Source organism: Neofelis nebulosa, chromosome 9 (genome assembly GCF_028018385.1).
Source record: "Neofelis nebulosa isolate mNeoNeb1 chromosome 9, mNeoNeb1.pri, whole genome shotgun sequence".
NCBI classification, from domain to species: Eukaryota; Metazoa; Chordata; class Mammalia; order Carnivora; family Felidae; genus Neofelis; species Neofelis nebulosa.
Window position 1 is genome coordinate 39,193,085 of NC_080790.1, and position 60,948 is coordinate 39,254,032.

Here is a 60,948-nt window from a genome sequence, read left to right on the forward strand (position 1 = left end):
ACTTGCAGCTGGTGTCTGAAGTTGAGGAAGACAGTCTTGTGGCCCTGAGCCCTTATCCTGTGGCGTCGGAACTAATTCCAGTTAGTATGAGAATTGAATTAGAGGACATCTGGGGGGTGTTACAGAGCTGTTAGGTGGGGAAAACCCACACACCTAGTGACCAGAAATGAAGTATTCCATGACCGCAGAAGTGCAGTAGAGATAAACAGAGGTGTTTTCCCTTTCGATGTGATGCTTCAGTTTTCAGATTTCACTGTGCACATTTTAGCTGATGTCAGATTTCTTCCCTCTTTTTTATTTCTAAGGCTGAATGTCCCCAGTGATTATCGCTGTAAATTAATTGTACAAAGATGGATTCTTTGTATTGTTCTTTTTTTTTTAATGGAAGCAAAGAGCATCAGAAGAACAAAAACAGAGGACATATGTACACAGTAGGCTCATAGCATTCTTACTTCAATATGACAGTGTTTCCTTAACTATAAAACACCTGTTTTGAGGATTAAACAATACATCAAATGCTCAGCATAATACCTGGAGCACAAATCACTCAATTATGATTAGTCATTATTTCCTAATTCTAAATGTTTGTGAGTTAAATTGAACACTGAACCTTGTGAGATGGATATTATTATCATTATCCCCACTTTACCTATGAGGAAGCAGAGTGAATTGGCGACTGGCCCACGTTAATCTCAGACATTGACCCAGACCTTCTGAAACGGGGCACCAAAACCTTTTTCCTACCCTCCGCAGCTTTGCAGGGGAAAAAATGGTTCTGACCCAGGAGGAGACAGTCAGCTTAGCTCTGTGCCGCGCCAAGTGGATACAGCTGTGATATACAGGCCAGGTTGTTGCAGGAATTGCATCTGAACACCTGCTAAAACAGGCCAGGATAGGACCCATCCACACGAAAACAGGGCAAAGAGTAACAAAATGCCAGGCAGTCTGCAGAAAGTTAGGGCACCAGGCAAGACTCACCACAAAGGACACAACTGACTTAAAGGAGAGCCAATGACACTTCAGAAACCCCAAAAGCTTTGGGCAGGAGGGACCAGAAAAGAGCTGGAAGGTATCAGAGATACCAAGATCTCCATGGCGCCTGACTCAATGCCAGCTGGCCCATCAGGGTTCAAGAGAAGCAAGGCGATGAATGAGAATGGCAGCTCATTCTGGACCTTCAGGGGGGCTGGGCCAGGGCAAGGGCTATGTATTAGTTCTTCATTGTTGTTATCACAAGTTACCGTAAAGGTAGTGGCTTGAACAATAAGAAAGAATGTCTTACAGTTCTGAAGGTCAGAAGCCCAAGACCAGTCTCAGTAGGCTAAAATTGAGGTAACCACAGGGCTGTGTTCCACCTGGAGGCTCTAGAAGAGAACCCGTCTCCTTGCCTTTTCCTGCTCTGGAGGCAGGAAACACCAGACTGAGTCCTTTTCATGCTGCCTCTTCTCTGGTTCCCCCTTCTAACTCCCTCTTCCACTTTTAAGGACCCTTATGATTATATTGGGCCCCCTTGCTTAATCCAGGATAATCTCCCTATTTTAACATCAGCTGACTAGCAGCCTTAATTTATTGTGCAGTATTAATTCTGCATTGCCATCAAACCTAACACAGTCATGGATTCTGGGAATTAGCACATAGGCATCTTTGGGGCCCATTATTCTGTCCACCACATGCTGAGAAAGGTCAACCGGGGCAAAAGTGAGGAGGGCAAGAGAGGGCGGATTATCGTGCACTCCCTTCCAGCTGCTGGGCAAATTCCGGGGAGATAGTGTGACAGAGCTTTGGTCAAGGCACATCTGGCCAGAAGCTTGGCTTTCGCACGTAATGACCGGTAACTTAGACACTCTGAGTCATTTCCTCATCTGCAGGGGGGTGATGATAATACTTCAAGCACGTATATTTTGCAAAGGTTTGATAAGATCTCATGTGTGAAAATGCCTGTAACACATTTCAAGTGTTCAATTTTCTTTTGCTGTCACCCACTTCACAATACGCAGGAGCTCTTGTCTCCTGCTTAACATTCGTTTGCTTAGTCAGTGTACATGACACGTGAATTTTGTGCTGTGTACGTATTGGGTGCGAGGGAGAGCCAGCGCCTGAACTCTGACCTGTCTGACCTTCAAAAACACAGCAGGAGATCTCAGAGCCGGATGCCGGATTGTGCAAAGGGCAGCGGCAGAGAAACGCGAAGTTGGTGAGGTGTGTGCCTCTCCCAAGACCGATGTGTGTCACTCTTTGCTAGGCAGTGTTTAAAGGAGTCCCAAATTATAGAGCAAGGCTGTAGGAGTGAAAGAAAATAGGAGTTAGGAGCACAGGGTTTGAATTCAGATCCAGATTTTTTAAACAAACTTTTTATTATGAAAAGTTTCAAACATTAACAAAAGAAGAGAATATGAAACTGTGCTGTCTCTGGGGCACCTGCGTGGATCAGTAGGTTAAGTGTCTGACTTTGGCTCAGGTCATGATCTCGCAGTCTGTGGGTTTGAGCCCCGTGTGGGGCTCTGTGCTGACAGCTCAGAGCCTGGAGCCTGCTTCAGGTTCTGTGTCTCCCTCTCTCTCTGCCTCTCTTCCACTTGAGCTCTCTCTCAAAAATAAACAAACATTAAAAAAAATTAAAAAAAAGAGAAAACCGTGTTGTCTCATTCAGTAGCCACTAGCCACATGTGACTCTTAAATAGTTGAAATATGACTAGTCTGAATTGAAATGTGCTATAAGTGTAAAATCCCTGCCGATTTCAAAAACAGTATAAAAAAATGTAAAACATCTCATTAATAATTTTATATTAATTTTTTTGGGTTTGGTGGGGTAAATAAACTGTATTATTATTGTTAACAATACCTTTCATTCCTTTTTAAATGTGGCCAGAAATTTTTAGATTATACATACAGCTCACATTAAATTTCTATTGAATTAAGCTGATATAGAACACTGAACCCCCACTTCATTTTTTTTAATGTTTACTTATTTATTTTGAGAGAGAGAGAGAGCAATCAGGGGAGGTGCAGAGGGAGGGAGAGAGAGAACATCCGAAGCCGGCTCTGTGCCATCAACACAGAGCCGGATGTGGGGCTCAAACCCACAAACCGTGAGATCATGCCCTGAGCCAAAACTAAGAGTCAGACGTTTAACCAACTGAGCCACCCAGGTGCCCCTCCCCACTTCGTTTTTTAATTTTTTTTTCGTTTTTTAATTTTAATTTTAGAGAGAGAGTGTGAGTAGGGGAGAGGACAGAGGAAGAGAGAGAGAGAGAGAGAGAGAGAGAGAATCCCAAGCAGGCTCCATGCTCAGCATGACCCTGGGATCATGACCTGAGCCGAAATCAACAGTTGGACACTTAACCGACTGAGCCACCCAGGTGCCCCTGAATTCCCACTTTATTTATTTTTATTTATTTATTTATTTATTTATTTATTTATTTATTTATTTTTGGGACAGAGAGAGACATAGCATGAACGGGGGAGGGGCAGAGAGAGAGGGAGACACAGAATCGGAAACAGGCTCCAGGCTCTGAGCCATCAGCCCAGAGCCTGACGCGGGGCTCGAACTCACGGACCGCGAGATCGTGACCTGGCTGAAGTCGGATGCTTAACCGACTGCGCCACCCAGGCGCCCCTGAATTCCCACTTTAAATGAATCATTCAACTTCAACAATTACCAACTTCTGAACATTCTAGTTTCACCTATGTCCCTACCAGCCTCCATCCCCACTGAATTATTTTGCCATAAATTCCAGCTTTCATATTATTTCATACATAAATATTTCAGTATGTACCTCAAAAAGAACTATTTTTTTTTTTTGAGGAGGAGAGAGAGAGCACATGCACATGCACACTTGAATGCAGTGGGGGAGGGGCCGAGGGAGAGAGAGAGAGAGAGAGAGAGAGAGAATCTTGAGACGTAGGCTCCACACTCATCACAGAGCCTGACATGGGGCTTGATCTCATGACCCTGGGATCATGACTTGAGCCGAAAACAAGAGTCGGATGCTCAACTGACTGAGCCACCCCAAAAAGAACTATTTAAAAAGCACAGTTTCATAATTATACTTCAAAAAAATGAATGTGCATCAATTATATCTCAATAAAATTTGGAAAAGCCCTAATAATTTTTTAATGTTATCAAATAGAGATTTTTGATTCCAGACAAAATGGAATAGACACATTTCTCCCTCTTCCTCCAAGTAAACCAAACACCCTGGACATAATAAATAAGACAAATATAAGAAAATTCTGAGAGGTGAAAAGGGAAGTTGGATAGGAACCTCTGGATTTGAGGAATGACATGGTAATAAGTTCCTAGATTTTCTTATTCTCTCTTCTTATGTATATTATGGTTTCCCTCACTCTGGAAAACACCAAAAGGTGTAAAACAAAAACAGAAACAAAAACTAATCTCCAAGAAAATCTCTAGCCAAAGGATTGGAAGAAAAGAGGCCTAGTAGATCAAAAACACTTTTGAAAATACTCACTCTACTCTAGCCAAACACCATGAGAAAAACAAGTACCTGTCAACAACTGAGGTCGAGTGGGAGCCTAGGCTTTTATCTGTGCCCAGTGGCAATAAGTTTCCTCTTTTACCTCCCCACCCCCGATCCCCACCACCTGCAGTATCGGCGGAGACTGAGGTGGGTAGCCTGACTTCTGCATTACCTGGCAGTAATGAGGTGGCCTCATCTTTTGGTGCAGAGTCAGTGAGACCTGCTAGAATAGAATATTTAAATAATATCCAGAGTCTCATAATAGAATACTTAACATATCCAGTTTACATTAGAAAAACACTTTCTATACCAAAAATCAGGAATATCTCAACTTGAATGAAAAAAAAAAAAGACAATCAAAAAGCACTGACACAGGGGCACCTGGGTGGCTCAGTCGGTCAAGCATCGACTTCGGCTCAGGTCATGATCTCAAGGTTCATGAGTTCGAGCCCCACGTTGGACTCCATGCTGACAGCTCAGAGCCTGGAGCCTGCTTTGGATTCTGTGTCTCCCTCTGTCTCTGCCCCTCTCCTGCTCACACTCTGTCTCTCTCTGTCTCAAAAATAAATAAATATTAAAAAAAACTTTTTAAAAAAAGCACAGACACAGAAGTTGGGATAATATGACAAGAATTTTAAAGCAGCTATCATGAAAGTGCTCTAACAAGCAATTACAAGCACAGCTGAAACAAATGAAAAACAGAAAGCCTCAGCAAAGAAATAGGAGATAGAAAGAAGAACCAAATAGAAATTTTAGAACTGAAAATATACTAACTGAAAAAAAAGTCTTTAGATGGACTCAATGGCAGTGACAGAGGAAAGAATCAATAAACTTGAAAATAAAGCAAAATAAACTATCCAATCTAAACAACACAAAGAAAATAGACAAAAAAAAAAAAAAAAAAAGAACAGAATCTCAGGGATCTGTGGAACAAAAGATCTAACCTTTGTCATTGGAGTCCCACAAAGAGAAAGGAAAGAGTGTGGGACTGAAAATATTCTATGAAATGATGGCTGAAATTGTCCTAGATTTAGCAAAAGATATAAACAGATTGAAGAAACTGCTTGAAACTCAAACAGAATAAACCCAAAGAAATCCATGCCAAGACACATCGTAAACAAACTTCTTAAAACTAGACAAAGAAAAATCTTGAAAGTAACAAGAGCAAGGGGATACAATAATATGCCCCAGCTATATGCTGTCTACAAGAAACTCACTTCAAATATCATGATATAGATAGGTTAAATGTAAAAAGATAGCAAAAATACAATGCAAATTAATGCAAATATTACTCAAAAGAAAGTAGGAGTGGTTATATTAATATCAGATGAAGTGGACTTTGGAGCAAATAATATTACCACAGAGAAAGAAGAACATAACATAATGATTAAAGATCACACCACCAAAAGACATAGCAATCCTAAATATGCAAACAATAGCACTTCAAAACATGTAAAAAAACAAAAACAAAAACAAAAAACTAACAGACCTGAAAGGAGAAATAGACAAACCCATAATTATAGTTGGGACTTCAGCACCCCTCTTTCAACAATTGTTAGGAATGCTGGACAGGAAATCAGCAACCAACAAGATCTTTTTTTTTTTTTTTTTTTTTTTTTTATTTAAAAAAAAATTTTTTTTTTTAACGTTTATTTATTTTTGAGACAGAGAGAGACAGAGCATGAACGGGGGAGGGGCAGAGAGAGAGGGAGACACAGAACCGGAAGCAGACTCCAGGCTCTGGGCCATCAGCCCAGAGCCCGACGCGGGGCTCGAACTCACGGACCGTGAGATCGTGACCTGAGCTGAAGTCGGACGCTTAACCGACTGAGCCACCCAGGCGCCCCAACAACCAACAAGATCTAATTGACATTTATAGAACACTCTACCAAGATGAAATCTATGGTCCTAGGTTTCAGTGAATACTATTCTTTCTATGCTTGACATCCTTGGCACAACAGAAGTCTCTAAATAAAGAGTGTACAGAAAGATAAACATTTTGGTAACTGCTGATTTTCACGATTATTTTATTTTTAAACGATTATTTATACGGTTATAAGAAAACTGGAGAAGGCTATGCCCCAACCAATAGGTTGAGAACACTGGTACTGAAGCATGGGATCTCTGGGTGCGATGAAGGAGTTCTTTTCAAAAAGAGTAGAACTTACGAGTCACCCCGGCTGTCCATGACTAGTGCTAAGTGTGTTAAAAGGTGACTAAAGGAGGCCTGAGGTTAAGCCCTTCGTAGAGCCACCTGTCAAGTTCACAAGATCACATCAGAAACATACGTGACCAGAAAGAGAATCTGAGAACATCAATACTAGCACCAAACATGGCTGTAGCACACAGTAGGTGTTTAATAAACATTTGTAGAACAAATGAATGAACGGTTCCAGCTCCGCTGCTCTAACCATCTATTGTGTCTTGTCACCTTTCTGAGTTTTCTCACGGGGAGATGGAGTGAGAACTTGCATCCAATCCTCTCTCCAGCCCCTTCTAGTTCTCACAATCTATAACATGGCCTCATATTGCAAAGCACTTTCACACACATGAGATCACTCTTAATGTTACTGAATCTTCTCAACAGCTTAAACAGGAAGTCATACTCCTTTATGGGGCACCTGGGTGGCTCAGTTAGTTAAGCGTCTGACTTTGGCTCAGGTCATGGTCTCATGGTCCGTGGGTTCAAGTCCCGTGTCAGGCTCTGTGCTGACAGCTCAGAGCCTGAAGCCCGCTTCAGATTCTGTGTCTCCCTCTCTCTCTGCTATTCCCCTGCATGTGCTCTCTCTCTTTCAAAATAAATACATATTTTAAAAATTAAAAAAAAAATAAAGATGAGAACACTTAGCTCCTAACATAGTACCTGGTGCATACATAATAATTGTCAGTTACGATGGGTCCTTTTCAAAAATTTTATTACTGTAGCAGAAAAAAAAGATATTATTACTACTGTTTTCCAGATGTGGGGAATGGGAGGAATGTGGTAATTTTCATCATTTACCTCCACATTCATCGTTTTACAAATCAACATGTTTTCACAGACCCCTCCTTGTAAATTTTGGAGTGGCTAATGAAACGGCCAAGGTGCTGATATTTCTTCTTTCAGGCAAAGAATGATTTGACTTCATGTTCAAGTTTGTCTCCTAAGCCCTTTGTTGTTGTCATCTCATAAGGGCACTGTTTTAGCTTGACTGTTTCTTTTTTATCTAAAACAGTTGCCAAATCAGTAAACTGCAGCTGCAGAATCAGAAACTCAAAAGTAGGGGCGCCTGGAAAAAAAAAAGAGACTCAAAAGCAGATCAATACAAATTACCCAAATTGAAGCACAAAGGAAAAAAAATGATGCAGGAAAAAGGAAAAACTCAAAGTTGGCCTTAAATCATGTACTAAGTTGAGTGTTCTTACAATGCCCACTTTACAGAGGGGAAAGCCAAGGCACAGAAAGTCTGTGGAACTTAACCAGTCACACAGCTCATGAGAAGAGGAGCCAGGATCTGAATCTGGGCCCTCTGGCTCTAGACTTTTTATTTTTAACCACCTTTCTATAACTGCTTCCTATAAGAGGAAACTGAGGCTCTAGGCATTCACCCACAGTCACACACAGCCCAACTGCCCTAGGAGCTCAGGTTAAAGCCCAGGTCTGACACTGAAGCCTAGGCTTGAGTGGTTCAAAGGGGTAAGGGGAGGGATCTGGCATTTACTGAGTTTCTACTAGCTCAGGCTCTGCACCTTGCACTGTTGCAAAATTACTCAATTTAATCTCTGATCATGGGAAGTAGGCAACAGGACTCACATTTTCAGATAAAGACACAGAAGTTCTGAAAGGCCCAGAAGAGCTTGGTACTCAGAGGCTGAGTCTTCTGTCTTCCAAGCTGCAGTTTGCACCACCGCTTAGGCGAGCCAGGCGACAGGCTGATGCTGTGGTGTGACTGCCATGGTCACACTCCAGCAAGAGTAAACCCCCCCGCCTTCCAAGCAGTCAGCATTCAGAAGGTTTCTCAAATCAGATTCTTACCTGTGATCACATAAGATGGTAATTCAGATCGCTCAGGCCAGGAGTTCCTAAAAGCCCAAGGTGCTGGCTGTGTGTGACAGGGAGGACTAGAGCAGGCCATGAAGAGAGGTGTATGGGCCAGAGAAGTCTTGTCACGTCCTTGTCACACCAGCCTCTTGATCAACAGGATCTAAGGACATAGGGATGGCCCAAGTAGGGGCTAAACCAGGCCTGGAGAAGTGGCCTGCATTAAAATAGAAGCATAGGTGATAGAAAGGGAGAGAGCTCATAATTCCCCTTTAGGGCAGAGGAGAGATCTGGGATTACATGGCACTGGACCTGGAGGCAGAAGAACAGGACTTTTAAGTGGCAAGACCTCAGTCAAGCAGTCATTCACCATCGGTGAGGACTGGGGCCCTTGGCCCAGCTTTGGAGCCGACCCTGTAATACGAGCCACCAGAGAATCACAGATCCAGGCTCCTATCTGTGCACAGCGGGACCTCAGACAAGGTAATACGGCTGCACTGCGACCAGTTTCCTCACCTGTAAATCAACATAGTCACACCCACTTCACCTGCCTCCCACTCCCTGCCTTCAGGGTCTTATTCAAGTATCTTTGCTTCTTACCTGGGTTTCTCCAATGGCTTCCTATCAGGTCTCCCTGTCTCGTGGCTGGCCTGGACTGCTCTTCTGCATCCCCTCCTAGCTAGGCTTACCTCCTGTTATGGACTGAATGGTGCCTCCCAAAAGATATGATGAACTCCTAACCACCAGTATCTGTGAATGCCACCTGATTTCGAGTAGCATCTTTGTAGACTATGGCTTCCCCACCTGGCTCATGTTAAAGCCCTAACTTCCAATGTGACTGTGTTCGGAGATAAGGCCTTTAAAGAGGTGACTGGGCTAAGGTCAGGTCATGGGGCGGGGCCCTAATCCAGTATGACTGAAGTCCTTGTAAGAAGAGGAAGAGACACCAGCGATACATGGGCACAGAGGAAAGGCCATATGAGGACATGGCCAGAAGGCAGTCATCCCACCCACAAACCAGGGAGAGAGATCTCAAGAGAAATTAAACCTGATCTTAGACTTCCAGCCTCCAGAGCTGTAAGAAAAGAAATGTCTGCTGTTTAAGTCACCCAGCCTGCAGTATGTTATGGGAGCGATAGCAAACTATACAGAGCCCGATACGGTTCTAGCTCGTACGAATGGCACACAGCCTTCCTGTGATGCTCCTCACTTTGCATCTATCTTCCTGTCCCAACTATCTGCCCTGCAGACTTTGTGCTCCAGCGTCAGAGAAGACAAACCCTCCAGAAAGTGCTGAACCAGCTCCCGTAATTGCATACATTCAAATCCTATAGCAAATCGCAGGGTTCTGCTTCTCTGACTGAAGCCTAAGTTATTTGGAGGGGAAGTTCTTGTACCAGCCTACAGGGTGACCCTAGTAATCCTGGAACTCCGAGCTGAATTAAAGGAACTGTGCTGGCCGAGGATGTGGGCTCATTGACACCCCGCCCATGCATCTCTCTCAGAGCTGGGGTGGGAGGGAGCCAGACTGCTGCTGGGGCCCCTCCAGTAGGAGGAAGGAAACACAGGCAGAGGTGAGGGGAGCAGATGGGGCCAGGCACGCACTCAGTCCGCTGAGCAGATGCTGGCACCCCCCCACCCCGCCCGCCGCCCCCTGCAAACTGCCAGGCTCTGTGCAAGATCAAAACCCTGCAGCCACAGCACCTGTGTCCCAGGAGGCCCAGCCCTACTGTGGCAGGTAGGGACCCAAGAACCAGCTGCTTCCTCCCACGTGACAAAGCCTGGAGCCTACAGCTGTCAGGAATTAGACTGCACCTCCCTGGGTCACTAATGGGTTAAACTACAGGCAGTTTCCATCTCCTCTGGCTTTTTCTCTGCTGCCTCCCCACCCTCCCTGGCTGTGTAGTCTACTGGGGGCTCTGGGATGCAGGCAGTCTTCAACTGCAGGCCTCTCAAGCAGGTTGATGCTGCCTTTAGGAGTAATGTTTAAAGAACACAGAACACGATCAGCCCTCAGGGTTTTGAACATCCTGGCCCAGGAGTCCAGAGGCCTGGTGGAGAAGCAGAAATCAAAGAGAAATCACTGTGTTCCAGACGCAGGGTAACTTATTGAGCTCCTACCACATCCCGGGTGGGTTTATAGTCATAATCTCAGCAATCTACGAAGTAGGTCTTAGGATCTGTATTTTGTAGAGAATTCTCTGAGGCTCGGAGAAATTAGGTTACTTAACGAAGGTCCACACGAAGATGAAAAAGCCAACAAGAAAATCAACACCCACTTTTTCAGACTATGGGGTCGTTCCTCATCTCACTGTCTGAGGCTGCTGCTTGTTTGAATCCCCCTGTCTTAGCCCAGATGGGGCTGGGGTGTGAGTTACGGGGTGGTGGCGGGAGAAACATACCAGAGCAGTGGTTCTCAATGTGTAGTCCAACCAGGATGGCCTCAGCATCATCTGCTACCCTCTTAGAAATGCATATTCTCGGGGTGCCTGGATGGCGCAGTCGGTTAAGCATCCGACTTCAGCCAGGTCACGATCTCGCGGTCCGTGAGTTTGAGCCCCGCGTCAGGCTCTGGGCTGATGGCTCGGAGCCTGGAGCCTGTTTCCGATTCTGTGTCTCCCTCTCTCTCTGCCCCTCCCCCGTTCATGCTCTGTCTCTCTCTGTCCCAAAAATAAATAAAAAACGTTGAAAAAAAATTAAAAAAAAAAAAAAGAAATGCATATTCTCAGGCCCACCCCAGACCGAGTCAGAAACTTTCTGAGTCGGAAATGCTGGGACTGAGACCCAGGCATCCTTGCATTGAGCCTTAGCTATTTCACCCTCAGACCAACCGCAAGGATGTTGCCTAATGTCCTTGCCCTTTTTTTCCTGAGGACATTTTCTGATGAACCCTGGACCCGAATCCTGACTCCACCACTTCCTAGCTGTGTGACCTTGGCCGAGCTACAGCCCTCACACTGTCACCTGTGTGAGTGAGCCTCACACTTGTCACCTGTAAAATAAAGTGTCTGTGCCTCCGCCTCCAAGGGCTGAGTGCTGTGAGCTCAGGACTGTGCCTGGTGCGTAGCGAGGGCGAGACGGCCGGCGGATGGTATTGCTGTGGCTGGTCAGGGCTCCGCGAGGGGAACGGAGAGGCTCTAGAGACTGACGCAAGCCACCTCTCTAACTGCCTGAGGCCTGACCCCCTCAAGAACTCGGGGAGGGACAGTGTCCCACCGTCCTGCCTCTGCTCACAGTGGGTAGGGCGCCTCAGCCTCCTGAATTTTAGAGAGCACATAGGGGCTCTGAGGCCCTGCTCGTGCCCACTCTGGCTCCCTGACTCTGGACTTGTCAGTCACCTTCCCTAAGCCTCAGTTTCCTGTAAAGAGAAGGGGTGAGATGTGCCCAGAGTTAATCCAAGGACTCCCTGGGCCCCGTGTGGGGCAGGGCTTTGACAACTGTCCAGACAGTTGGACAGTGAGGAAAACGGATCGTTCCAGGGAATGCAACCATGAAACAAAAACTGTACACTACACGTCCTCATCTATCCTAACAGGGTCAAAGACATTAAAATATGAACTTCCAAATGGAGGGAGCACAGCGCCCTTGGCCGGTGATCGCTTGGCTCTCCCCGCATGGCCAACTTTGCTCCGGAGGCTCCTCAAAGAGGCAGCAGGGAATATCAAACCCCTAATCACTTCGGAGCTGGACAGATCCGGCTCCAACTTGGGGAACCTGGTCTCTGGCCTACAGCGGCCAACCCCACACCTAGCGGTTTCTGACTCTAGGAAAAGCAGTCATGCTAATGCTGAAGGCCTGTGTACATTTCTACCTCCTCACATGCTGTTTCCTTTCGTTTTCAATCATGGAATAAAAGCCTCCCCTTTATGTAATGATAGAGCAGTTTTGGTCTCATCCGCTCCTCGAAGCCGCTCTAAGAGCACAGTGTCATTGCTGTCATTTTCCAGAAGCTTGCACAGCTAGAAAGCAGCAGGGTTGGGATTTGAACCCTGTCCTCTAACTACAAGTGCTGGGCACTTTATTTATTTATTTATTTATTTATTTAATTTTTTTAAGGTTTATTATTGAGAGACAGACACACAGCGTGAGCAGGGGAGGGGTAGAGAGATGGAGGGACACAGAATCTGAAGCAGGCTCAAGGTTCTGAGCTGTCAGCACAGAGCCCGACGTGGGGCTCGAACTCACAAACTGCGAGATCATGACCTGAGCCGAAGTCGGTCATTTAACCAACTGAGCCACCCAGGTGCCCCGTGCTGGGCACTTTAGAACCAGAATCCCCAAAGCAGGGTCTGTGAAGCTAGAGCCGCTCGCTGGGCCTCTGAGAGGGGCCCGCTCTCTCTGTTCAAGAGGGAGGATACAAGTTCCGATGGCCCAGCTTCCAGTCCTGGCTTGGCAGTGTTCCAGCTGTGTGTCCTGTGACAAGTCAATCAACTTCTCTGAATTAAGTGTCATTGTTTGGGGCTGTAATCACCTAAGGTGAGAATGGTAACCCTGGCTCTTTCATAGCTTTGATTGTCTCTGATTTGATAAATAATGAGTGGAGCATCATTGTTTCATAGTAAAAGTGGTTTCTTTGGTGGTAGGCAGCATTTCTGAGGAATGGAGCCCCCGGAGTGGTGGCTAAATAATAAACGGACTCTGAACGATGACCAGGTCTGGGGTCTGTACCAGGGCACAGGTACCGGTCAGAGCCCTTGTCCACCTGTGGACTGAGGCTGATGGTCTCTCAGAAAAGAAGAGGGCCCAACCGGGTAACCCTGGTGGCAATTTTCCTGCAGGAAACGTCTCTGTGTGATCCCTACGGGGGTTCATCTGCCTCTCTTTGAATGCTTCCAGTGTTGGGATTTTCCCTCACGGGGCAAACTCCTGAAGGTTGGACGGCTCTAATTGTTATGAGACCCTTCCAAGGAGCATGTCGGGACCAGCCTCCCTCGACCTCGAGCCTTCCGTCTCGCTCTGGCCTCTGAGGCCCCAGGGTAAGTCTAGGCCAAGAGCCCTCTGGGTATCTGCCAGCAAAGTCTCATGTCTGTTGTGAGTCCGCGGCCCTGGCACCTGTAACTACCCCCCACTGTACTCCCAGTTTAAAAATTAGAGTTAATTAAATTCATGCAGGGAATTTCATAACACCTAAGGGATGATAGTAATGACCCTACCACCGTTTCCCCCTCAGCGTAGTGCTTCGTTTCCTTCAACGTGCCTCTGCATTTTTTATTTCAATTGATTTCAGCACCGCCCCCCCCCACCCCCCACGAAATGGGCCAATGGGGGATTAGTATTCTCATTTCATGGATGAGGAAACTGAAGCTCAGAGGTCCAGTGACTTGTCCAAGACTGAAAACATGGATTTGTACTGGGGGCTCCCGAATCCATGGTTAGTGCTCGCTCTTTCTTTCTTTCTTTCTTTCTCTCTCTTTTTTTTATTGTTTATTTTTGAAAGAGAGACAGAGACAGAGAGACAGAGACAGACAGAGACAGAGCACAAGCAAGGGAGGGGCACAGAGAGAGAGAGGAGGACACAGAATCTGAAGCAGGCTCCAGGCTCTGAGCTGTCAGCATAGAGCCCGACGTGGGGCTCGAACTCAGGAACTGTGAGATCATGACCTGAGCTGAAGTTGTATGCTCAACTGACTGAGCCTCCCAGGCACCCCGTTAGTGCTTTTTCTACTACAGCTCATTATCAGAACTAATGCCAGGTTAAAAAAAAAATCTACTTCTAAGAATGTATCCTATGGGGGGAGCCTGGGTGGCTCAGTCAGTTAAGCGTCCAACTCTCCATTTCAGCTCAGGTCGTGATCTCATGGTTTGTGAGACCGGGCCTGGGTCGGGCTCCGTGCTGACATCATGGAGCCTGTTTGGCATTCTCTCTGTCTTTCTCTGTCCCTCCCCCACTCGTGCTTTCCCTCTTTCTTTCTCTGTCTCTCAAAAATAAAAAAGAAATAAACTTTTAAAAATCCTTAAAAAAAAAAAAAAGAATGTACCTTATGGGGCTATTTATTTCAAAATGCACACACTTGTGTACAAGAGTGATTATAGCAACGTTGTTGGCAAATTATTACTTGCCAGCTGATTGTCCATCAATAGAGAATTGGTTAAAAATTGTGGAACAGCCTTTAATGGAATTCTACAACACTTTCAAAACAGTGTGGGTGTCTTCGTGCATAGACACAGGAATAATGTGTCTGCTGTTTGGCTGAGCCATGTAGTGTTGGGTGGGGGAGAAATCCATTTTTTAAAACTGGGTATAATATCCCATTTTTATTCCAGAAATCTCTATGTTTAGATGCACATAAAAGTTTAAAGGACCCATAGCACCTGTCAAACAGTGGTTACCTTTTATTTCTGTGTGGGGAGGTGGGGAAGGTCAGGGGGGTTATTGGCAAGCCTTGCTCTTTACATTCTCTCTAATTTTTCATTTTTTAAACAATAAGTGCAGAAAGTTTAAAAAGACTCAGTGGGGTCTTTCATTCTTTACAGAGTTTTGTTTTGTAACAAAGGTACATTTTTATCTGAAAATGTGTATCTAGACCCCAAAGCATTGCCACCAAACAGTTTTATTTGTTTTCAAAGTGAGAAAAGTTCAGAGTTCCAGTCGACTGTGTGCTAAGTTGGTCTTCACTGAAGTATCTATCTCACCCTCAGGGACAACCCTTTATGGAGAAGACTCTGTAAACCCATGAATAATCTTGGGACATGTTGGGTGGGAGTTCACGTAGCTCAATGGTTAATGCGGCTCCTGGTGGACTCTTTCTAACAGGTGTTTAAAAATTTTAACAGCCAGGACAGAAAAGACAGTTATCAAGGACGTATGCTGTAAATTATAATAACAGTAATAGTCATAAGAACAAAAGCTATTATTGCTATTTTTTTTATTTTGAAACTCCCCAAGGCCGCCCTACACAGGAAGCAAGTGCATCTTGTCTACTTTTGTATTTCCAACATTTAAGACGGTGCCTGGGGTACAGTGGGTACTCCGTGAACGTTTCCATAAATATCTGTTGACAGAATGAATGAAGACTCTATTTAGATTCTGACATATTCACCATAAAGATGGCTTGCCCTGGTAATCATGCTGCTTCAAGAGTTTTAAAACAAAAGGATACTTAGTTGTTCAAAAATTAATTATCAAGATTTCTTTTAGTTGTTAGACACCCTGGCAGATCAGTCTTCCTGATTCTGCCTCAAGGGTGGCAGGTGGATGGCAGGGCCTTGAGGTCGATCTGGAAGGGGGAGCCCTTTTACAGTAGCAGCTGAGTGGTGAGCCTCACTACCCACCAGACATCTCGCACACATCGGCTCCAGGACAACTCTCTCCTGACATCCCAGGGTGATGCTTCCTAACTTGGGTGTTGACAAAGGTTTTGAACTTTCTCTTTAAAAATATCTACCGCAGGGGCACCTGGGTGGCTCAGTCAGTTAAGCGTCAGACTCTTGATCTCTGCTTGGGTCATGATCTCGTGGTTTGTGAGTTCGAGCCCCGCATGGGGCTCTGTGCTGGCCGTGTGGAGTCTGCTTGGGATTCTCTCTCCCTCTTTCTCTGCCCCTCCCCCACTTGTATGTGCACATTCTCTCTCTCCCTCTCTCTCTCTCCCTCAAATAAATAAACTTAAAAAAATATCTATCGCATCTTTAGTTTATTGTCCTAAATTTCATAATCAAATCTTTCTTTGTATGTGCATGTATCTACATTCTTTAACTTCTGGGTAGAGGCCAGAGGTCCCCACTTCTTGCCCTCTTCAGTTTGTGCTCTACTTTCTTGCCATAGATGGTTCTGGGTGGTAGGACTGTCTGGTTGAGGTGGAAGTGGGCAAGGGTTCTTCAGGATTAGGAGATGGCCATTGGGGAATAGATGAGAGCAGTGTAGACTGCATAATCCTGACCCCCAACTAAGACTTAAAGTCATGGGCCGCAGGAGGTTCTCAAATTTCAGTGGTCACCCAGAGTGGTCTCCCAGCTTCACCAGGGCCATGACCTTGCAGCAGTTCAGAGCCAAGCAGCCAGTGTGCCTCTGGGCCACAGAACCCCAGGACCCTAAGCACATCTAGGGAATTCACATTGTTCCAGTCATGCCCACTTGGAAGCACCCTTAATGATAGGCTTTTTGGTGGTTCATTTAAATAGGATCATCCTTAGGAATCTCTTCTAACTATCCCAGGGTCTGGTGAACCTGGCGTTTGATTTAAAAAAATTTTTTTTAATGTTTATTTATTTTTGAGAGACAGAGAGAGACAGAGCACGAACAGGGGAGGGCAGAGAGAGAGGGAAACACACTATCTGAAGCAGGTTCCAGGCTCTAAGCTGTCAGCACGGAACCTGATGTGGAGCTCGAATCCACCAACCGTGAGATCATGACCTGAGCCGAAGTCAGATGCTTAACCTACTGAGCCACCCAGGCACCCCGTGGTGTTTGGTTTAGAATCTTCATCTACTTGGTCTTCCTGCAACATCCAGGGCCACCAGAGCCTCACCTCACTTCTCTGCTTTGCTCCCAAGGAGCTGTGTAGAAATCTTGTGTATGTGAAGGGAATCCCACCAAATGCTCCATGTTTGAGGAAATCTGAATTGTAATCCCCTAGTTCTTTATTGCTGTGAAACAATATTACCACAGACTTAGCAATTTAAAACAACACACATTAAAGGCGAAGGGGATTAAGAGGTACAGACCTCCAGTTACACAATAAATAAGTCACAGAGATGGGAAGTACGACACATGGAATATGATCCATAATACTGTAATAACGTTGCATGGTGACAGACGGTGATGGCACTTATCATGGTGAGCAATGCATAGTGTATAGAATTATCGAATCACATTACCATATGGCTGAAACTCATATAACATTATCCGTTAGATATACTTCAATAATAAAAAAAATTTTTAAACCCACACATTTATCATCTCACCCTTTGTTGGTCAGCTAAGCTGTGCCCTCTACTTTGGGGTCTCTTATAAGACTATAAGCAAACCGTCACCTGAGACTGGGGTCTCTGAAGCTCGACTGGGGAAAGGTCCACTTTCAAACTCCTGTGGCAGTTGGCCAGATTTCATTCCTTGCAAGGTTGTTGGACTGAGGGCTTCAGTTTCCTGGCCGCAGTTGTCCAGTGCCAACCCCCAGTTTCTTGTCACATGGTCTCTCCATGGAGTAGCTCACAACACAGCAGCTGGCTTTACCAAAGCTACCCTGGGACAGGGTCTGCTAGCAAGATGGAAATTACAGTCTTCTGTGAAGTCATGGGAACATGGCGGCCTTGGCTGCCTTCCATTGGTTAGAAGTACATCACAGGTTCTGCCCGCGCTCAAGGGGAGGGATTCCTCCGAGGCATGAATACCTGGTGGCAAGATTCTTGGGGCCATTTAGAGTCTGTCCACCACAGAGGTCAGTAAACGTCAGTAAACTCAGAGGTCAGTAAACAGAGGTCAGTAAACTCAGCTCTCTGAGGGCTGATGACCTATCTCCCCTTTTCCTGCCTGCCCATCCCCTTCTCTTCTCACCCCTACCATTGCCTGGGGAGGAGGGGATAGGGGCCAGGTACACAGTGGGATGGAGGGAGCGGGCAGCAAATTCTCATGGAGTCCAAGTGAAATCCAATGGGTAGCTATAAAAAAAAATTGTATATTGTTCTGTATGAATGTATATACTTCCTGAGCTGCTGACCTCGGAGCCGCAGAAAATGTTTGACCCTGTCTATCCTCCAGGGGCTCCCCTTTGACCTGGAGGGGGGTAGTCCCACATGACTAGTAGCTAGAAAGGCTGTTAGCTTTCAATTCTAGTTCAAGGGTTTGTGAATAATAAATGAGTAGTTACTCAGTAAAATTACACCCAGGGGCTTAAAATAGTTTGTCTCTGAAACCTAAGGTGATCTTTTAAAACATTAATAGCATCATGCCTCCCCCTTGATATCCTCAGAATAAAATCCAAAGTCCTCTCTGTAGCTCACAGGCCCTGCCTGATCTGGCACTGGGAGCCTCTTTGACCTCTCCTAACCTTGCCTTCACGTTTCCTGCAGCATTCCGTTGTTTCCCTAATAGCCAGGCACATGCCCACTTCAGGGTGTTCCCACTTGCTGTTCCCTCTGCCCAGAACGCTCTTTCCTGGGGCTTTTTGAAGGGTTAATGCCTCCTCATTCAGGTCTTGATTTAAATGATACCTCCTCCAAGGGGCCCCCACCAATCTCCCTTCTGAAGGAGACTTACACACTCTGCTCGGCCAGGTTGTTAGTTCCTCCATATCCCTTATTAGTCCCTACAATCATTCTCTTTGTGGTTTTATCACCTTTCTCTCATTTCCTGCTACATCACCAACATATATGGTAGAACCTGGCTCATGGGGACGACTCCATAAATATTTACTAAAAGAACCAAAAAATATTTCCCTTCTTTCATAAGGAATAATTGCAATCCCCATATCCTTTGGTGGTTACACAAACCAAGGTGCGTCCACATCATCAATCCTACTCAGCAAAGAAAAGATATAAACTACTGATACACGCAACAGCTTGCACAGGACCTCAAGGGGATTATGCTGCACGAAAAAAGCCAATTTCAAAAGGTTATATACTGTATGATTCCACTTATATAACATTCTTGAAATATCAAAACAATAGTGATAGAGAGAAGATTAGTGTGATTGCCAGGGGTGGGGGCCTAGAGTCCAGGGAATCTATGAGCGGGTAGCATAAGGGACCCCGTGGTGAATGAGCGGTTCTGAATCTTGATGGTGGTGGTGGTTAAACAAAGCTACATGTGTGATAATTGCACAGAGGTATATATATATACACACACTCACAAATGAGTGCTTGTAAAACCGGTGAGATCTGAACAAATTCTGTGGATTACGCCAATGTCAGTTCCCTGGTTTGAGACTGTACTGGTTACGCAAGACCTCCCCCACCCCGCCTCCCCCCGCCCCTACCCCGGGGAGGCTGCATGAAGGGTGCATGGACCTCCCTACACACTGTTTTTGCAACCTCCTTTGAATCTACACTTGTTTCAAAATAGAAAGTTAAGAAAATGTTCTGCACCAATGGGGAAAAAAAAGAGTTTAAATGTTTTTTTTTTAATTATTTTTATTTTATTTTTGAGAGAGATAATGAGCGACGGAGAGGGGCAAAGGGGAGAGAGAGAATCCTAAGCAGACTCCACACTGTCAGTGCAGAGCCTGATGTGGGGCTCAAACCCTCGAACCCGCGAACCTTGAGATCACGACCTGCGCCGAAACCGAGTCAGATGTTCAACCAACTGAGCCCCTCAGCCACCCCAAGTTTTAAATGTTTTTGATATTAAATCTATTCCTATAGGCTCTATTGTTATTGCCACTGTGATACAAAGTATATGTAGCTCAATTAAAAGCCTTTTTCAAAAAGAATTGATCAACATGCTTTGCCTCTACTATTCATAGACAATTCTTTTGTCTTATTTTGGGGTTAGGTATTTATCCCTGGTTATTACCTAAGACGGATAGAGCTTGACAGACCGCACAGGGCTCTCACAGGCATATTTTACTGGAGACTATTGGTACTAAGGTGATACTTTGATTGTATCTCTATTTTATAGATGAGAAAACCGAGGCTCAGATACAAAATGGTATACCTTAACTAAGAGGTAGAGCCTGAGTGACTCAGGCCCTAGGTCCCCTAATTCCAAAGGTCCTCGCTTCCCCTCTTCCACCAATGACACATGTTTGAGTAACTGTTTGGAGATCCCAATATTCAGACTCTGGAGCCTGTACTCATCTCTCCTCTAGAGGGGCGGTGGCCTCCAGCTTCAACCAATTCCAAGAAGCTAATTAGCACTTCTTTTTAAAAAACTCAAGGTGGACTAAGAGAGAAAGAGACTCTGTTGGTTGTTGCTCGTTTGCGGATGTTTTCCTTGCAAAACCACATCAAAGCCGGGAAGCCCACCATGGACTTGGCCGGAAACCAAAGCTCCGCTGGCCAATCTGAGAGGCGGCAAGTTCCGTCAGGCCCAAAACCATTTTATCTTCTGGGGCCCAGATTCCTCACTTAGACTTGATGGAGGTGGAACATCCCCCAAGCAGCAAAGCTGTCTCAGGGAGCCCCCAACTTGGGGAGCTCTGCCCTGTGCAGACCCGATGGGGGCTGGAGATGAGCTTCCCAGCAGACCCCACATGGTCACTGAGTGCCTACCAGGTGCAGAGCATGCACTGAAAGTGACTTTGAGGAGCAACCCCATCCCATTCAGGACCTGAACAACGAAAATGTGTTTTCATCTTCCAGAAAGGCATCACCAAAACACGTACTGATTTTGAGGGAAGAGATACCAGAGGAGTCATCCTGTTAGGTGCTAAGGGTGCGTGCTGCAGGGCGGTCCAGGAAACACACAGTAAAAATGCCATGGGCCCTCCTGCCCCACCCCACACAGCTCTCCAGGAGATTCCAGCATTCGGAACACACAGAGAAACATCGGAAGATCTCCCAGGGAGATGTCTAGATTAGATTTGAAGGAAGCACAGGATTTACAGGATACAGGTATGGGCTTGGGGGGCAGGGGCGGGGGTTGCCTGCTGGGGAGGGCATCTCAGCAAGAAGGGCTAAGGGCACACCGTTAGCGGCCCGTGCTCCTGTCTCTCCCAACATGGTTGTGCTCATATCCAGCTCCTTGGCTACACTCTGAGCTCGCTGCGGGGTGGGCCCGTGGCTTTCACCTTTGTCTCTCAAGTGTCGAGCACTATACCTGGCACAAAATAGGCACAGACGTGGCTATTGGATGGGTAAAGGAATGAATGGGGTAGCCTCTGAGTAACGGAGATTAATCAATGATTTTTGGGTTGTGGAGGTGATAGTTTTATATATGTTTTAGGAATATCACAGCCCTGTGGAAGCCCTGGCAGTAGGAGGAGAGATTGAGGATTTTAGCTGGGTGTTTTAAATCTAAGAGGAGAAGGCCGGGCATTTGAATCCTTCCTGACCCCCCAATCTGACCTCGGGTCTTGTAAATAAAGACCCCAGTTTAGGCTTGGTGCATACAGGAACTGAAAGACCTTGAGCCCATTGGAGATCTGAGGTTTCACCTAAATGTGGCAGTCACCTTCCCATTCGCTGTGCCTTTCAGGGACCTTGGACTTGATAAACATGAATGAAATGGGAGTTGATTTATTAAAGGAAAAGACCTGAGGAATTTCATAACTACAGAGATGTGAACACGTGTTGGTTCAGCACATTTGATCTCTCTCCCCATGTTGGAAGAATTCCCTACGTATAAATCTTGGTGACAGGAAAAACCTGCCTCACACTAAGGAAGCAGAACCCATGAAATTGCTTACCCAACTGTCCTTACAGACAGAACACTGGCATGGGACCAAAGCTACCTGCCCAGAAGCCCCTACCTGCCTTGGCCTTTAGTGAGGTGCCAGGGACACTTGAGCCACGAACTCCTTATGGGGACAATATCACCCAGATGAACCGGAGATCACTGCAGGTATCTGTGATCATCCAGAGAACATTCAGTAGGTCCAATGACTCTTCCCTGGGGTCAAAGGCCATAGTTAGCTGCATCTCTGCCCCTATACCTAAGAGATGCCTCATATGGAGAAGCGTGAGCAGATTCAGCTCAGGGGCAGGGCCTTTGATTAACAAGTGAACACTCCTTGATTCACTCTTTCAGGTTCTAGACAATGCTCTGTGTCAAAGGCTGGCGGTACTTGAAATTTCTTTTCCAAACCAATTGTGCTGAATGTTCTGAAGAGACAACACATGTCTGTTTCAGACCAGGTGGGAGGTTAAAACCATAACGTAGAGGTTAAAAATACAGACCCCAGGATCAGACAAACTAGCATTTGCCTCCAAGATCCTCTAGCTGTGTGACTTTGGCATCCAGCATATGGTGAGTCCAGCTAATTGCGGTGATTATTATCATCATCACTACCTGGGGAGACTATTTGAGGAGTCGAGGTTGGAGAGAAAGAGAGGAGACAGGCTGACTCCAAGAACCCCACCCAAGCACCTGGCTAAGCCGAGGCAGACAGTGGAAGGGGGATTAAACATGTTCAGCAGAGCCCTGAGGGCAGAGGGAGACCCAATGGTGGAAGCCGAAAGGTAGTGAATTTGGCCTTGCTACCAGCCTTTCTAATAATAATCTGAACGTGTGCCAGGGTCACTTGGTGGATGGTAAGTAGTATGGAAGGTATTTGAGCCAGAGTTGGGAAAATGTTTGGTGAGCTCTTGGCGAGGAGATTTAAATAGACATTAGATTTGATCAAAAGTTTAAACAATGAAACTCCCTTTTTACATTTATTTATTTATTTATTTATTTATTTATTTATTTATTTATTTTCGATATATGAAATTTATTGTCAAATTGGTTTCCATACAACACCCAGTGCTCATCCCAACAGGTGCCCTCCTCAATACCCATCACCCACCCTCGCCTCCCTCCCACCCCCCATCAACCCTCAGTTTGTTCTCAGTTTTTAACAGTCTCATGCTTTGGCTCTTTCCCACTCTAACCTCTTTTTTTTTTTTCCTACCCCTCCCCCATGGGTTTCTGTTAAGTTTCTCAGCATCCACATAAGAGTGAAACAATACGGTATCTGTCTTTCTCTGTATGGCTTATTTCACTTAGCATCACACTCTCCAGTTCCATCCACGTTGCTACAACTCCCTTTTTAAATGGATCTTTCTGTGAAAACCCAGGCGATGCTGTGACTACTCAAAAGGCATGCTAAGCATATGCTTAGAACAGCAGGCAAATAGGAAGAGGGAGAGAGAAACGTTCGATTTGAATATAAACGCGGCTAGAATTTTTCCATCAGCAAAACCAGAAATGAGCCACTTTAATGTCAGTAATTAAAGTTGTATGTAGGGATGGGGGTTTCCTGGTCTTCTCAGTATGCAGGGACTTTAAAGTCTTAATCTACTCCTGTGCCCATCATAGCCAACAGATCAAACAGAATTGCTTTAGAGACAGCAAGAGCAAGATCCAGAAGGCTCCTTCCCACCAAGGCCGCTGCAGAGACCCTGAGGACCCCTCCAGAGTCATGGAGCCCAGTCTGCAAAGTCCCAGAGAGCCTTCCAGTGCTGGGATTAGGGCAAGTTCTTCCCACCTCTACACTCTGGTTCGAGCCTCATCTATGATAGATCGTATTTAATTTTAATTGCTTAGTAATTTTAACTTTTCTATTTTTCCCCATGTCTGTTATCTTCGTTTACTCTCACAACATTCCCTATGATTATCCGGATTTTATTGGTAAGGAAACAGGTCAAGATCACACAAAGACCAGAGGTGTATTGGTACAAACGTGGTGACTAATATGGGTGTCTGACTCATCCCTGTGTGCTGCTCCCTTCTCCCCCCTGAACCCACTTCAGCCCAGTCGCCAATGTATCACTTTTATGATAGATTTCTGCTGTTTCCCTCCCCAGCCTTAGGACGTGTGGCTCTAATAGTATCCAGCTCATCACAGCCTCACGGCCCTTCAACTCCCCAGGGTCGGTCAGAGGCTAAATTTCTACAAGAACCCACTAACATGTCAGCAGCTGTATTTGCAATAATGGTACATAGTTCTCTGCTGCAAATGCCTCTATCTTGTGGCAGAACCCCGAGTGTTGGATTGTTGCTCTCTTCCTGGGTTGTGCAGAAGCTCCACCTGGCAGCGTTCTCAACCATAGACAGGTTTGATGCCATGCGATGTCCTAGGTCACACCAGCCAGGAGCAGGGCTGCTCTGCTTGTCCTATAGTCTAGACCTACTGTAGGGCCCGCTTTGGCCCTGGGTCCCACTTAAAGCTAGCAGCCCTCTGGAACACCTGATAGATGGATCACAGTGGGATTCCTAAGTACGGAATATGTAGCTTCCAAAACCCAAAGAAGGCCACCAAGTGTTTTGTTTCTTTCTCGGTAGTAGGAGTTGAAATGTGCATAAGTTGTCCTTACTTTGGAGGCTTAATCTGATTGGGGCTCAAACCACTGAACCCTTAAAAACTTTATCAATATAGTCTGTCTCTGAACCCGGGATCGTTTTTCTCTAGAATGCATGTCCAAAGCACCAGTCTTTTACCATGGCATCCAGAGCATGTGTTACTGTTCTGTACGTTGGATCAAATTAGCATGATTTACTAATGTATTATGGAGACTAAGGTGCAGCCTGTGTGCTGTGGGTTGTTAATAGGTGTGGCACCAGAAAAGCTCAAAGCTCTGTTAGCCATAATTTTGCTCTAAAAATATTTAAAATATCCGCTTAAGAAAAATACTAAGATTGGGGTTTAGGCTAAATGGGTGATGGGCATTAAGGAAGGCCCTTGTTGGGATGAGCGCTGGGTGTTATGTGTAAGTGATGAATCCCTAATTTCTATTCCTGAAATCATTATTACACTGTATGTTAACTAACCTGGACTTAAAAAAGGAAAAGAGGGGCGCCTGGATGGCTCAGTCGGTTGAGCATCCGACTTCGGCTCAGGTCACGATCTCGCGGTTTGTGAGTTCGAGCCCCACATCGGGCTCTGCGCTGACAGCTTGGAGCCTGGAGCCTGCTTCGGATTCTGTGTCTCCCTCTCTCTCTGCCCCTCCCCCACTCACGCTCTTATTCTCTATCAAAAATAAATAAACATTTAAGAAATTAAAAAAAAAAGAAAAACACTAGACACATTCATATAGGTTCCATTGATATTATTATGTGATAGTCTTCTTATGTGCCATATTGAAGAATGGCAGGAAGCATTGCCTAAGTACACACGTGTGACATCTAATAGCCTCTACTGATGTGTGGTATTTAACAACTGATCATGATCAGCCTCGCTATGCATTCAGACATACAAGATCCAATATATTCGTGATGTGATTCCAAGTTTTCTGTATCCAAAACATAGATACTGCCTCATATCATCTCCATGGATCCAGAAGAAGGAAGTTTCAAATAAAAAGCAAAATCACATGTTCCCAAGCTAGGTTTGAATCACAGAACCACAATCAGGGAGCCTCCACATGAAGAGAGTTTGTAACAAGTTAGAAGAGCTGTTCAAAATGAATACATTAATTGCCAACCATAATAACAGTAAAACACAACACAAACAGTGCAAAATGCGAATTTGTTCCTTTCTCCTTTGCTACATTTTACTGGTGACAGAAACCAGAATAAGTAAATAGACTTGATGTTGAACATTGTAAGGAAGATCCTGACCAGCCCCCATGGCCCCATTATTAAGTGAAAAGGTGGTTTTTAAATAATTCAAAAAGAATTCTTCCAATTGAAATAATTTTGAGAGGGTAATACTTTAAAAAAATGTATAGAATATAAATATTTAAAATCTTGATCTATTAGTAAAATTAAGTTGGTTTAATGTATACAATTTGGCAGTTTTATTCTAAATTAAAAACATAATCTCTTTGGGGCACCTGGGTGGCTCAGTTGGTTGAGCGTCCAACTTCGGCTCAGGTCATGATCTCACAGCTCGTGAGTTCGAGCCCCGCATCGGGCTCTGTGCTGACAGCCTGGAGCCTGCTTTGGATTCTGTGTCTCCCTCTCTCTCTGCCCCTCCCCTGCTTGTGCTTTCTCTCTCAAAAATAAATAAACATTAAAAATAAATAAATAAATAACCATAATCTCTTGCTATAATTTTTTGGTAATTTCTTGCTACAATTAATATGTAAGACCATGTTCTTTCCGTCTGGTGTGATCCAAGCACACAAGTTTAATCACCTTGGTGTCCTTCCAATCTGTTATACTTTCATAAAGTATCTCACGATGGTATAAGTTGGAGAAACATGGTCACAAGAGCCAGTGGATATGTGTAGAGCTTTGGAGTCAGAGCACCTGGGTTTGAACCCACTTTCTGCCATTCCCTACCTGTGAAGCCTGGGCAACTTCCTCAACCTCTCTTAGTCTTCATTTTCTGGCTTTGGTACAAGAGCAAAACCCCAGTTTCTTGCGGGACAAGACAGTCACACTAAATTAATGGTAGCCATTAGTATTTGGCAGATAGATGCACAGTCTGTTGATAAGAAAGATTCCACCCAGGAATGCTGACAGAGGGGCGGTGGGGGCCAGCGGCTTCGGCCACCCTCAGGAAAGTCTTGCTGTTTGTTCTCACTTTGGATTTTGCCTCCAGTCTCCTGAAAGCGCCTGTCTTATTCCCCACAAACTGCCAGACCATCTCATGGCTTTGGTCCTATCTCGGTGAGCTGCAGAACATCGCAGCTATTGTCTCCTTCCTACATTTGTCTTCACCGAAGCATTTTTTTTTTAATGTTTATTTACTTTGAGAGCGAGAGATAGAAAGGGAGCAGTGGGAGGGGCAGAGAGAGAGAGAGAGAGAGAGAGAGAGAAAGAAAATCCCAAGGAGGCTCCACACTGTCAGTGCACAGCCCGACACGGGGCTTGAACCCACGAACCGTGAGATCGTGACCAGAGCTGAAGTTGAACACTTAACCGACTTCAGGAACCCCTCGATGCCTCTTAAAACTGCCTGGCAACTGGAAGTCTCTCCAGGAGCAGCTGCCTGGTGCTGGTTTTAGAGTTTTGCCTTGGTGAGCTCCAGCAACCCTCTCTGTCTCCCTGTCTCAGCTTCTCAGTCTGTGTTTCTCTCTGTCTCTCTACCATCCGCCCCCAACACCCTTCAGAAGGGAAGGGCATACACCCCCCCCCCCCGCCCCCGGCTGTTAGGGGTTTGCTGCAGGCAGCACTGAGCCCTACTTATGTAGAAATTGTCTCAGCTGAGGACAGTCAGCTCACCCGATGTCCCCCACTCTGGGGTGTGTCCACATACAGTCAATGGAGGGGGGGCAAACACAGCTCACTCCTGCTTCTTTTCCTTCCCTTCCACAGGACAGCTGCCCTACTGTTACCCCTCCCCCAGGCCACCCCTCCTCCAGCCAGGATTGCCCTGCTCAGAGCCCCTTATCCCAGGCTGCTGTGCCACAGCAGCCGCTTTGGAAAGGTTCTCGGGCCCAGATCTCCCTTCCTGAACTTCAGATGTCCAAGCTCCTGTTGTGTTTTGTTCCTCATGGCGAAGGAAAGACAGGGTGACTCCCGGAGGAGAGAGAAGAGGGAGAAGGGGAGAGGGGTGAGAATAATAAACCCGCACATCTGTAAAGCCCAAGCCACTTGGCAAAAGGATTTTATCCACATTATTTTAGAGAGGAGAAGAGGCATTCCTACTTTGGGGCACTGAAACTACAGGTGATCTTTGTTTTCCTTTTTTGCTTTTCTCTATTATCAGAATTTTTTTTTTCAATGAGAAAATAACCAGGAAAACACACACACACACACACACACACACACATACAATAAAGCTATTTTGAAGGAGAAGGAGGAAGCAAGGACACAGGGCTGGAGGGCTTCATTCTTCTCCCTCTCCATTCCCTCATTCCGCCCGCCCCCAAAGTAGCACGTCCGAGGGTGGCTGTGGGCAGAGGAAGTGCGGCCGCAAAGCTCAGAGGCAGCTCAAAGCCAGGATTTCTGGCTGAGCAGATTCCCCCATTCTTTGCTTCCAGCCCCAAATCCCACGCTTACTCACTTCACAGCACCTACTTTTAACCTGCCAAATGCCACTAAATCTGCAAATTAAACCTCTGATTACAGAATTCCTTTTGATGTAAAAAAAATGTGGGGATTTTTAAAATGTAATTATTCATGCACTAAGATTTTAATGGTGCTGCTTTTCTCCCTCTCTTGCCTTTTTTTTTTTTTTTTTTTTTTCCAGGGCAGGGTGATTCCCCCGTGCGGGCCTGCCCAGGCAGCCCCACCGGCCGGGCGCAGGAAGGAGCCTGCAGAAGCTGTCTGCTGCGGATCGGATCGTGGGGACGCTCTGCTCTGGGGAGGCTGCAAGGGTCCCGAGCCCCAGGCCTCCCTCCACTCCTCGGCCTCCCACCTCAGCAACCAGATAACACCCAGACAGATGCAAGGCTGCAGTGTGATTCCCAAGCCAGGAGCCTCGGACTGAGGGTCTGAAATCCGGCTTCTGCTGGGGCATGGGAAGGTTCTTGAATGGAAATCCGGAGGCAGCCCGGACAGGCACAGAGGAACGGGGAAATGGCTCGGCCTGCCCACATTTTTCTAGCCTGCGCCTCACTCCCCGCCTGAGCTGCAAGCAGACCGATCTTTCTTTTTTTTTAATTGTGGTAAAATACACGTAACATAAAACTTACTACTTGAACCATTTTTACGTATCCGATTCAGTGGCATTAAGTACATTCATAGTATCGAACAACCATCACTGCCATCCACCTCCAGAACATTTCCATCCTCCCAAACTGAAACTCTGTACCCATTAAACACTAACTGCCCATTCCCCTCTCCCCTGACCTACCCTCCCCCTCCCCCCCCCCCCAACCACCATTCTCTGTTCTGCTTGTGAATTCGCCTATTCTAGGTACTTCATGGAAGTGGAATCACATAGTTGTCCTTTGGTGTCTGGCTCTTTCGCTTATATCACATCTTCACGGTTCATCCATGTTGCAGCAGGTATCAGAATTTCCTTCCTTTTAAGTCTGAATAATATTCCAATGTAAGGATATATTGCATTTTTAAAAAAAATTTTTTTTAACGTTTATTTATTTTTGAGACAGAGGGAGACAGGGCATGAACAGGGGAGGGGCAGAGAGAGAGGGAGACACAGAATCTGAAGCAGGCTCCAGGCTCTGAGCTGTCAGCACAGAGCCCGATGCGGGGCTTGAACCCACAGACCGTGAGATCATGACCTTAGCCGAAGTCAGATGCTTAACCGACCGAGCCACCCAGGCGCCCCAAGGTTTATTTATTTTTGAGACAGAGAGAGACAGAGCATGAACGGGGGAGAGGCAGAGAGAGAGGGAGACACAGAATCCAAAGCAGGCTCCAGGTTCTGAGCTGTCAGCACAGAGCCCGATGCGGGGCTCGAACTCACGGACCGTGAGATCGTGACCTGAGCCGAAGTCGGACGCTTAACCGACCGAGCCACCCAGGCGCCCCTCATATTGCATTTTATTTATCCCTTCTTCTGTGTCTGGACCCTTGGGTGGCTTCTGCCTTTTGGATCTTGTGAACAGTGCCGCTATGAATGTGGCTTGCAAGTATCTGGTCCATTCTCTGCTTTCAGTTCTTTAATGTATATACCAGAGGTAGAATTACTAGATCATATGGACCAGGCTGATCTTTTAAACATGCAAGTTAAACCATTTTGTTTAAATGGTCTCTCTTGGAGCCCTCAAGGGTCTGCGTGACAGGGTCCCTGCCAGGCTTAGGGAGCTCATCTCATCCCACCGTAACCTCGCACACTGGACACAGCCACACTTGCCTCCTTGGGGATTCTCAAACACCCAAGCACACCCTACCTGTAAGCCTCTGCTCTGGCTTGTGACTTTCCCCTTGAATGTTCTTTTTTTTTTTTTTAATATCTTTTTTTAGTTTATTTATTTATTTATTTTGAAAGAGAGAGAGAGAGCAGGGGAGGGGCAGAGAGAGAGAGAGAGAGAGGAAGAGAGAGAATCCCAAGCAGGTTCCATACTGTCAGCACAGAGCCTGACGTGGGGCTCGAACTCACTACCTGTGAGATCATGACCTGAGCTGAAATGAAGAGTCAGACAGAGGCTTAACCTACTGAGCCACCCAGGCACCCCTCCCCCAAGAGTATTCTTGACTCCCCTAGTTGTCATCCCTGGCATGGCAGCTCCCCAACGACCCTCCCTTGACCACCCCAGCTAAAGCTGGCCCTGCCCCTCCCCCATCTCCGCCACATCTTCACCTTCTGCTTAACTCTCCTTTCCAGCCGCATCACAGTCTGGGCTTACCCTGCTTATTTGTTTGTTTCTTGGTTGCCTGCTCACTGCTTTCTCATCATGAAAGCTCCCAAGGAGTGGGTATCTTATCTGTCATATCCCTGTGCCTAAAACCATGCCTGGCTTACAGGGTCTATCTCCTTGGCTTGAAGATGGCCGTCTTCTCCCTGTGTCTTCACATCGTCTCCCCTCTGTATGTGTCTGCCAGAATCTTCTCTTTTTATAAAGACACCAGTCATATTGGATTAGGGCCCAGCCTAATGACCCCACTTGAATTGAATTAGCTCTTGAAAGACCCTATCTCCAAATACAATTACATTCTCCAGAATGGGGTTTAGGGTTTCAACATAGGAATATTGGGAGGAATACAATTCAGTCCACAATCGCTAATAAACCATTAGCTAAAACCTACCACCCCTTTCACGAGATACTTGACTCATTCCCCCTAGGAAGATTTTATGAGCTGTCTGACACTGAATCAGTGACTTCCCTCCTTCTCAGAACCACCACAGGAAATTACCTACTGCCCCCACCATTTCACATCTGTGTGTGTACGTGTGCATTTGTGTGTGTGTGCAGGTGTGTATGTGTGTGTGTGAGTGAGTGTGTGAGTGTACACAGGTCCCTGGCAACTACTAGAGAATGGGGCCTACTTTTTCCTCAGGATGCCTCCTCATGCATGGTACCAAGCACACAGTAGGGGCTTTATAAATACCGAATGTTCGGCTGGCTGCAGGCACCACGCCTGAGACCAACAGCAATATATTTTATCCTGCGGAATCTCGTCCCCAACTCTAGTAAGTAAAAGATGCAGCCCAGTGGGGGATTGTGAGTCTAAGGGTGCAGGGACCAGACAGAAACACAGAGAACATGAGGCCAGTGCCACTATTCAGTCAAGGACACTGCCCTTGTCCACTCCTCTGTCCACCACAAGCACCACCTCTGTCCCCAGGACAGGCCTCGAAACAGACCCACACACCTAAGCATAGCAAGCTTTCTCTTGTTTGGGCGGGGGGTGGGGGGGGGGGTAGGGAAAGGAGGTATTCTGGTTCATTGAGAGTAAGTGCTTAAATCAGAAAGATTGTCAATTTTCAAAGAATACTATATGCTAGAAGGGAAGATTCCTGAAACCAAAATGGGACCTTGAAGACCAGCCCTTTCTTTGGTGATGCTGGTGGCCTCACTGGTGTGACAGGGCCTCCGTGTCACCATCCTGAGTGTCATCCCCAGCAGCCAGTCCTCTGAGGTCTGTGAGATTGGGGTCCCCTGGAAGTTGAGACCTACAATGAAGTTCTAATGTTAACATGCTTACCTACTCCATTTCTCTTTTCCCTCAAGCTGAGAGCAGAATAAGGCCCCCGGCTCAGATGGCTTATTTACCATATTTGCACTATGTTACCATTTTATTTATTAACCATTTCCCACTATCCCATCCTCCGCATTGCCTCCAAAGTATTCTTTCTAGAGTATAAATCACACTATCTCAGTCCCTTCCTTCAATCATTTAATCCCCGACCCTGCCCACCACATCATCGCCTCCAAGGATAAACCATAATAAGCTCCTTAGAAGAGTATGGATGTGGGGTGCCTGGGTGGCTCAGTTGGTTGAGCATTCGACTTCAGCCTAGGTCAGGATCTCGTTGTTCCCAAGTTTGAGCCCCACGTCAGGCTCTGTGCTGACAGCTCAGAGCCTGGAGACTGCTTCGGATTCTGTGTCTCCCTCTCTCTCTGCCCCTCCCCCACTCATGCTCTGTCTCTCTCTCTCTCTCTCTCTCTCTCTCTCTCTCTCTCTCAAAAATAAATAAATATAACTACCCTTGTTATCTCCCCTCACTAGAAGTCCAGAAGCAGGAAGTTGCAGGCTGCTCAGTTCAGAGGTTCACAGCATCACTGAGAGCCTAGGGCCTTGTCCCAGCTCTGCCATCCTCATGGGGACAAGGTGGCTACAGTGGCTCCAAGCAACCCTGCCTCCCATTCCAATGTCAAGAAGCAGAATCAGTTGTGGATGAGTTTTTCCTTGCATCATATGGGCCAAAACTGGGTGACAGGCTCTTTCTGAAACTGGCATGGGGAATGGAATACCGTGATTTTTTTACACAAGCCTGCATATATATATGTATGTACATACATGTATACATATATATGTATATATATATATATACACACACATACACTTAGTATATATATATACACACACACACACATATTCTTAGTGTATATATATATATATATATATACACACACACACACATATACTTAGTATATATATACACAGGCATATACTTAGTATATATATATATACACACATATACTTAGCATATATATATATACGCACACATATACTTAGTACATATATATACAACACACACATATACTTAGTGTGTATATATATATATACATACACACACACACACACACACACAAACATACAGAAAATGAGAGCATAAGGAAAGGTGCAAACTGGGTCTTCTTTTCAGACACTAGAATCTGGAAGGGCTTTAAGCAAATTTTTTTCGTATGTGGCAGTGGCTGTGTATATCCAATTTCTTTCACATTCCAAATTTCAAAAGATGGCTACTTGAAACCTGCAAGGAACTACCCCAACTGTAATCAATGACTAACCCCTAAGAGAACCCCCAGGATTCCTTTCCTCAGGAGTGTGTTCACGGGAGGTAGTGCTATGCAAAGTAAGACAGTCCCATAGCTTTCAGGCTGCTCTGACTGGCCCTGTGACCTTGGCTAAGCCAACTCTCTTTGAGTTTCTGTGCTCATTTGCAAAAAGTGAAGGTTGGGGGAGATGGCATTTGTCACATGGGGCTCTGGACACCCATTCCTGGTATTTAAGAATTCTCAGTCAGTGGTGTGGGTTTGTTTTTTTTTTTTTTTTTTTTTTGGTATGTGATTTCATAAGTTTTGTAAAAGAACATTTTGTGGATCATTTGTCCGGCCACCTTAAAATTAAGTCTTACGTGTAATTCCAGTGTCTGCATTTGTGTTTGTATTCACAATCACGAGCAACAATACTGTCTCAATTGTCACAAGGCAATAAGGAAGGGTAGACCATGTGACAAATGCATGGTGAGTTGCATTTAGCAAAGGCTATAAGACATTACAATGTACTATGCTCGGGATGTTTCCCTGTGGTTAGAAACGAAAAGTAATGAAAGAATGAAGTTATTCCATCACAAACAGGGGATAAATACGCTAAACAGACAACAAGGAAAATCATGCCTGAAGAGTTCAGTGCTATGGTTACCGGGCACCAGGGATTTGAGTGCAGCATGTGACGTATCACATACATTAATGAGGTTACTTTGAACTCTGATTTTGTTTGTAGATTTGTTCTCATTTAATTTGAATTTTTATTTCTGTTTATCTTTGTATGGGAGTTATCAGTATAAGGAGTTCACAGGTGGTTTTATGTTTGTACATGTTTGAGTAGCATTATTACAAAACAAAAACTACTTAAGACAACATTGGAAGCATCTATGATACACACACACACACACACACACACACACATTTTTAAGGATGGAGGTCCCAATATTAAATTTGAGAATGAACTACAAAAATTTGCCTCCGCTCCCACCCCGACCTTCAGGGGTTCTAATTCCTGGAGAACAAAGTCAGACAGGCATGCCTGTAGCGGGCGGGGTCGAGGGTGGAGCTGGGGTCAATGGCCTTTGGAGGGAGAGGGCCTGGGGGGGGTTCTGCTGCCCTCTGCTGGCCATGTGAATCACAGGCTCGCTCCTCCTGGGCTCGGAGAATTTGGAGGGAGCTTTTGCCGAGAGGTTGGGGGAAAGGGGGCGAAAGTGACCTTTATTGGCAGGAGCATTGCACAGAGCTGGCCCTGGACCCTTCTGATCCCTGGAGACCTAAACTGAATTCACTCTACAAGCAAACGTTGTCTCTGCTTGGGGGGTGAGGCTTGGATAAGGGATTCTGGAAGGAAGACAGTGATCCAGGCGATTGAGGAGTTGAAGTGGGGCGGGGTAGGTGACACTCCGTGGGTCCCCCTAGCGGCCAAACTGGGGGAAGGCTCTAGCGGCTTCTCCCTGGACTGAAGGACCCAGAGCCTTGCCTGGGTTCTTGGTTTTGAACCTGTTACAGGAACTTCGCCTTGGTTACTCAGCTCCTGAGCATTCATTCAGAGGGAAGGAAGTCCCTTCGCCTTCTTTTTCAAGATCTTTGTGACGCCCAAACTATGGAGGAGGAGAAAGAAACAGTTCTGAATCTAGGAGGACCTCCTCGGTACCTAGCAGACCCCTGGAGACCCAGAGCAGCCTCTTTCTCCCCCACCCATTGCTCTCCTGCTGCCTTCCTTCCTCTGGTGGGCCCTGTAGCCCTCCTGCCAGATGGGTTCCAATCAGGCACTCGTGGAGGTCACACGTAGGAAGGCTGGGTTTGGGGGTTAGGTGTCGGTTTATGGGGTATTGGACAACAATCTTGCAGAAATGCTCAAGTATTCAGGGAGCAGGCCCCTAAACCAATCACTGCAGCACCGTGGCTCGGTGCTGGAGCTGGACCAGGAAGACTGGGCCACGAGAGGGCTGCCGGGGCTTCAGCAGCCAGGAACCAGTCACGCACAGCCTTGGGGCAGGCCCTGAGTGTTTTCCAAACTCTTCTCCTTCTACATAAATCAATCCCAACCCCATCTTTTCCTTCTCTTTCTCTCTCCCTTGGAACCCAACACAGGGCCCAGCACCTGGTAGGTTGTGGATGGATAAACTTGATAGGCAGGCCTTAAAGCAAAGCTTTCCTGACCAGGACAGAGAGAAGTCGACCCTCTCCTCTTTCAGGGGGCTCGTGGCCCAGCCCTCCTCGGGTTGCTCATGCTTTGTTCATTTGGGGACACAGAAAACGCAACAGAGTCTCCCCAGCTCCATGCATGTGAGTCTTCCCAGTGGGGCCCACCAGGCCGGGCCTCCCTGCCAGCAGCTGAAAAGCCCTCAGGACTTCTGCCATGTCACTCTCTTCCCACGACAACACCGGCCCCACTTAGCAGACACTTGCTCCCAGCCTTCCCCTGTGAGGAACCCAGCTCCAAGTGGGAACCCGGGCCAGAGGCAAGCCCCCAGCAAAGGTTCTGGCTCCCTGCCCCCTCCCACGAGCATCTGGCCCTCTTCTCCTCAGACACATTGACCTTTGGATGACTGCGGACTCTGATTTCAAGAGAACCTGGAGGCCATCTGGCCCAAAGTGCCTCTCCCAGCCTAGCACGATGTGTAAGCTCACAGACCCTCACATCCCTCCTCCACCACCCACAGGCTGGGAGGTCTTCAGCAAGTTACTTAACCCCTCTGAGCTTTGTTTCCTCATCTCTAAAATGGAGATCCTAACAGTACTTTCTCATACAGTCCTCGTGAGAATTAAAGGAGTCGATGTCTGGAAAGTGCTTCACAAAGGGCTCAGCCAGCCTTCAGTGCTCAAGAAAGGGAATCAGTCCATCACTATCATCACTGTTCAACTATCTGTGTAGCGTGTTCAAGGTTAGGTTCTAGATCACTTCTGTCCATTGTTAACCAGCTAACAGAGCCACCCCCAAAAGAACCTCGCCGAGCCTGGCACACTGGCTGGGTGAGGGCAGTTCCAGCTCTCCGTGTGCCCAGAGCTTTGCCAGCATAGTGGGGCCACAGGAGAACTGGGTCCTCAAGGAAGAGGCAACCTCACAGGCAAGATAAGACTAATTCGCAAAGCAATTAGCAAAAAATACAAGATAGCTTAAAAGTACTAAATTGTTCAGTGCAGACTGTAATTGTGTTAATAAGAAGAACCCTTTGTGCAGCATTTTAGCATTTACCTACCACTGGGAGATACATTGTTTCAGGTAATCCTGAAAACAAACCAGCAAGGGAAGTACTGTAATTGGCAGATGAGGAAACTGAGGCTCACGAAGGTGAAATGACTTGCTTGTGATCACACCACCAGTGAGCGGTTGACTCAGGAAGGACGTCTTCAACCGATTCTAACCTGGTCTGGTGCCAGTGGTGTGTGTGTGTGTGTGTGTGTGTGTGTGTAGATGTATGTGTGTGTCAGGACAGCGGGGCTGTGTGTATGTTTACATGGTGGGTGCTTCTTCGGATATTTCCCTCACCCGGGTCCTGCTCCTCCATTCACCCCCAAGATGCCTTGTGGCCAGACCATCCTGTAGTTCATGTTTCACATCTATTTGTGCTGTGTCCAGTGGCTTTATTCTGGGTCCCTTCTTCTAGGTGTGGTGACCTTTCAGAGCTGGATAGGTAGGTCTCTGAACCACCCAGAGGGCAGGGATTTTTGTTACCCTTATGACCCCAACGCTGCCCTGAGCCCCTCAGAAATAAGGCAGCAAAAGATGGGGAACTAGTGTGGCTCAGGTCGGCCCACAGTGGGCCCCGGGTGCCAGGGTCAGTGCTGGTTAGACAGACCAGCAAAGCGGGGTTGTAGCAGCCCCCGGCGGGCCTCTCAGGGAAGCAAAGCCACGTTCACAAATCCATCCATGAAAGGGATGGTGGAGGAGGCCCCGGAAGCAGGGCCACAGCCGGGGGGAGGATGGAGAGCCGGCGGACCACAGAGCAGCTACATAAGACCCGGTGTGATGGAAACTATACAGTGAACTTGAAGCCACAGGATCTGGGTTCAGGTTCCAGCCTCTCTGCCCCCTAGTGGTGCCACCCCAGCAAGGTCTTCACCTCTCAGAGTGCCTCGGTTTCTTGGTCTGTAAAACGCAGGTAATAGCAATACCTACGTCCCAGGCTGTGAGGATTCAATTACAGTAAAACCTTGGTTTGCGAGCATGCTTCGTTCCGGAAGCATGCTTGTAATCCAAAGCACTTGTCTATCAGAGTGAATTTCAAGAACCATTGGCTCGGTTGTGATCACGTGATGTTCGGCATCCCGTACCACTCGTATTACAAGACATCGCTCGTTTATCAAGTCAAAATTTATTAGGAATGTTTGCTCGTCTTGTGGAGCACTCTCAGAACAAGTCACTCCAATCCAAGGTTTTGCCGTAGTTACTTTGTAAAGCATTGCCTGGCACATAGTAGGCGCTATCAGACCCACATGATGACTTCTGCGGGCCCTGGGCACTTTTGCTGTCATGGGCCTCTTCCTCCATAAAAAATGTTTAAAACTCTATTGTATAACTGTGCTGGTATAAAGATGAATATAAGCCAAGCTGGGTTATATTCATTGTTTCTTTCGATTTTAAAAGAAATGAAAGCATTTTCATAGGTCTTTCAATGTATCATGACTCCTAAGCATCAGACCTCTAGCGCCTGGTGGGTGAACGGGCCCTGGGGCTCCATCATGTTTGCTAACATAGATATTACAGTGTCTCAGAAACTGCCCAGGGCTTTGATCTGTAAGGGTCACAGTCTTTCCTTTAGGAATGCTCTATCCATCCTCCTGTGGGTCCAGCATTCCTGCCCTTCCGTTTTTGTACTGAATGCCATGCTTCAATGTAAAGTTCTCCAGTAGGAGGACGCCCTCCAGCTTCTTCCTTCTCTCCCTGGGCATCACAGAGAGGTGGGGCCGGCATGCTGTGCTGTGGGAATGGCAGCCAGAGATCAACCTGGGTGACCAGCTCCTTTAGACCTCAGGGCATGGGAAGTGGGCTCGGGAGGCAGGATGCCTTCTCCCTGCAGCCCTCAAAATGGTAGCAACAGTGAGCTCTAGTGCCCCCCTCCATGATGTGCTTGCCTCACCTGCCTTCCAAAGCAGCCCCCCCACCCCACCCCACCCCCCCCCCCGCCTCCTGCCATCACATCCAGGGCAGAAGGCTTGTGTTGACTTTCACATGTTTGTGTTGGTCTCATTTCACCCTCCTCGATTCAGACAGGATGTGAACCCAGTAATACAACTAAACCTGCAACTATCTGTGTAGCGTGTTCAAGGTTAGGTTCTAGATCACTTCTGTCCATGGAAATGCAATGTGAGCCACAAAGGCGAGCCACATATATCACTTTAAACATCCTAGTAAAAGGAAAAGAAACAGATGGAACTAATTTTGACGATCTATTTTATTTAACCCAATACGTCAAAATATTATCCTTTCAACATGTGGTCAGTGTAAAATTATTCCCGAGGTACTTCTGATTTTTTCGTTTGACGTCTTTGAAATCCAATATATATTTTGCACTTACGGTCTTTCTCAATTAGAACACTAAATTTTCATTGGACATACTTACCTGTATTTAGACTTCATAAAATTGACAGCTGAAAAAGCTGATTCACATACTTGCATTTTTCTAACCACACTTAAAATTTTTTTAAATAACTGAATCAAGTAATGTAAGAAGTCAAGACATTTAAATGTAAATCAATTAAAATTTTAAAAAATGAAAAATTCAGTGTGTTAGCCATACTAGTCACATTTCAAGTGCTCAGAGACCATATGGCTGGCGGCTACTGAGTCCGACAGGGCAGGGCTAGATCGTGAAAACAGTAGAAGCAATAAAGCATGCCCTCGTGAAAAGAAAGTACACCTCAAAATGGATAAATAAGAAATTACATATCAACCTAAACTCCCCAGCTCGGGCTTCCCAAATTGGAGTGCACAGAGGACTTACTCAGGGAATTCGTAAGAACTGCAGACGTCCCTCCCCCCCCCCCCCCCAAGAGATCTGCCTGAGAAGGTAGGGGGTAGGGGCCGGCAGTGTGCATTTTGAGGAGACCCAAGGGCCACACTTTGAGAACCATGGCACGGTTAGCGGGCATGCCGCAGCAGTGACGCTCCTGCACCATCCGGAACACCCCGTCACACACACACATCCCCAGCCAGCATCTCCAGTAAGCAGGCACACCACCACCACGATGAGGACACAGAGCTGCTCCAGAACACAGCAAAGCCAGCTGGTCCCCAGACCATGCTGAGCAACCTCCTGAGAACCAACTACACCAACTCTTAACGAGAAGGTGTGCAAAGCAGTTTAGAGGGCATGCCTCCCTGCGGTCTGGAGCCTAAAGGAAGTCAAATCCAGCCTGGCTACTCCAGAGCATTCAGGAAGTGACCCCTCTGCTGGCAGCTTATGTCCTCAATGGTGTTCCGAAGCATCAGCGTCCAGTCGTCACCCTTCCGCATCGGGGTGCAGCGTGTCCCCTTGCTCTCCAGGGCTAGGATCTCCGCAGGGGTCTCTGGGGTCAGCCCGGCAGCCAGGACAGCTTCTGGGAACTTGGCTGCAGAGGCAGGGGCCAGACAACACCGGGGAAGGCTATGGCATGGAGCAGGTGGGAACAGGAGGGCGGGTGGGAGAAGAGAGGGACAGATAAGGGAAGGAGAAGGCGAGGAGGGAGGAGAAGGAGGAACAGGGGAGAAAGAAAGAGAAAAAGACAGGCGCTTGGTACCTTGAACTTATCTCTGCAATGACACTGCTAGGGAAACTGCTCTTCTTTTTTGGAGGCCCAGTTCAACCACCACCTGTCACAGTGGCTGTCCCCAGAATACATCACACACCCTCCTCTGGGATCCCTGTTCCCGGGGCACTGTTCCACACAGCACCGGTCATGCTCAGTACAGCCATTTGTTCAGACTCCCATCTCCTCTGCTTGGGGGAAAGAAGGGCCCCTGAAAACCAGAGTACCCCAGTGACCCAGGAGCCCATGGCCTATACCTGGGCGGCTGCTGCTCTGTCTGTTGGTAATGGTAACTCACGGCCACGGCCGAGTGAGGGCACAGCAAGTACTTGTTCTCTTCCCAACAGCGAGCCATGGTCTGGGTGATGGCCTCATCCGACACTGACTCAGACGTCACTGCCCCTGAAAGCTGACGGGGCCCAGGGTCAGAGGAGGGGGGGTGTGGGAATCAGGTTTGGGGGTAACCCAGGGAAAGCGAGCAAAAACTCACTACAAAACATAGCCAGGCAACACGAGAGATTCAGATGAAGTCTTCAGACTAAGTAGCTCAGCTTCAGCTCAGAGAAAAAGCTGGTTCCCCAGGCTTCCCAGTTTTAAGTTGATTCGCTCAGCTTGGGGGAAGGACCGTTCGAGTTTCAAGTCAGTGAATTTAGTAAGGATTAGCTCATGAATCAGCAAATTAGTATATACTCTTATTCAACAAACCGACAAAACACAGAAGGTTAAGGGTAATCAAACATTCCTGGTGCCTTGTCTTTGGTGCATCCCTGTCCTGTGGGTGTAAGAAACATCTTCCAGTCAGTTCCCACCCAGCTCAGGTAGCACCTCCTCCAGGAAGCCTTCCCCTTCCACCCACAGACAGCAGAAGACTCCCTTCTCACTGTCCCCTCAGTGTGGACGGTTGATCTGATCATTCTCTGAAAATTTACTGCATGCTATTGAGGTGCCAAACACCTTGCATATACTTGACTGCCGCCATAGGGTGTTATAAATCATTTGTACAGCTACCTGTCCCATTAGGGTTCACAGAAGACAGAGAAAGTATTTTCTTTATCTTTGTACTTCCAGTATCTAGCACAGTTCCTGGATTACAGCAGATATGTTGAATGAATGAATGAATGAATGAATGAATGCTGTTCCAGCAGATGCGATGTTTTGTACGTGTACAGCCAGGGAGAGAATGAAGAAGTGTGGGATCTGGTGTCTGTTTCCATGGAGCACCTCATTTACATGAGGAGAAGGACTGGGGATATCAACACGAACCGTTAACCAAGTAAGTTGACCTTTGGTTGTATTATGGTCAGAATGTTTACGTCCTCCCTCCCCCAAGTTCATATGTTAAAAACTTAATCCCAACGTTATGGTGTTTGAAGGTGGGACTTTGGGAGGTAACGAGGTCATGAGGGTGAAGCCTTCATGAGTGGAATGAGTGCCTTTATAAGAAGAGGCCGGAGAGCTAGCTAAATGTCTCGCCATCATGTGAGGATACAACAAGACCCTGGCGGTCCGCCACTTCTACGAAAGTTGCTCTCGTCAGAACCCAACCGTGCTGGCACCGCGGTCTCAGACTTCTGGCATCCGGAACCATGAGAGATAAATGTCTGTTGTTTATAAGCCACCCGGTCTCTGGTACTTTGCTATGGCAGTGCAAACGACGACAAGTTGCAGCACAAGAAAGATTGAAATTCCACTCTGGTCTGCGTGGGTGCCTAAACCCAGAGAACTGTAGCCAGTTCTGGGAACAACCCTTTAAGACCGACTTTGACTATGCAAAATTAGGTCATGGAAGGGACAGCTAAAGGGACCGGGAAGACGCAGCAGAGAAACAAAGATTCTCTTCAAGTATGGGAATCGGACTGCTCCCCAGTGCACAAGTCGGAAGGAGATTCTGGCTCAACATAAAGAACTTTGTAATGATTGGAGCTGATGTGAGCCAGTGAGGACCTGGTCACTGGATATACACACGGTCTGGATGACTTGGTGGGATGTGATAGAGAAAATTAAAGGCAATGTCAACATATGAAATCCTTTCTCTTACGTAAAATAAGTGGACCATCACTAGGCTACATTAAAATAAAAGCAATCCTTCCCAACCAGATTCCTACCACTCTGAAGAAATAAAATTTCTCCTTTTCCTTAAAAAAAAAAAAAAAAAAAAAAAAAAAAGCTCAACAGGCCTCTGTTCATACTGGATGGGCAAAGTGGCTTCCAATTGTTGCTACTACTAAAAATCGACAATAATGAATTAAAAGAATTAACAGCGAATGTATTAAGCCCTATATTTCCAGGCAGTATACAACGTGTCTCATGGGCATTAATTGACTTAAATCTTCAACAGTGCTGTGACAGGCATTCTCATTAGCCCTACTTTATAGACGAGTTTAAGAAACTGGCCCAAGGTTTCACAGCTGGCTTAGAGCCAACCCCTGTCTGATTTGAACCAATGCTCTCTACTGCCTCTCTTCATTCAACAAATTAGTCCCTGTAAAGAGACTGCAAAAAGGCCAGGCTCATAGCAGGTGCTCAAGAAACAGGTGTCCTCTTGCCTTAGACAGATTTTCAAGCCTACACTGGGTTTCGTGGTTACACCCTTTGCTTTCTCCATGACTGACCTTGCTATGCAGTTCCTTGGGTAGGCTCACGCTTTGGGTCCTTTCAAACTGCTCCATGAGGGCTCTTGTCACCTGACTGTTGGAGCCAGAGAGCAGCCAGAAGATTCTCTCCATGTTGTAGGGCACCTGGAAAGGCAGGGTGCCAGGGGCCACACTGATGTCAGTCCTTGTCCATTCCCAACCAATCAATAGCTGGGCCAGACCTGCACACTTTCCCACAGGTCCTACCTGAATGTCCATTGCTGATGCCAAGGTCTGTTCAACGGCCTCAGAAAGAGAGAAGTCGCCCTGCTGGACAGTCCTGTGGATGATGTCATTGCGGTTCACTGCCACGACAAGGCGGATAGGCAGGCCCATCTTCTGAGCAATGCACCCCGCTTAAGACAAGTGAAGAGAAGAACAAAAGTTTTCTCAGAGATGGCGCCCAAAGTACAAGAAATAAAATGAAATTCAGATAAACCGGACTCCACCAAAATTGAGAAACTTTTATGCTTTGGAAGATTTGTGCTTCAAAGGACACTCTCAAGAAAACAAAAAGGCAGCCCGCAGAATGAGAAAAAAAATATTTGCAAATCATATATCTAATAAAGGACTTGCATACAGAATATGTAAATAACTCTTCTGACTCAACAATAAAAACACAAATAGCCCAATTTAAAAGTAGGCAAATGTCAGGGCGCTTGCATCGGTTAAGCGTCCAACTTTGGCTCAGGTCATGATCTCACAGTTTGTGGGTTTGAGCCCTGCATCGGGCTCTGTGCTGACAGCTCAGAGCCTGGAGCCTGCTTCGGATTCTGTGTCTCCCTCTCTCTCTGCCCCCTCCCCCAATTCGCACTCTGTCTCTCTCTCAAAAATAAATAAACCTTAAAATTTTTTTTTAATTAAAAAAAATAAAAATGGGCAAAGGACTTAGACAAACATTTCTCCAGAAGCTATACAAATGGCCAATGAGAACATAAAAGAAATTCAGTATCATCAGTCATCAGGAAAACACAACCCCAAATCATAATGACATACTGTCTCACACCCATTAGGATGGCTAGAATCAAAGTATTGGTGGAGAAATGAAATCCTCATACAGTGCTGGTGGGGATATAAAACGGTGCAGCTGCTTTGGAAAAGTCTGACGGTTCCTCAAAAAAGTTAAGCATAGAGTTACCATATGACCCAGCAATTCCACTCCTAGGTGTATATACTCAAGGGAAATAAATACGGGTCCACACAAAAACTTACACACCAATGTTTATAGCAGCATCATTCATAACAGTTTCAAAATGGAAACATTCCAGACATCAACATTAACTGATAAATGGACAAACAAAATGTGCTACATGCACACAATGGAATGTTATTCAGTCAGAAAAAGAAATGGAGTACTGATATGTGCTATACTATCAATGAAACTTGAAAACATACTAAGTGAAAGAAGCTGGACACAAAAGGTCACATATCGTATGATTCTATTATATGTAAAATGTTCACAATAGGCAAATTGATAGAGACAAAAGAGATCAGGGGTTGAGTTGGGGAAATGAGGGGGAAATGCAGAGTAGCTGCTAATGGGAATAGGGTTTCTTTCCAAGGTGATGAAAATGTTCTGAAGTTGACTGGGGGTGGTTGCACAAATCTGCACATATACTAAAAACTATTGATCTGTATACTCTAAATGGATGAATTGGGTTTTTTTTTTCCATTTTTTAAATGTTTCTTTATTTTTGAGAGACAGAGAGGCAGAGAGGGAGAAACAGAATCCAAAGTAGGATCCAGGTTCTGAGCTGTCAGCACAGAGCGCAACTCGGGACTCGAACTCATGAACTGTGAGATCATGACCTGAGCCGAAGTCAGGTGCTTAACTGACTGAGCCACCCAGGTGCCCCTAAATGCTCACTACTATTTGCAGAAGAGAAAATGGAGGTTCTGGGAAGTAGAAATGACCCACCCCAAGCCTGCCGAGTGGCACAGCAAGGATTGGAAAGAGGTCTAAGTCCAGAGCACATGGTCTTGCCCCCCCGAAATCAGCCTCCTGGAAGCAGCGCCTCCAGACGGCACCTCCTGGAGAGGCCCCTTGGGAGGACGGAGCGGCGCCCTCGGGCCACCCTGGCTGCAGTTCCTGTTTGCACGGAACAAATAAGGAATCCCTCACCCTGAGAGAGGGAGAGCCCAAAAAGGTAACGACATACTTCCAGGGGTGGCCTATCTCTGGCAGGTCGTCAAGAGGAGTTAGGGGTCACCACCCCACCCCAACGTCACCCTGAACTTTGCGAAAGCATGTTCACATTCTGTTTCACTGGATCTGCACGTAAACGTCATGATATCCGTGTACGGCAGAGGAGACGTGGACCCTCAGTAGGACCCAGGGGCTTAAGCTGAAACAGCTGGTTCCCGATGAAGCAGAGGTAGGTAGGAGCTACTGTGGTAGGCACTGGGGCACGTGCAGGTGGCATCATTCACCGGAGGGGGATGCACATGGGGAGCACGGTGGGCTTCACCCCGTGGGTGGTCACGGCGGCTGACCGATCCTTGCCTGACTGCCAGCTCCCCGTTCTTCCCATCCCTGTGTGAGTGGAAGAAGTCAGGAAGACTCCCGACCACTAAGACGCTTTCATGGTGTCACGTAAGCCATGCTTGGCGCCCATCGGAAGCGATGCCACCGACCGAACCATCAGAGACGGTAGTGCCCGTCAGAAGGCAGCCTGGCAAGCTCATGAGGACGCCGCCTCTGGAGCCAGCCTGCCTGGACGGCACTTCTGGCTCTGCCGCTGACCAGCGTGTAAGCAGGGGCAAGCTGGCCGAGCCCTCCGTGCCTCCACTGCCTCATTATACAGTGGAGATAACAGGACTGTCCTCCTCAGAGGCGCACGTGAGGATTAAATGAGTTGATACATGAGAAGCACTGAGAGCGGAGCCTGCTAGGTAGTAAGTGCTGGATGTTTATCATTATTCCGGAAGACGATTTTAATGCCACGCAGCGGTACAGCCCTTCACCCTTACAAAGTTCACCTACACACGTGAAGACTCATGTGCACTTCGCAGTAGTCCTGAGAGATATGATAAGCTATCTGATGTTGCTTTTGTAGTGGAGTGGCTGAGTCTAAGGGACGGCCCCGTGGCCATGCAGCTGGGGCCAGAACCCCAAGTCCAGCCTTCTTTCCATCTCACACAGTCTCTGGGGAGTGATTCTAGGAGTGGGAACACGGTGTGCCAGGTGCCCTCACTGTAGGCAGCTGGCCGAGGCTGGGAGCAAAGTCCGTATCTCTGGAAGAGGGAGCTGCCAGGCCAGCACAGAGGTGAACTTTGATCTCATCTTCCCACATTCTCCTGAGCGGGGTGAGCCCATCTTTCCCTCCTGCAGCAAGAGGCCGGGATGTCCTCTCGGGGAATCAGGGGGAAGTTTGCTGAGGGCTTGCCTGTCACCTTCAGAGCCAGAGCGAGGACTCAATCTTCCTCCTCATAGTTGCAGCCGAGGGGGTGGCGGGAAGGACTAGGGCCACAGGCATTTTTCTGGAAAGCCCATTTCTGCCCAGGGGTCTCCTTACCTGCAAGGTTACCTGCAGCCCCTGTCGGTACAACCACCTCCACGCGGGGCAGGGGGTCCATGTCTAAGGATGGCACGCACTGGAAATAAGCGAAGAAGTGGTGGGCCATTTGCACGAGGACCCGGGACCAGTTGATTGAATTCAGGCTCATCAGGTTGTGCTTCTTGACAAAAGCCACGTCAGCAAACACAGCTTTGATCGGCTCATCGAGCTCATCGCTGTTGCCCTCCACTGTCAGGGAGAGAGTGGAGGGTGGCTCTCAGGAGCATGAAGAACCCCCAGGTGGTCAGCACTTGCCTGCAACAAGGCCCTCCCACACTGGGCCCATCCTGTCGGGACCTTCACTCGACCTTCGGTTTCTGCTCTCCCATGTCTTGGCCTGGCTTCTTAGACGCAAAATTAAGCAACTCAAGGAAAGAAACCATGTCTCGTGTTCTTGTGGTCAGATTTCCAACATTTCTTTTTTTTTTTTTTTTTTTTTAATTTTTTTTTTTTTCAACATTTTTTATTTTATTTTTGGGACAGAGAGAGACAGAGCATGAACGGGGGAGGGGCAGAGAGAGAGGGAGACACAGAATCGGAAACAGGCTCCAGGCTCCGAGCCATCAGCCCAGAGCCTGACGCGGGGCTCGAACTCACGGACCGCGAGAAAGTGACCTGGCTGAAGTCGGACGCTTAACCGACTGCGCCACCCAGGCGCCCCCAACATTTCTACCACTATATAAGTTAGACATATAATGTCAGCCTTCTGGGATATTGGGAAAATGACTCCTCTGTATAATCCGTGCCCACCTTCCCCGCTCTTTAGGAACAAGGAGAGATGGTTTATGAGGTCGTGAGGTGGCAAGAGGCTGATCCTTTCTTCACTCCACGGTCCTCTACCAGCGGGTGGGGGTAAAGAGCCACTGTTGCCATACGGTCTGCCCTTCTTCTCTCAGATCACAGAGAGGCATTCTGTTCCCTGCTCCTACGTGGTAGGGAAGCTGGCATGGACCTTTCCTCCATGAGCTGGGTGTGTACCCCATTTAATTTATGGATGAATTGCTCATTAAATTTATGGGTGAGTTGGCTACTAGTCCAAGTTGCATTCCTCAATCCAGCCCAACTAGCAATCAAGCCAATATGGATCTCTTATCTGAAACCTGGGTCTATTTCTCCTCTGGATCCAAACTTGGGATTTACCGTGGGAAGTGCCAGAGTAGGCACTGAGGTTGTTATTCATCCCACCCTTCGCACTGAGTAGCAGCAATGAGGCTAGGGGGCTGACTCTAGATCCATGCACCAGGGGATGTGTGCTGGAGTTCCAGAAAAAATTCACTGCTCTTAAGACAGACCCACAGGAAGAGAGACTTGGCTACATTAAGTAAGCACCATATACACAAGGGGGAAGGAGCCCTAGGACTGGGGAAGGCAGAGCAGAAAATACAGAGAATCTGGGTCCCTGTTGAGGGACTGTTGAGTCACTGAATCAACTATTCAGGAGCCCAGCCCACCTCTAGACTTCCAGTTACGTAAGCTGGAAAATATTCTTGTTCAAGCTGGTCTGAGTTAGATATTCTGTTACATCTGGCCCCAAACATCCCAAATAATGTGTACCTAGCACTTGCTGATTACTCTCTGCTTAAGAGGAACCAAGTATAGGGGCACCTGGGTGGCTCAGTTGGTTAAGCATCCAAATCTTGATTTTGCCTCAGGTCATGATTCCAGGGTGCTGGGATCGAGCCCCACGCTGGGCTCTGCTCTGACAGCAAGCAGATTTCTTGGGATTCTCTCCCTCTCCCTCTCCCTCAGCCCCTCCCCACCCCCACTTATGCTCTCTCTCTCTTTCAAATAAATAAACTTAAAAAAAGGGATTCTCTTTAAAAAAAACCAAGTATGAAATATATACGGAAATTAATGACTTTATTTTCTTTAATGTTTTATTTATTTTTGAGAGAGAGAAACAGAGCACAAGCCAGGGAGAGGCAGAGAGGGAAAGAGGATCTGTGCTGACAGAGGAGAGCCCTATGAGGGGCTCAAACTCATGTACCTCGAGATCATGACCTGAGCTGAAGTCGGAGGCTTAACCGACTGAACCATCCAGGTGCCCTGGAAATTAATGACTTTATAAAACATCAGTGTCCAACTCACAACAATCCAGGTGGTCCATCCCTACTCCCTGAGCTCACTGGTCTAAGGGAAAATACGTACCCACTGTTAGCTCTGGAACTAACACACATCCTCCGAGAAACCAAATCAGAAGACTCCAGAAAGGAAAGGAACAACCTGAACGGTGCTATTTAGAAATAAAAATTCATTTCTCTAAAGTCTGCTGCCTTATTTTCTTGAAGCTCAGAGCATGTGCACGACAGAAATGCCCCCTTGAGCTCCAGCAATAATACATTTACGACAGATTTGCACTCAATGCCATTGACATTTCTACCATTATTTTACAAATGGGCACCATTCTTCACCCCATCGTCAGGCACCAAGCTTACATACGTGTCGTGTTTTAAAATTTATTTTTCTTTTTTGAGACAGAGAGAGAGAGGGAGAGAAAGAGAGAGCAGGGGAGGGGCAGAGGGAGAGGGAGAGAGAGAACCTTAATCAGGCTCCCTGCCAAGCACAGAGCCTGACACGGATCTCGATCTTACAACCATGAGACTATGATGGTGAGATCATGACCTGAGCCAGAATCGAGAGTCGGACACTCAACCAACTGAGCCACCCAGGCTCCCCGACCCCCATGCCTTTAGATAAAAGTCTTCCAAAATCTGGTTCAAGGCAAGAAGGGAGTAGGTGGCAGACAGAAATACAAAAGGTTACTCTCTGCTTTGATTCTAGGCAAAGATAGCCCTGGACCCATCACTAGCAATTTCAGTGCTTAGGGTATAACAGAGACCCTCAGGAGCCCAAATATCACACATCAAAATTTTGCAATGAGTGCAGAAAAACGCGCCAAATACGGCCAACCACCAAGGCTAATGTGTAAGATTTTGCCAACACCTGCATTAGCTAAACCCAGAACCTTTCACTGGGATGTGGATGTGCTTGTTAAAGGAAAGAGTAGAAGGGGCTTTTTGCTTACTTCTGAACAAATGGACAAAGGCTATTCATGCTACTCCCATGGGGAAGGTTTCTTTGCACTACGCTTTGCTCCTTGACAAAGCCCGTGTCCTATGCAAACATGCTCTATGGGATCATACCAGGAGACCAGGCGAGTTGTAGGAGGACTGTCTTCTGCCACCACATTTGCTCTCCTGCCAGGTGAGTGACCAAACGAGACCAGACCACTGGGACAGCTTCCCCAAGGCCACGGTGTATACAGTGTACAAAACCTCACCAAGACCCCTACTGCTCATATCCCCGCCCCTACTTTGGGGCTACCTGGGGTCTAGCTAGGTGTGAGAAGTGGAAATAAAAGTGTTCGGCTCCACTCAAGCTCACCCCACCCTTCCACAGTCTCGATTTCTAAAAAATAGATGTCCTGACATTAAAGGAGATAGTTTTTTGTGTTTCTGCAAATACAAAATGCCCAAATTCCTGATGTGGCTCAGGAAAGGGTGTCTCTAGCAATGGGTACCACTAACTGATTTCCTATTTTAAATACTTAGACCTGCTGGGGTGCCTGGGTGGCTCAGCCGGTTAAGCGTCTGACTCTTGGTTTCGGCTCAGATCAGGTTCTCATGGTTCACGGGTTTGAGTCCCACATCAGGCTCTGCACTGAGTGCATAGCCTACTTGGCATTCTCTCTCCCTCTCTCTCTTTCTTTCTCTGCTTGGGATTCTCTCTCCTTCTCTCTCTGCCCTCCCCTGCTCGCTCACGCTCTCGCACTCAAAAATAAATAAACATTTAAGAAATAATTATTTAACATTTGTTTGTGCCCTCTAAACTTCCCGTGTCCTGGAACAAAACCCAAGTCACTTGGCTCAGGCGAATGGGTCTGGTGGCTGCCTGTATATAAGGCACCAGGAGGTTGAACCTGCATAAAGGTGGCAATCTTTGGATTATGGTTTTCAGCCTACACTTCTTAGGTTGTACTGACAGTATTGGTCTGTGCACTCGTCACCTCCAACAGCTTATGAAACCGTGTTGCCAAGAGCTTGCCCAGAGCTAAGCCAAGGCATATACCAACCTCATAATGGTTGAAGGAAGGAAAGGACAGAGAAAAGGCAGGAGGAAGGATGATCGACCAATCAACTGACCATTTTATTCCAGCTCATCTCCCCAAACAGACCCCCCCATGAGGCAGGGCCACGCTTTCCCATCCCAGCACTCACCTCCAAACACATGGACGTTCTCCCTCAACACTGTTGTCATCTGGAGCTCTTGAATCTTCGTGCAGTGGCCCTTGGGCAGCAGAACGATGATGTCCATGTTCTTTGCCCCTTGAACACTCTCAATGGCAGCACTCCCTGTGTCCCCAGACGTTCCTGGATAGGAAGCAAAAATAACCCTCTTCTTTAGAACAGGGGAGACAGAAAAGGAAAGACGTGGCCCCTAAAGCATGGCTGCCATGTGAGACAATGTCTATTTCAAATACCTGAAGAGTAGGAACCTAGTACTTAATCTGGGGTCCATTAACCTCCTAGAGATCCAGGGATAGAAATCAGGGCACCTGTGTACTTGGTACCATATAATCTTACATATTTTGTGTACTTAAAAAAATTATTCTGTGAAGTCTCCATAGCCTCCCTCAGACTGTCAAAGGGGCCAATGGCACAAGAAAAGGTTATAAACCCTGCCCTAGAAGAACCAGTAACACACCCTCCTTGAGAGACATCAATGACGGGCATCCTGTGGATGGATGCGGGCAAGTCAGGGCCCCCAAGGGGCTCACCTACGACCACAGTGACGTGCTTCTCCTTCTTCTCCAGGAAGTATTGCAGGAACTGTGCTGTACAGCACAGGGACAGGTCCTTAAATGCATATGTGATGCCATGCCACAGCTCCAACACATTCAGCCCATTCCTCAACCTGGACAGACGGACCACTTCTCTGTGGCGGAATCTGCTGAAGGCTTGGTCGATCAGACCTGTGAGGGGAGAGGGGTTGGATGGTGGAAGAAGGGCATTATCTCTTCTACAGGTTCTCTCTCTTGTCTCTTTACACTTTTGAATTTGAAGTTCCTATCTCCTGCTACCAGATGAGAGGGCAAAAAATGTTTACCCCAAATGATACTGTATATGAATATAATTGCATAATCTGAGAAAGAAGTCTGAAAAGACATGAACCACACCGTCCATAGATTCCTCATAGTGATGCGCCCCAGAGAAGAGAAATGACACTATCAGACTTCCATTTTTTGTGTAAAATTCATTGTTTGGATTTCTTCTGTGTGTGTGTGTGTGTGTGTGTGTGTGAATGCCAACAGAAGTTTGATTAAACAATTGTGCAACAAACAAATCCATGTCTCATCTTTTCTAATGTTCCTTCCTTAAAAAAATTTTTTTTTGACGTTTATTCATTTTTGAGAGACAAAGAGGGACAGAGGGCAAGGGGAGGAGGGGCAGAGAGAGAGGGAGACACAGAATCGGAAGCAGGGTCCCATCAGCACAGAGCCCAACATGGGGCTCGAACCTATGAACCGGGAGATCATGCCCCTGAGCTGATGTCAGAAGTTTAACCGACTGAGCCACCCAGGCACCCCATAATATTCCTTTCTAAAGAGAGGTTGTTCTTTATTTGTTTTTCCTATACTAAATCTCACATCTGTGATACCGGAACCTTGGGATGGTTTACATATAATCCTACCTAAGGCAGGCCATCTTAGGTAATGCTTCTCAAACTTTTCATTAGCAAACCAATCACCTGGGATCTTTAAATGCAGATTCTGGTTCAGTAGGCCTGAAGAAGTCTGAGAATTCTGATTAAGTGCCCAGGCAATGCCATCACTGCCATGAGACCACATTTTGAGTGGCCCTCTTCTTCCCAGCCCCAAGCTCTCACCACTCTCACCATTATATTGTGATTATATCACATGTTTGACCCATGGACCAGCAACACTAGTATTTTCTGGACACTTGGTAGGAATGCAGAATTCTTGGGCCTACCCCAGACCTACTGAATCAGAATCTGCATTTTAACAGGATCCCTAGGGCAACCCATGGGTATATTCCAGTTTTGAGAGGAGCTGGTCCAGGATACTCTCAAAGTCCCTTCTAAAATTACCATTCAAGGCAATAAAACAGCAATCTGAGGGTCTAAGCGCTTTACATACAGGCAGGAAGCATCCCACTATTCAAGCATCTCAGGATGTTGGTGAAATGTCTAGTCTTGAAAAGGGTTTTGAACAATAAATGAAAGGGAAAAATTCTCTGCAGATGCCACGGGGCATTCATTTTATTGGAGATGGAAGGTGGAATGGAATGGATGAACTCTTTGGGGAGATTTCCATTTCTGGGATTCCAGAATCTGGAAAAAAAAATTCGAAGTTTGGGAAATAGGACTAGAAACCTCCTAGGAGTTAAGTGATGGATTTGCAGCTCTGTGGGGAGGCTGGCTTGGCTGGGGAGTTAGGTGGGAGAGTAGGGAGGCTGGGGGGTGCTCACCATTTAAGACATCTCTTGGAATGAGCTCAGGGCCGATGAAGAGGGTGCACAGCTCCTTTACCAGGCCGGGGTAGGACAGCGTACTCCACTGACGCAGGGTCTCTGTGCTCAGCTGGGGGAGCTCCTCGGGCATGAAGAGACCCCCATCAGGAGCATAGCCAGAGAAGAGGGCTCCCTCAAAGTCGACCCGGGGGGCCATTCCCCGAGTGCTGATGTACCGCATCCCTGGTGGCCTGCAGAGGGAAAAGTCCCAGAGGCACCTGCTCTCCAAGCTCAGTACCCCACAGAGAGAAGCTGAAGCATACACAGCACCCTCGGCTAGCCCCTAGACCACGACTCATTTGGGGTAGGCATCCCAGACTGAGAGACTGGAGCCCGGTTGAGTCTCATGCCAGCTTCATCGGGAACTGTCCACATCATGGCCTCTCCAATCCAAATGAGGCAAATTCGCTGACCTTGGGAAAGGGGATACTGAGGCATTCGAGGGAAGGAGAAGCCTTGTGCGTCCTCACTGTTGAGGAATAAGGGAACTGGGGAAAGATAACAGCAATAATAAAGCAACTGCCATTTGGATAGCCCTCTTGATAAGGAGAGGACCACCATTTTGAGAAATGTCTGGGTCCACTTCTGTTCAAAAAATAGCCACCTTCAATGGTTTTACAGCATTGTTGCCCATAACCTAGTGGTTCCTCACTCTGGTAGTTTGTTGGGATCAACTTGGGAGCTATAAAAAAATATTCCTATCTGGGACCCTCCCTGAATCCATCAAATTAGAACCCCTATATGAGAACTCCTTGGGTGAGTCTATCGTGCAGCCAGGGTTAAGAATACAGGAACCAACTTATCCCACTTTGCCCACGACCTTCCCAGTTTTAAAACCGGAAGTCCCCTGTCCCAGGAATCCCCTCAGTGGTAGACAAACTAGGATTTGGTCAAGCTAATTGAAAACCAGTGCCCTACTTCTCAGCCTAACCCTGGAATAGTTAGAAGTGCTGAAAAGCTACCCTTAATACTGTCTAGCTAAGGCTGACTGGCCCTGGGTGGGTTCAGGACTCTGACTGGGGTTGTGGCCAGGGGGAGTGCCCAAGGGCACCCAAGGGCTAACTCTGGTTACAATGTCACATAAGTTAGTTTCTCAGGAGCCCGGTGCCATGTTGAGGAGCTGAGCTTGAGCTCTGAATACCTTTCTCTGGACCATGACAGTGAATTCAGGAGGTCTGGTTTTAAAGCCCCAAGGCCAGGAAACAGTTCAGGAAGGGCCCAGGGAGGCAAAGAAATTTTCTGATAAAGGGCGGGGCAGTGCCGGGACTTGGACCCCAGCAGCTGAGTCTCTGCCCTCCGAGCCCAGACTGGGCCCCTCAGGGTGGAGGCTCCAGCAGGCTCAAGGTAGGCCCCTGCCTGTCTAAGGTCACCGGGTACCAGTCTTCGGCTATCCAGGCCGTGGGTCAGGGAAGGAGGTTTTGATAAGGTCTGCAGGATAAGGCACGCTCCCAGTCTCTGAAAACACTTCTCAGTGTCCGAGTACCGCAGAGCCCCTACGGAAGGCTCCAAGCCTCGGAAACCCTCGACCCTCCCAGGTCCTCCAAATCTGAGCACAGTGCCCCACCTAGACTACGGAAGGGGGCAGGGAGGCCGACACAGCCACGCGGAAGTCAGGGTTGAGCGAAACCGAGAGAAGTTCAAAAGCGCAGACAGACCGCTACCGATTACCGCGGGGAGGGCGCCTGGATTCGCCAGAAGCCGACGCGGGGAGGAGATCCGGCCTGGAAGGGGGTGGTTCGGCCGCTGGGGCGGGGGTTGGTCACCGCGGCGAGCGAGCGGCGCCACCCCGGATCCCGGCCCGGAATCGGCTGGCTTGGGCCGGGTGTGGGGGGGGGGGGGGGGGGGACGGTTACCGGGTCCAGGACGCGGGCGGCGGCGGCTGGCGGGCGGCGGGGTGGGGGCTCGGCCGTGCGCGCTGGACTTGGCCGCAGGCCTCAGGCTTCTGCGGGCGAGTGAGAAGGGCCGCGGGGGAGTGAGGCCGAGCTCGGAAGAAAGCGGCGCGGGAAGAGGGGGAGGAGGGCGCCAAAGGGCACGGCAGTGAGGGAGCAGCTCACTTGGCATGTTTTTAAGGCACCTCGCTAATCACTTACATTCAGTCTCTTAATCTTCATCGCAGCCCTGGAACCTTATTTTTTCAGATTAGAAGACAGAACAAGATGGAAAGAAGAAGCCCTTATCTTCTTTGGGCTTTATGCTTCTCACCTGCAAAATCAGACGACTGGACAAACTCCTTGTTCCTGAGACTGGGGCTAGCACATTAGGAATTCGGAATCCACACGGACACATGGCATTGTTTTAGCTCGACTGTTATTTGTCAGAAAACACTTTTTAGCAAGTACAGATCTAGTCTAGAGTGAAGTGCCTCCCCAAAGAATTTTTTTTAAAAAAGAAGCAAGACACTTGAAAAACTGTCCTCCAGATATGGCAAATGCCCCTGGATTCATATTCGTGCTTCTGGGTCCCAAGCCACTTTGGAGGCAAAGTTTGCCGAGCTGCACAGATGTCAGCTAAGATTTAGTCTGTGCCTCTGGGCTGGGCCTGGTCAGTGTAGCAGGCCCAGCTGGGACTCATGGGGACAGTGGACTTGGATGGCTGCCCTCCTCCTTTCTTCCTCCTATCTATGACATTCTCCTAACCCTGTGGTCTCTGCTTACTCAAGTTACCTCTCTCCAAACTTTGGCCCACACGTGCTCATTTGACATATCTACACGAGTCCACGTACCTGCCATTGGCCAACTCTAGTCTGGATGGGTCTCAGATTCCAGAAGGAGAGAGTCTGACTAGCCCCTGTTCAGCTAATGGACGGTGGTCATGGAGTTCACATATATGCCAGGGAGCCATTCCCAGAGAAGGATACAGGCCAGGCAAAACCCCCAAGGGTATCCATCCCTTATATCAGGTATACAAAGGCCAGGAAAACTGAGGCACCTGGCAAAGAGGCCCTAAGACACAGCTGTGTTTGTTACAATGCTCGTGACCAACCAGGATGGAGTTTCAAAAACTCCACAAGGACAAAAGTAGCTTCCACAGAGTTCTGCCACCAGGCCAGACTCCCAGAGGCCTGCAAGACTTCTTCATCATTCTGTAAGCAGAAGGGGAGGCCAGAAGCTCTTCTATAAATCGTCTGACTCCCTCAGAAAGGAGAGAAGCCTTTTGCTCAGGGAAGAAGAGGTCTAATTTGTTAGGAATTCCTGGCCCAGGACATTCAGAACAATGCAGCTACAGAGAATAAAAACTTCTGTGCAGACTATGAAGAGAACAGAATTCTGAATTCTAAGCAGGAATAGTAGGAATGTGGCGTTCTCAGAGACGTTTGCACTAGACCACCGTTTAGTTTTTATGAGATGAAAAATTGTTCTTATTTATTTATTTTGCTTTCTGACCTTACAGATTTGAGTGTGTAGCCATTTGTGGCCTTGAAGCCAATGATTTTCAAAGCAGAGCCCCAGGGCCCCTGCGGTGCTATTTTCTTCCATGTGTCCTTACAAAGTCCTCTAAGGGAAGCTTCTACAAGACTGTGAGCACAGCGGATTTACCGTGGTCTCCATGTAGTGGGATGTAGGAGCTAGGGGCCAGAGCCCTCTGCAAAGATTAGAGAACACACAGGATGCTGGAGAAGCAAGTGACCTGCCAGAAGCCTGCCAGCCATTTGTGCAGAGCACAGGCGAGCACTCAGGCTTTTTCTGGAGTTCTGGTGAGGCAAGGCAGCAAGGCAAAGAGGAGAAAAGATGGCATTCAGAGACACATGCCTGGTATGTCTGAGCATTTTGACCTCCTAAATTGAGAATTGTTTTACTTAATGTGTGCAATAGTTGTTTGAGGAGAGGGGGTGATATTTAAGCTCAAGTGCTCTGAATCACCCTCATTCTTCTGAGTTCCTGACTCTGTAACTAAGAGTTTCAAATAAAGTCTCAAATTATCGAGAGAAAACTGACGAGTATCATTCCAACTACCTTTCTTTCAGAAATGGACAAGTGGATCCTAAAATTTATATGGAAATGCAAGGGACTCAGAATAATCAAAACAGTCTTGAAAAGAAATTACAAAGGCAGAAGACTTATACTTCCTGAGTTGAAAACCTGGTAAAACTGTGGTAGTCAGGACAGTGTGGTGCTGACACGAGAATAGACATACAGATCCACGGAATAGCATTGATAGTCCAGAAATAAACCCATACACATATGGCCAACTGATTTTTAACAAGAGTGCCAAGACTTTTCAGTGGGGAAAGAATAATCTCTAAATAAATGATGATGGAATAACTAGACATCTACATGCAAGTGAGTGAATTTGGACCCCTATCTCACACCGTATGCAAAATTTACCTCAAAATGGACAGAAGACGTAAATGTAAGAACTAAAATGGTAAAACTCTTAGAATAAAACTATGCTATAACTCCTCATGAGACCTTGGATTAGGCAAAGGCTTCTTAGTTATGAGACCAACATCAAATGCAACAACAAAACAGACAAATTGGGCTAACCTTTTGTGCATCAGAAGACACTATTAAAAGCAAGTGAAAAAGCAACCTACAGAATAAGAGAACATGTTTGCAAATCACAAATCTGCTAAGAGTTGAGTCTCCAGAATATATAAGAAGCCCCTACAACTCAATAATAAAAAGACAATCTAATTTAAAAATGGGCAAAGGACTTAGATCTACAAATGGCCAACAAGCACATAAAAAGATACCATTAGTAATTAGGAAAATGCACATCAAAACTAGAATGAGATGCTGCTTCGCACCTACTAGGGTGGCTTGCATCGGAGAAATTGTGTTGGTGAAGATGTGGAATAATTGGAATCCTCATACACACACCGAGACCCATTGCTGGTGGGAATGTAAACTGTCTAGCCACTTTGAAAAACAATTTGGCACTCCTCAAAATGTTAAAAGAGTTACTTGATGACCCATTCCATTCTTAGGTGCATGCCCAAGAGAATTGAGAACATATCTTCAGACAACATCTTGAACACAAATGTTCATGGCAGCATTATTCATAATAATCCCCAAATGGAAACAACCCAAATGTTCATCATCTGATGAATGGATAAACAAAATGTGGTATATCCATACAGTGGAATATTATTCAGCACAAAAAGAGATACTATAGCATGGATGAACATGCGATGACACGGATGAACCTTGACAACATTATGCTAAGTGAAAGACAGACACACAAGTCCAAATCTTGTATGGTTCTCTTTATATGAGATGTCCAGAATAGGAAAATCCATAGACACAGAAAGGAGAGTAGTGGTTTCAAGGAGCTGGATGAAAGGAAAATAAGGAGTGACTGCTAATGAGGACAGGGTGTTTTTAGGGAATAATTTAAGTGTTCTGGATTTAGACAGTGGTGATGGTTGCACAAATTTGTAATATACTCAAAATACTGAATTGTACACTTTAAAGGGTGATGTTTTTTAAAGTTTATGTATTTATTTTTAGGGGCGCCTGGGTGGCGCAGTCGGTTAAGCGGCCGACTTCAGCCAGGTCACGATCTCGCGTCTGTGAGTTCGAGCCCCGCGTCGGGCTCTGTGCTGACAGCTCGGAGCCTGGAGCCTGTTTCCAATTCTGTGTCTCCCTCTCTCTCTGCCCCTCCCCCGTTCATGCTCTGTGTCTCTCTGTCCCAAAAATAAATAAAAAACATTGAAAAAAAAATTTAAAAAAAAAAAAAAAAAATAAAGTTTATGTATTTATTTTGAGAGAGAGGGAGCACATGTGTAAGCCGGGGAAGGGACCGGAGAGAGGGAGAGAGAGAATTCCAAGCAGGCTCCACGGTCAAGGGAACTAATCTCACAAACTGTGAGATCGTGACCTGAGCCAAACTCAAGAGTCGAACGCTCAACCAACTCAGCCACCCAGGCGCCCCAAAAGGGTGATTTTAATGCTATGTGAATTATATCATAATAAAAAAAGTGCAAAAAAACATAAACACTAATTGGCTAGGAATCAGGGCACATTATCCAAAAGAGCTACCCAGAGGAAAATAGCTTTGATGGCCTGACAGGGCAGACTGAGCCCTGAGAAGGGGCACGCTGTTCCCACTGGGAGTACAAAACAATCAGAGTTTTGATCCAGACATAATCTAATCCATCAGCAAACAACTTTAGAAATCGTTTCTAAAAACTCAGAAAAGAACAAGCAAGCCTTTTCCGATGCTGGAAGTTTCCTCTGTGTAGGTAGTATGCACTCTTTTCTGCTCTTCTAAATATAGTCTTCCATTGCTAATTTAGTTGGAATAGCAGTCAATGGGGCATAATTAATGCAGGTCAGAGATACCTTTTACCACTCTGATATCTGGTCTTACTCCATAACTTTTGAGAAAACTGCAGAAAATGCTGAGAAAGGTACAAATAGTTCTGCAGTTAATGTCATTTCAGGTGATACTTTCTTACCATTTGAGCAGAGTGTGCATTTATAAGAGATGTTTGTTATAAGGACTGGATGCTGGTTTCTCGGTAGTGTCTTTTCCCTCCCCCTGGCCCGTGCTGAGCATTGCTCTGTGTGCATGAAAGAAAGCATCTGTGCCAAGTTCAAAGGTACTTTTGTTCATGCAAATAGGAAATCATGCGTACCCAATGATCTCCACTGAAGCAGAATTAAGTAAAAGCCCGGACTCATGTTCCATTATTTCGAGACCATTGCCCACACTGACCCTGTGTGTTCTGCATATTTTCTCAGAGTGGTAATAATTGTAAATTGCTTGTACAGTTCCGCAGTCATGGGTATCGTTGGCTGTCAGGATGGGAGGTCTTGTGCCCGCTGTACGTGGACTTGGATACGTCACGTCACGGGAGCGGACTCTTGTTGCTTTGTTCTGGGAGGGGACCTGGCTCCATGCTGCCCGACAGGTGCTGGACCTGCCCTTTGCTCCTCCGCTCTCTCAGCTGGACTCACGTTTCCTAAGAATCTTCACATATGTTAGCCCATTTACCCACCCAATCACCACGTCATTTCCAATTTTCAGGAGCTGAGACTCAGCAAGATTGTGGCCTGCCTAAGGGCACGCGATGAGACAGCAGCACGTCCGGGATTCACCCCCAATTCAGCATCCAATTTCCCTTTCATCCCGCCACCACTCTAAGTTGCTTGGGACTTGGAAAAGATGTTTTCCATTGATGAGAAATTCTGAAAGTCTGGGAAAGATAGCGGTGTAAAAGCTACCTTACAAACATCCTGGGACAGACCACCGCGAGATGCTTGACCAACACCCACTTTCACCTACTCCTCTGATGTGGCAAGATGTGCAGTTAGAAACGTCACGTGTGCCTCAAACTTCTCTGCCTTTAGGGGTGACCCAGTGGCCAAGTTCGGGCCAGTGAGATACAAGCTAAAAGCTCTGGGACAGTTTCCAGGACAGCTTTTATAAGGAATAGACCCAACTAGTGCCCCTGGGACTCATTTGTTCGTTAGCCTGGTGTTAAGTCGGAAACCGCGAAGGGTCTGAGACGTCACCCTCCCTGGAAGCTCACAGGCTGGCCTGCCACACTTTAGGTATATCTCCTGACGGGAGACATGGGGTTTTCTGGATCAGAGAAACAGTTGATCGTTCCCTGGAAAAAGCAGCCAGAGCAGCATCTTAGCACTAGTTCCCACACCCCCAACCCCCAGGGGAGGACATGGCAAGAACCCGATGTTACTGCACATGCCATGGGGTTGGCATCACAGTAGAGGAGCCCTGAAACTAGGCGTTTCATAGGCCGTTGGCACATCTGCCCATTGAGATGACTCATTAATCCTCAGCAGTTCTCGTCACTATTAGAATTTAGTTCTGAGCCCACATGGCCCAAGAGATTTCTCTGACCTGGACCCTGGGCCCAGCACCACCCACTCAAGCTCTTAATACTTGCCAGTTTGGGTAGGTGTGACAGCCACCTCTCTTTTCTAGGAGTGAGATGGCAGATACTGTTTGTCACTTCAGAATGGCCTCCGAGCACCCTCAGAGCTCACCCCCCACCCCCCGTCACCACCATATCGCCCTGTTCCATTGTCTTTGTAGCACTTACCGCATCAGATTTATGTGCTTCTTGGCTGTTTTCTCCTCTCTCTATTCTAATAGAAGCTCTTCGAGGACACAGACCTTATTTGTCGTATCCACCACTCTCTCCCTGGCACCTAGAACAATCACCAGCCACACTCAGTACATGCTTATTGGATGAATGAAGAAAATGCTAGAAAATGAAAGGTTTGCTTAAATTGTCAGCCACCTAAATGTCATTGGTTACTCATTTAGTAAAGGCCAGCCTGCAAAAGTTGATTGGAGACTGATATGAAATTCTATAATTGGGGACGCCTGGATGGCTCAGTCAGTTAGGCATCTCAGTCTCTGTATCGGCTCAGGTCATGATCTCACCCCACTTTGTGGTCTGCACCGACAGCATGGGAGTCTGCTTGAGATTCCCTCTCACCCTCTATCTCTGCCCCTCCCCTGCTTACATGCTCTCTCTCTCTCAAAATAAATAAATAAACTTAAAGAAAAATCCCATAATTGGTGGCTAAGCTAACCATCCTGGAAAACAGTGGTTAGCAAAGACATTTTCAAGCTTCAGAATGAGAACACGTTTTTGGGGTTTTTTTTTTGTTTTTTTTTTTGCTTTTTTCTTTGCAGATCGAGAACTAGAAAATCTGCATAGACTGAAGTGGTCTCTAATGTAGAAAAGGAACCTGCAGCTGCATAACTTTCTTC

General features: G+C 46.9%; 1 protein-coding gene across 8 annotated transcripts; it reads right to left on the reverse strand.

Annotated features, from left to right (window-relative positions):
- Positions 1 to 38,186: 38,186 nt before the first annotated feature.
- Positions 38,187 to 60,417, reverse strand: THNSL2 (threonine synthase like 2). 8 transcript variants are annotated; one of them, XM_058683385.1, is made up of 9 exons: positions 60,269 to 60,415; positions 52,216 to 52,448; positions 50,505 to 50,699; positions 49,945 to 50,097; positions 45,686 to 45,916; positions 42,378 to 42,526; positions 42,150 to 42,275; positions 39,795 to 39,946; positions 38,187 to 39,395 (listed from the first exon to the last, which is right to left on the reverse strand). In XM_058683385.1, the coding sequence occupies exons 1-9, from the start codon at positions 60,271 to 60,273 to the stop codon at positions 39,170 to 39,172; spliced, it is 1,470 nt and encodes a 489-aa protein (XP_058539368.1). In that variant the 5' UTR covers positions 60,274 to 60,415; the 3' UTR covers positions 38,187 to 39,169. The 8 variants fall into 8 exon arrangements, with proteins under 8 accessions (XP_058539368.1, XP_058539374.1, XP_058539375.1 ...); XM_058683391.1 differs by lacking the exon at positions 60,269 to 60,415 and adding an exon at positions 54,111 to 54,262; XM_058683392.1 differs by lacking the exon at positions 60,269 to 60,415 and adding an exon at positions 53,926 to 54,090.
- Between the last annotated feature and the right edge of the window lie 531 nt (positions 60,418 to 60,948).

Coding starts and splice junctions, on each gene's coding strand:
- THNSL2 (XM_058683385.1), bottom strand. Junction 50,098..50,504: donor GCACGTCACTGTGGTCGTAG/GTGAGCCCCTTG, acceptor CTTCCTATCCAG/GAACGTCTGGGGACACAGGG. Junction 42,276..42,377: donor CATCAGCAATGGACATTCAG/GTAGGACCTGTG, acceptor CTGCCTTTCCAG/GTGCCCTACAACATGGAGAG.